At 44.8% G+C, this 72,089-nt stretch overlaps 1 protein-coding gene across 1 annotated transcript; it reads left to right on the top strand.

Moving 5' to 3' along the window:
* The first annotated feature begins 56,880 nt into the window (after nucleotides 1-56,880).
* LOC123066020 (probable F-box protein At2g36090) lies at nucleotides 56,881-58,761 on the top strand. Its single transcript, XM_044489189.1, has one exon. The coding sequence runs from the start codon at nucleotides 57,278-57,280 to the stop codon at nucleotides 58,196-58,198; it is 921 nt and encodes a 306-aa protein (XP_044345124.1). The 5' UTR covers nucleotides 56,881-57,277; the 3' UTR covers nucleotides 58,199-58,761.
* The last annotated feature ends 13,328 nt before the right edge of the window (nucleotides 58,762-72,089 follow it).

Here is a 72,089-nt window from a genome sequence, read left to right as displayed (position 1 = left end):
GGGGTATATGGCTTCAACAGATAGATCAACCTCAGGCAAGAAGACCAGATGGTTACGTGCAGAAGGCTGATAGTTGACAGGTGAATGAAGCTTGATTAGGTGCATCACCCATGGAGCATAAAACTTCAAGCCAAAAAGATCAATCCCAGATGTAGCAAGTTGTCTGATGAAGAAATCCTGGGAGTTGAATTTGATGCCATTGACAATATAGAAAACCAAAGTCTTCATGGAGCCTTCAAGTTTGGCTTCAAAAGAATGTCCCTTAATGGGCCAGAGAGTATGCCTCATGATATGATAAACTATGCGGGGAAAGTACTCGAGGTCCTGGACAAAGAATTCCTTTGGATATTTTGCATCACAAGGCAATGGCTTCATCATGTTGAGCATCTGACTCATATTGGGTTTAGGCCACTGGAAAACGCTCTACAGTGCATCAGTGTGGAGCTGACAATCAGGCTCATACAATTCACCTGGAGTGGGCAGGGAGGTAAGCTCAATGATGTCCTGAGCTTTGGCTTCATGGTGCACATCACCTGACATCCACTCGAGGATCCATGTCTTTGGATCCCTGTTGTATCCACGAATGTGAAGAGTAGCATAGAACTGCAGTAGTAGCTCTTCATTCCAGTGCTCTTTGGCTGTGACGAATTCGAGAAGGCCAGCATCACAAAAGCAATCTAGAGCTTCTTCAAGACATGGGATCCCAGCCATAGCTTCACAATCAAGGCGCATGTGAGGGAAGATTGTCTCTTGGTTATAGAGAACACAAAGTAGTAGTTGCGCTGTTGATGGCTCCAGAAGCGATCTGAAGAGATCCTTGGCTTCGAGTAGGGATTCTTGTCACTGTCAAAGAAGGTGTTGTGGGCTCTGAAGCTATTGACACTGAAGGATCATGGGGTTGTTGCAGCACCTAGAAGTCTTGGCAGTCTTGGCTTAGGCTTCTGTACTTGTGGTCATTGTTGCACATGATAATCATATTGGGGCCCTGGATCAATGGGAGGAACCAGAATGGGCCAGCGAATAGTGACCAACTCCATATCACGGTTGTAAGCCGTCTCCATAGCGTGAGGCCTTGGGGGTGGAACTGCGCCGTCATTGGGAACCGGCGTGACAGAAGCTTCAGGGTTCACATTGGCTTCAGGCACACCATTGGCTTCAGGCTCCACATTGGCTTCAGAAGTGTTTGTGGCTGCCTGATTGTTCTCAACCTCCATATGGTCAACGACTGGAGGGTCTTGCACGATCACATTCTCCTCGAGAATGACTTGATCAAGGGCAGGGAGTGTAGCAACTCTCTCTTCTATTCTTTCTTCTTCATCGGCTGATGCAGCCAGAATGTCTTCAGCAGTTTTGGCTTCAGACTCAAGAACCGTCACAGAAGGATTCTCTTCAGGGAACACTTGACGTGCCACTAAGCTGGATTGTTGTGAATCTTCTTCTGGGATGGTGGACATGGAGACCGATGGCCTGAGGCCTTTGCAAAGCCATTGGAACACGGGCGACGCCTTTGGCGATGGTGTGGTCTCCATGTAGTTGTCGTCATTCGCCATTGGGCTAGTGACTGACGCTGGTGGAGTACAGGGTGTTGCCTCTCGAACAGGGGTTTCTCCTTGCGGGCGATCAGCCCATGAATTATCCTGAGAAATTGGCATCAATGGACGACCAATGCTAATGTATTCGCTGCTCGCTGGAGCAGGCGATGATACCAACTGATGCTCTGTCTGAGGAAGGACTTCATCATCAATAACATTGTCTTCATGACCAATGTCTTCAACTGCGTTGGGGTCAACAGCTGGAACTTGCTCTTCATCTGGAGCCGCTGTGGAAGCAGGCTGGTGAAGTACAACACGACGTTCTTGGTTTGTGGCAGCAGGGGGAGCAACAGAGATGGGTTCAACAAAGAGAGGCTGAGAGGCTGCAGCATGCTCTTTCTTTAAAGACTTAGAGTCCTTAGTCTTCAACTTCTTCTTGGAAGGAGCATCGACAGATGCGTCCGTGTGCTTGCGCTTCTTTGCTTCAGCTTCAGCAGCTCTTGTCTTCTTTGGTTGAGAGGATGCTGAGGGGACCTTAGGCTTCGAGCCTGTCATACTGGCAGGGAAGTTCCCGCCTTGGTGCAGTGTGGGTCTCGGCAGTCTTCTTTTTCTTGGCAGCCATCCTGGGGTCAATGCCAGGCCGGCCAAGAGCTTTATGCTTCTCTCCTTCATTATGGGCTTGAACACATATCTCAACCAAATACTTCATGCGCTGCCTCGAGCCTTTGGATTTGGTGCGTTTCTTGTGGAACTCCACCTTGAGGCCATGCAGCATCTTCTTGAAGATTTGAACCTCAGCCACACTGAGCTTGTCCATGTGCTTCTTGAAATGAGCCTTCTCATAGTCAATTTTGTTCTTTACCTCGACAATCTTCTGAGCAAGAGCCAGTTCTTTAGCAATGGCTCCATGGAAGGTGACACTGATGTCCACTGGGAGTTGAAGATCATCAATACTGATGTCCTGGTTGTCAAACCACTCATCGATGAAGTTGTTGAGAATATCAACATCAAAGAGCGGAAGATCATTGAAGATTTCGGCTTCTTGCTTGCTCTTGATTAGCATCTCCAGAGCATCATCACCAAGATCGTCATCACTAGACACATCAATAGCTTCATCTTTGTTGCGGAGTACTACAAACGGAGTCAGGGGTTGCTCAGTGGCCTTCTTGGGCATTCGCTTCGTGGTCTTCTTTGACACACGAGATAAGTCTTCAAACTGGACACTGGATTCAGGTGGAGCAGTCTTCAGAGTCTTCCTTGTTAAAGCTTTTGGTGAAGAAGATGGCTTTGCAGCTTTTATCTTCTTCATCTTTTTCTCCTTTGGAGGTGTGAGAGCATCTTCAGAATCAGCTTCACCATCAGATTGATCCACAGCCGCTCTTTGAGCAGCAATGTGAGATAGAAGCCCATTAAAATTGCCAAAGGGGCTAATTCTATTTTCATTGGCTTCATGTGTCCCATCAGATCTTGGAGAGGAGGGACCAAGGTTGAAGTTGAGGCCGAACAGCTTGTGGTTCTTGGCAGCTGAATCTTTTGCAAATAGATAGTTTCGCTTGAAAAGATTGTATTCTCGACACCATAGCAGTGAAGATGGGTTAGCATTTTCAGGCTGTGGTCCTCTGACCATGCAAGGATAGAATTCCTGCCCAATAGCTTCAGCCTTTGTCTTCGGCACTAGGCCGCGACATAGACAGTCTCCCCACGGTCTCTTGATGGCATTCTTTTCAGCATACTCAGGCGTGACAAACCTGTACTTGAACCACTCCTCTGCCCAATATCTTCGGATCCACTGAATCCGGTTCTTGCGTTGGTTGTAGCTTTCATCAAGGTCTGACTTGTATCGTTCATACAAGGCAGGAGGCAAATCAAGACCTGTGTTGCCTCGGTGTTGCCTTCCACCCTTTCGAGCATACTTTTCTGAAGCCATAATGTTTAAGCTGATTGGCTTCAGCACAGTGAATGGCTTCCGTCTGATTGGCTTCAGACAGGAACTGGCTTCAGGAGATTCAATGTGATGCTGTAAGTATTCTGCAAATGAATGCAGACTATGAGAACCAAGGGATTCTCCCACAGACATGTACCTGTGACAGCATTAGAGATGCGGGGGAAGGGAAAGAGGTCATATGCATTCTTAGAAGATTTTGAAGATAAATCAGTGTTGAAGACATTGACCTCATAGTGCAAAGACATTCACTTATTTGGAGAGAGTTGGTTCTAGATTTGTACGAATCCATGAATAAGTACAAGTGAGGAGTCTAACCAGTTATGAAGCATAAGTGAATATACTAAGCATGGTATGAGATGCAGAAGAGAACAAATCCAGATTTGTAAGTTTAGAAACCACTTTTGGTAAAAGTGGTTGGATTTGACAGGTCTAAAATGGCAGTAAAAAGGGACATTTATTTACCATTGACGAACTTCTAGACGGATGGGAAGAGAAGCCAAGCAGATCAATCTTCCACGCCCTAACTTGGCGACGGAAGACACCTACAGCGGCGGCGGAGAGGATGAGGTCCGCGGCTGGCGTGAGGACAACGACGAAGAGGTTGCAGCAGCTAAGCGCTTCTTCTCTGGTGATGACGCGAGCTAGCGGAGGAGCTAGGGTTTGTCGGAGGTGGCGAAGTGGAAGACCAGATAATGACCGCACGAGTTAGAATTTATAAGGAAGAGGAGGGCGGCACAACGCAATTACACAGGTGCCCCTGGCGGTTAATATCTGAAGGCCACGTGGCATGCATGCAACTCATTAGAGTTGTTCCATGTTCCCACACACGTCTAGATTCTCGGGTGGCTGTTCCAGCTTCTCCGGTTTTCAGGCAATAAGGAAGTAGCATTAAAACAGATTTAAATGTTTGTCAAATTGTCCTCTGCTGACAAGGACTCAGAGCAGACAATTGACATGTTTCAATAGAATGCATATGATTTAGACAGATAGAGTTGAGGTAGAAGCATGGAATAGGTTAGGGTCCGATCACATTCACTTAGATCAAAAGATTTAAGAGTGAAGACATAGCTATAAGTGAATGCTGTATAGGACAGAACACAAAGGCATATATATATATATATATATATATATATATATATATATATATATATAGGGCTGGACTATTCTGTTACCGGTACTAGAATATTATTCTGTTACCCTCGCACCCTATAAGGAGCGATGCGTCCACGATTGACCCAACCCCAATCCAACCCGCTTCCTATCGCCAGAGGCAGCCGTCGCGGGCGAGCGAGCGACGGCGGCAGCCGGAGCGAGGGAGCCCGCGGCGCCGTGACCCGCCGACGGTGAGTTTGCACCACCGACCCCCGATCCACAGCGACCACTCCCCCCGACGCGCCGCCATCTAGCCATGCCGCCGGCCCGACCGCCCCACCATCGGTAGCCTCGTTCGGCGTCGGAGCATCCCCGCGCACCTCCCCGCCGCCGGGCGGCGGAGCCTTCCCGCGCGCTTCCCCGCCTCCGGGCGTCGGAGCCTCCCCGCACGCCTCCCTCCGTCTGGTGCAGGAGCCTCCCTGCTCGCCTACCCGCCGCCTGGTGCAGGGGCTTCCCCGCGCACCTCCCCGCCGCCGGGCGTCGGAGATTCGCCTGGGCCGTGATCCACGCCTCCTACCTCCACCCCTCGACAGACCTCGTCGACAGAGCTCCACCACAAGCATGGTCGTCTCCCCAACAACAATGGCTCCACCTTCCAAGTTCTTGCCAATACGCCGCCAATGAAACGAAGATGGAGTCACATCCAACAAGATGCAGGTGATGAATCTTTCCCACACAAATTACTAGCAACACAAGTTTTTGAGATCTGGGTTTGAATGAAGATATGTACCCTGTTTCTGTCAATTTATCAGTTCATCAATTTATCTGTGCTGCTATGCTCTGCCTACATGTTACACTATTAGGTTCATGAGTACAAAATTGTGTGCTGCATCAGTACATTGCAAATGCTAGCATTAGTTCATTGACACCCCTGACATTTGATGCACGATTAGCATGTCGAGATTATTGTTAGTATGTCTAATATGCTAGCTTCAGTTGAAGTAAAAAAAACTTAAACTTGTGCATCAGTCCAAGTAGATAGTACTAAGGTTCAGCTACCACTGAAAAGTTGTATGTTGTTATTTCTAAGAGTACAAGTCATCTAGTTCCGTCAGTTCGAACAAGTAAAAAAACGGTTACTGGAAAAAATTATAAAGTTGTTACACAGTAAGTTCAATGATACATAAACTGGCAGTACTTGTAATGTAGATGCATTGATGCACGATTAGCATGTCGAGGTTACTGTCAGTGCATCTAATATGCTATCTTCAGTTCAAGTAAAAAAAACTTAAACTTGTGCATTAGTCCAGGTAGATAGTGACAAGAGAGTGCCACAGTTACACAGTAAGTTCAATGATACATAAACTAGGAGTACTTCTAGTGTAGTTGCATAAGTTATAGAAGAACAAAAGAGAATTCATGCATGAGTTCAATGTCCAGTTTACAAAACAGTGCTAAAAAACAGTACATCAGTACATCCGTGTTTGAACATGAACATTCATCAGTTCGACTGAAAACGAAACCAGATTAATCCCAAAAACTTTTAAATGTTGTTTGCAGAAGCATGAAAGGTGGCGCACGCAACAAGCATTTCATGAGGAAAATAGATATGGGGCACCACCTGGTTGGGTAACACCAGAATTACCGCCTGGATATTTCAACAGTACAGGCAGATTTGAAGATACACCGCAATCATCAGAAGCACGGATAGGTCCTTCTATACAACAAACAGCAATGTCTAGGAATGCAAGCTTTGCTGTTGCTGGGTTGCAACAAGGCCAACAATATCACCAACAACAATTGTTTTCCTTCCCCAGCGCATGCAAAAAGCCAAGGACAGGAAGTCGTGGATGGGTTGCAAGAAGGCTTCCACCAGTCGCTCCGTCAACATCAATCATCCGTGCTGCAAAAGCAGTTGCGACGGGAAGACCAGGTCAAAAAGACAGAAATTTTGGCCACTCTAGCAGCTTCAAAAGTACAAGATATGAGCCATATAGACAGGAGCAACATCACAATGAATCTGAGGAGAGACAGCCGTACAACGAGAGACGGAGATCTTCGTCATCGTTGCTCCCTCCAAGAGATGCATTGCCGCATGTGCCAAGGGTGACACCACCGGCGCCCATAAACCAGGGAGAACAACAAACACCAGAGGCAGCGCAGAGCTATACACATGTAAGTATCCATATAGAAAAAAAATACAAAGCACAGTCCATACCATGGTGCTGTGACCACCCCATCTAACATTTTTGTTTGATCACTATTGTGTGCAGCCACCTAACATTGAAGCTTATGTTCTGCCAAGGCTAGAGATGAGGTTTGAAACGTTTGAAGAAAGTAAGAACTTCCACAATGTATATGCGAAGCACGCTGGTTTTGCTGTCAGGGAAGGCCCCAAGTTTAAGACCAGAGCCTACCTTTATTGCACGTGCCATGGAGTTTATGAATCAAAGGTGTCTAAAGAAAATAGACAGCGTAACAAGACGACAACCAGAACTAACTGCGGGGCTAAAATGAGGCTGAAGAAGGAAAAGGATGGAACATTTGTCGTAAAAGAGATAGTCTCGGAGCACAACCACAGGCTATAGCTCAGCGCAGAAATGCTTGTCTTCTTGCACTCCCACAAAAACTTTGACAAAACAATCTTGGAGTACGTCAAGTACCTGCAGTTCAAAGGCATTGCACACGCGCAAATCATGAGCATTCTGGGCGGTGATGACCCTGGTAGCTACTTCCTCGAAATGAATGCCAAAGACCTGATTAACCTGTAAGTACAATCTTGTTCTCCTCCCATAAACCGCCTACGTATTTTTTCCTCTGTCAGTACAAACATATCACGCAACGCATGACCTGACGCCAGTTCAACATGCATTTTTGAATGATCTTTTAATATGCAAGAAAGCAAAGAATTCAAGGATGGATGATGTGGACGATGTCCTAAAGACTGTCAACTTCTTTAGGGAGAAGAAAACTATAAACAAGGAATTCTTCTGTGACATGCAACTCGATGAGTCCGACAGAGTTAAGAACATATTCTAGGCGAATGCAAGCTACTGAGGGGCGTATCAGGACTTCGGGGACTGCGTAACGTTTGACACAACATATAAGACCAACAAGTACCATATGTCACTTGGGGTGTTTGTCGGAACTAATAACCACCTATAGACTACATTCTTTGGTTTTGCCCTGATAAGAGATGAGGATGCAGATTCATTCAAGTGGCTATTCGAGACATTTTTAAGGTGCATGAGAAGGAAGGCTCCTACATGCATCCTCACAGGTACACCCGCTAAAACCACCCCAAACCACCACCCCCCTTCCAAAAAAGAAAAGGAAAGTAACACAATAAAAATGTTGTGTCAGTTCTATTGGTATATATGCACAACCATCTGCTGACCACTCCGAGTCTATTTTCTCATTACCAGACTAGTGCCCCGCAATGGCTTTGGCGATCGCAGATGTTTTCAAGAACACATTACATAAGCTATGCCGCTGGCACATTATGAAGAAGTACAGGGAACACCTCGCGTACCTGTATTTCCTGCACGACGACTTTAAGGATGAATTCACATCAATTCTCAACTGGCCCCTCATGCCAACTGAGTTTGAGGATGCCTGGAAAAGACTCATGGATAAGTACAACCTCCACGATGATGCCACAATGGTGGGCATGTGGAACGAGCGTGAGAAATGGATATCAGCCTACTTCAAAGAAATTTTCTGCGCCAAAATGACATCGACACAGCAAAGTGAGAGCATGAACTATGTGCTCAAGAAGAACTACGTAAATGAGAGACATAACCTACACCGGTTTGTCAGCCAGGTAAACTCCTGCGTCAAAACCAGGAGGCAGACAGAGAACCAGGAGACAATGGGTAACCGGGTATAGCTCTATCACTTGTCGTAAGACAAAAAATTACATGCTTACTAAAGTAAAAACTTTATTAGAAGTTTTTCCTGTGAGAAAACTAACAATTTGGTCATCATTCTTGCATCTGCAGAAGGAACAAAACACGCTGACCTTCTATGGGTTTGACACCCAGATGGCAAAGCTGTACACACGAGCTATGTACAACGAGATCAGAGATAGGCTAAATCTGAGCACTCTCTTCACGGCGACAAAGACGGAAGAGCCCACAAAGTACCTAGTGCGCTACAACCACCCGCAAAAACTGTCTGTGTGGGCTCAGCACGTGTTCCAGGTGGTTGCAGACCCCGTGGGAGAAACATATGAGTGCGAGTGCAGGCTATGGGACCACACAGGTAAGGACTACAAAAAAGATGTTACATACTATACTACTTTTTTTGCAAAGTTTTTGTTCGAATGAAATGACAAAAAACATGCACCTCTTCCAAAAACAAATACAGGTCTTTTCTGTGTCCATGTCCTGTGCATGATGCAGACAATTAAGGCTGAAAGAGTTCCAGAGAAATACATACTCAGGAGATACACCAAACGCCCGAACATCCAGCCAACATTTCATAGAAATGACTTGAGGACAGTAGCGTCAAACAAGGCATCCCAATACTGCATTGAAAGCTCACTGCTGACGCTGAACATGAGGGTGCACAGAAAAAGCTTGAGAAGCCAAGAGCAAATGGCAAGGACACGGGTCGTCATGGACAAACTTGAACAAGAACTCGACGCCATGCATTCTGCTGAAAATGGAGGTGTCGTGGACAATGAAGCCATTAAGCAGGATATTGCTACAATGTTATCTGAGATGAACCATATGGGAGCTATTGACCCGTTTGATAATGAGGAAGAGGAGCAGCAGTAACCGGAGCTTTCCCATGTCCACACTCAAGAGCACCGACAAACTCACATGCGAGATCATGAGCTCAATGGTGCTGTAGGCGAACAACATGACAATAGCACATCCTACCAGCAGCAGCAGGAAAGGGTGATTAAACCCCCAATATTCTCAAACACAAAGGAGAGGAAGAGCAAGACGCAAGCAGCAAAAGCTGCGAAAGCAGCAGCGAAAAAGCCACCACGCCCCATCAAGCGCGTGGAATTTGGACCGGACGGCAAACCCCTCGGGGTAAGGGCATGCGGATTCTGCAACGTCGTGAGCAACCATAACTACCGCACATGCCCACCCCGCACAGATGACAGTGTCAACAATAACAAGCAGATTGGAGCCACCCAACTTTCTACCAATGGAGACAACACACGTAACAACTACACTTGCCGCAAGTGTGGTGGAACTGACGGACATAATGCCCGCACGTGCAAAGTGGGCAAGGAGGTCAGTGGAGCTGAACATAAACAGGGCAAGGTACAGAGTTCCAAGCAATCAAATGAAGATGATGAAGAAGAAGAGTTTGATGAGAATGACGGCCAATCAGACGAAGACAATGAAGATGACAGTGTCGGGGGCGAGGAAACTGAAACTGATGATGAAGCTGCCAACGCTCAACCTAGAAAGAGCGCCGGCAAGGCACAACATTCGGGGACAGTTAGGAGAAGCTCAAGACTGAACAATACATAGTGGTTATCCTGCTGCGTCAACTAAAAAATAACCTTGTAGTCTTAGTTGCATTAGCACACAATGAGGAAGCATTTCACAAAACACCGTCGTTACCAAAACTTATTTAGCTTTATCGTCGATTTGTCGATCAGTACTAAAGTTATTTTTTAATTTCTGATTTGTGCCCGCTGGAGTAGTGACATTATTATGTAAACCATTTTATAATCATTTTGAGTGCAGTCACAAACTATGTTTTAAAAAACTTATCTGGATATATCCGACGCAAAACGCTACTGTGAACAGGTAACTCAGGAAAAAAATATGTCAAGGAAAATTTTAAACTCTTGTATAACATCAGTACTGATAACTCTCAGTCGGCAGTACAAGGCAGAGTACACATCAGTACTGATATAATTTCTGATTTGTGCCCGTTGAAGCAGTGACATTGTTATTTAAACCATTTTATAATCATTTTGAATGCAGTCACAAATAAATTTGAAAAAACTTATCTTGATATATCTGACGCAAAATGCTACTGTCAACCAGTAACTCAGCAAAAAAAATGTCAAGGAAAAACTTAAACTCTTGTATAACATCAGTACTGATAACTCTCAGTCGGCAGTACAAGGCAGAGTACACATCAGTACTGATATAATTTCTGATATGTGCCCGCTAAAGAAGTGACATTGTTATTTAAACCATTTGATAATCCTTTTGAATGCAGTCACAAATAAATTTGAAAAAACTTATCTTGATATATCTGACGCAAAACACTACTGTCAACCAGTAACTCAGCAAAAAAATATCAAGTAAAAATTTAAACTCTTGTATTACATCAGTACTGATAACTCTCAGTCGGCAGTACAAAAGGCATAGTAATAACAAACACACTAGTGAACGACTGAAAAAAAATCGTTTTGAAAAAACAAAGCTATGCCTGCTCCTGCCAGTCCCAATTCAGAAAGACCATCAGTACATAAAAATAATTCCCTCAAGCAAAATGCGAATATAATACATCCTGTACTGGTGAAAATGTAATTTATCTGTAAAAAATACTCACATATTATCTTGATATAAACAATCCTTTAAAAAAATACAAAAATTGTTTTAGAAAAACATTAGCACCACACATAGTCTCGCTGGTATTTAGTACGTTCAATTACACTTCAATCACCAGTCCGAGTACGACAGTAGAGGAGTTCAGACCTCCACCAACACCGACGCTGACACGTGCAAGTGGGATAAGCAGCTGATAAGTACAGCTTGACTATATGAATCGGTGCCACAGTAAAATGCCATCATCACCACCACAGAGACGTGCAAGTGGGATTTGGCAGGTCATACGTACAGCTTGACAAGACTAGTCAGTTCAACAATAAAAACCATTTAACTTGGATGGTTAGTTCTTCCACGCCACCACCCGCGCCACCCACTGGGCGGTTGCCACGACGCACTACAACCGGCGACCCTAACAAACCGCCTCCCACACACCACCGTCGGCACACTGCAAAAATACCCCATTGTCTTATATCTCTCCCTCGTTCCCACAAACCACCATTGCCGCTTCCATTTCCACTACACACAAACCTCTAGCGTCTCTCTCCAAAGCCCACAGTCGCCGGAGGAAGGCCATGGCGGAGGAACCGTCCGCCAAGCGTCATCATGCCGAGACGTCGGACAAGAGGAGCAACCTCGTCCACATTAACGTCCCCGGCGAGAAGTGCGAGTACACCAGAACGCTCAAAGGGGTTGAGCTCCACGGCAAGGAGACGCTGGAGATCGTCTGCACCAGCGAACCAGACAAGGCCGACGAGGTTATCTCTAGGCTCTGGAGGAAGCTTGGCGGGAGGTTTCGTAGGATCGTCGGCGTTGGTGTGCACTACACCAACGAAGATGAACCTCCCCAGATGGCAGAAGTCCTACAGTTGTGCATTGACGAACTCTGCTTGGTGTACCACATCGCAGCGGCCACAAAATGGCGAGCAATCCTACTCATTTACCCTGCATATGGTTTATCTGTTTTATTACTACTGTATCCTGAAAATTTAATCACACTTGTTTCCCAACTAGATGTACTAGTGTGGTTTGTGAAAAGTGGATGCAGTACTGCATTTTCTCAAGTAGATATACTATAAATGTATTTTTGAACCTGATGCACTGGATTACTATTTGGAAAATCTTGCGGAAGATTAAATTCTGAAGTTGATCGACTAGTGTGGTTTCTGAAGTTGATACAATAGAGTAGTCTATGTACTCGATGTATTAAAAAAGATGTTTTTGAACTTGATGTAGTGAAGTATTTTCTGAATTTGATCTAATGTTATTTTCGTAAGAAAATAAACTAAGGACTTGGTGAAGCACTGGTTCTGTGTCCTATTTCAACAAAAGTAGACTAAACTAGTACCAATGAAGAACATACAACATTGACTGAAACTATGTATAATCCAACAAGAAGAATAACATGATGTACTTAATTTAATTTCAGAACTTTCTTTACTAGTTTTTGAAGTACATTCATCCATTGTTTATCCTACATAAACAACTACTTCATGGATTCATCGCTTGTAAAACAAAAAAAATGGATAATTCAAACATCAAAGTAATGCTAATATTCAAAATGTCTCTGCCCTTGCAGGCCCAAGCTCCTGACCGCCATGCTGCAGCATGACAAGTTGTTCACATTTGCCGGTTTCAGCATTGAAGGCGACAAAGAGAAGCTGAAGTTGTCCGGTATGGAGATCAACCCCAACAAGTTCATCGACATTCAGCGCAAGTGGAGAGTTCCATACACCGTAAAAGAGTATGACTCCTTGACTGATGTTGCAGCCAGCGTCATCCACCCATTCTACAATGGCATGAAGAACAAGATCAACACGCAGGAAGACTACACACTATGGGGGACCAACAAGCTGCCAGACAACCTCATCGAGTACGCAGGAGTAGATGCGTACGCCGCGTACAAGTCATGGTTCATGATTGACTACATCACAGATGGTTCAGAATATGCGAAACAGCAGGAGGCTGAAAACTTCTACGACCACCCCTATTGCCCCTTTTAGGGATGAAGATACATCAGAGCCTGCCTTCGTTTTACTTCCGCTTGTGCTTGCCTTTTATCTTGTTGTTTCAAATTAGTAGTTTGCTCTTGTTGGGTTGAACCAGTATGATTATGTCCTGCTTGTCATGGTTGAACAAGTTTATTATGTCATCAAGTACAATGTTTTGCTTATCTCATTATATAAGTTTGGTTTGGTAGCTTCGTATGTTGTTAATCCATCATTTCAAAATTGGAAAGTAGGTTCTGAATGGAACGTTGTCGTTGCTCTAAAGTACTAGTTATGATGCAACTAATCACACAACGTTGTTCCATGTCAGTACAACTCAGTACACTTGATCGGACATTACATACTTACTACAATAAAAAGTACAAAGAAGCATCAGTCCGTAAGCGCTACTATGAATGCACTATTAGTACAACTCAGTCTACATGCAAGTACCATAGTTCTGAAAAATGACACCAGAAGACACTTGAGAATAATCACAAAAACAAACACAAAAAAGAAAGACAAAAAACTCAAATGAAAAAGATTACACTCACACAAAACTGACAAGAACTAGAACAAAAAGTATCAGTCCAGGTTACTGGAGGAGTCAAGTACTAGATTCAAAAAACAAAAAAACAAAAAAATTGACCGCCCAAGGTCAGGCGCAGGCCCTGACAATGCTAGATACTTGAACTCGAGCCCATGGGAGAATCCCTAGTAATCCGCACAACACAGGACCCGCCGACTAGGGCCCACAGGTCAAGAGAGAGAGCGAGCGCCGTGTATAAGCGCTCAGGTAAGTGTTCAGAGGAGTTCGACTGGTGAGCCTCGACTGCGCTTATAAACAGGTCCGGAGCCCCCTCGACTAGCGAGGTGGGACTAAACCTAGAGTGCACGCGCACGACGCACTGCACAGGCGCGCGGGCGAGCTATCTGGGCCGGAAAACGGCCCAATAGCCTACATCGTCAACAAAACACCCCACCAAATAAGCCCAAGTATACAAACCAGAGGGCGGGACAAAGAAATATAAACTACAAGAAAAATGTTTGTCAATTAACCTCTACAAGAAAAAAGGAAAAAATATGATACAAAAACAATGAACCTCTAAAAAGAACAAAACTTAATAGCCTATTTGTTAAATGTACATAATTTAAAAAACAGAATTAAAAATTACGTTCAAGTTCAACTACTAAAGCTCAAAAAGTTCAAAACATATAATGTTTGTCAATTATGCTAAATTTCTTATTTATAGAAAAACTGACAAGTTCAACTACTAAAGCTCAAAAAGTTCAAAACATATAATGTTTGTCAATTATGCTAAATTTCTTATTTATACAAAATCTGACAAGTTCAACTACTAAAACTCTAAAAGTTCAAAAAATATAATGTTTGTCAATTATGCTAAATTTCTTATTTATACAAAATCTGACAAGTTCAACTACTAAAGCTCAAAAAGTTCAAAACATATAATGTTTGTCAATTATGCTAAATTTCTTATTTATAGAAAAACTAACAAGTTCAACTACTAAAGCTCAAAAAGTTCAAAACATATAATGTTTGTCAATTATGCTAAATTTCATATTTATATAAAATCTGACAAGTTTAACTACTAAAATTCAAAAAGTTCAAACATATAATGTTTGTCAATTATGCTAAATTTCCTATTTATACAAAATCTGACAAGTTCAACTACTAAAACTCTAAAAGTTCAAATAGAATTTATTTGTCAATTCTGCTAAATTTCTTATTTATATAAAATCTGTCCACACCACAACGAACTATCTGGTCGTAAAATAATCTCAAACCCCCACCCCCAACCTAAGTTATAAAAAAAATCAGTTCAAACATACATACGACATCAGTACTAAAACAGTAGGATTAGTCAGGCCACACGCACCACTCTGACATCAAATTTCAAACCCATGCGCTGTTTGAAAGTACAATTCAGTTCACATAGTACCAAAACATAAGTGCACTAAAAATGAGAATACAAAAACTATAAAGGCCTAACTTAGGTTGGTACAGATGAAAATTAAATAAGTACAAGTTTTGAGCAACAACTCCCAGGGCACTAAAAAAATGTTTTGACATACACTAGTGTATAAAGGCTTCAATAGAAAAACAATACTTAAACATCCACACGGAAAAACATCACAGATCCATACGTCACCTAAACAGTGCAAAATGCCATCATCACCACTGCAGAGACGTGCAACTGGGATTTGGCAGGTCATAAGTACAGCTTGACAAGACTAGTCAGTTCAACAGTAAAAACCATTTAACTTGGACGGTTAGTTCTTCCACGCCACCACCCGCGCCACCCGTTGGGCGGTTGCCACGACGCACTGCAAACGGCGACCCCCACGACCACTACACACATGCCCGCGACAAACCGCCTCCCACACACCACCGTCGGCGCACTACCAAAAATACCCCATTTTCTTATATCTCTCCCTCGTTCCCACAAACCACCATTGCCGCTTCCATTTCCACTGCACACAAACCTCCAACGTCTCTCTCCAAAGCCCACAGTCGCCGGAGGAAGGCCATGGCGGAGGAACCATCCACCAAGCGTCATCATGCCGAGACATCGGACAAGAGGAGCAACCTCGTCGACATTAACGTCCCCGGCGAGAAGCACGAGTACACCAGAACGCTCAAAGGGGTTGAGCTCCACGGCAAGGAGATGCTGGCGATTGTCTGCACCAGCGAACCAGACAAGGCCGACGAGATGATGAGCAGGCTCAGGATGAAGGGAGGCGGCTTGTATCCGAGCTTCATCGGAGTTGATGTGGAGTACACCGACGAGGAAAAACCTCCACAGATGGCAGCAGTCCTGTAGTTGTGCGTCGAGGAACTCTGCTTGGTGTACCACATCGCAGCGGCCACAAAATGGTGAGCAATCCTACTCATTTGCCCTGCATATGGTTTATCTGTTTTATTACTACTGTATCCTAAAAATTTAATCACACTTGTTTCCCAACTAGATGTACTAGTGTGGTTTGTAGTGAAGTATTTTCTGAATTTGATCTAATGTTATTTTCGTAAGAAAATAAACTAAGGACTTGGTGAAGCACTGGTTATGTGTTATCCTATTTCAACAAAAGTAGACTAAACTAGTACCAATGAAGAACATACAGCATTACTGAAACTATGTATAATCCAAGAACAAGAATAACATGATGTACTTAATTTAATTTCAGAACTTTCTTTACTAGTTTTTGAAGTACATTCATCCATTGTAACCCATACTACTGTTCATTCATCTGTTGTACCAGTACTAGTCACTAAAAACTTAATTAAAACTTGTTTCCCAACTAGATGAACTATTATCTTCTATCAAGTGGATGCACGATTACATGTTTATTAACTTACATGCATTTTCGAAACTGTGAAGTGGATTGTTTCACCAGATTAGCATCTGAAAAAAATTATAGCATTCTGAACTTTATGCACCAAATTAATTTCTGAACTTGATGTACTAGCATAGATGCTGATCTTGATGCACTAGTATAGTTTATAGAATTGATGTATTAAAAGATCTTTGGTGAAGTGGTATAGGTCCATATCTTGATGCACATGTTTCTCAAACTAAATTTTGAACTTGATATAGAATTAATGCACAAATATGTATCAAGCACTGGTATATGTCTTTTATTCAACAAAAAAGAAAACTAAACTTGAATCAAGCAGCGCATATATCATTGACTCTGGTAAAATGATTGTCTAATTTGGTGAAGCATTTGGTGAAGCAACGAAGATAGCAAAAAAGAAAAAATAAGACGGTGTAGTTGAATTTAATTTCAGGACTTTGTGTACTAGTTTCTGAACTACATTCATGCATGACTCATAATATATAAGCATCTACCTCATGGATTATCACTTGTAAAACAAACAAAGTAGAAGAATTAAATCATCAAAAAAGAAGACTAATCTATAAATGTGTGTCTCCCCCCTTGCAGGCCCAAGCGCCTCAAAGACTTCCTGCGGGAGGAGAAATTGTACACATTTGTTGGTTTCAGCATTGGAGGTAACAAGCGGATGCTGGAGGAGTCTGGTTTGGAAATCAACCCCAACAACTTCATCGACATGCAGCGCAAGTGGAAAGATCCAAAGACCAACAAATACTACGACTCCTTGGCTGATGTTGCAGGCGGCGTCATCCACCCATTCTACGAAGGCATGAAGAAGAAGATGAACAGGGCAGACCACAAACTGTGGGGGAACAGCCCGCTGCCAGACAACCTCATCACGTACGTAGGAATAGATGCATACGCAACGTACAAGTCATGGAAGACAATCGACAACATCGTGACAGGTTGGGATATTTCAAAAGAGCAGGAGGTTGACCCCTACTACCACTCCAACTTCGCGGATGAAGATGCATGAAAGTCTGCATTTGTTATGTTGAACCAGCTACCTTATGCTGTGTGTGTCCTTAGTATTGTTGTTTCAGATTTGTAGTTTGCTTTCGTTATGTTGAACCAGCTACCTTATGCTATGTGTGTCAGGGTTTGAACAAGTTTGCCTATGTCTATCAAGTACATCGTTTGCTTATGTCGTCCAACAAGTTTGCTAGCTTCCTATTTTGTTCATCCATGATTTGAAGTTGAAACTTGATGGCTGCCACGCAGCACTAGTCATGGAGAAAAAAAATAACACATGAATATTTTTGCAAAAAAAAGTGGCAGACTAAATAAAGGCCAAAAGCAAATAGTAGCCTTCGATGCTCAGTACAGCTTAGACATGAACGGTAGTACTATCACGCTAAAAAATCAGTTTTTAGTTTTAGAAGAACACTAAAAAGACTAAGTTTCAGCCGAGGACAACATTCAGTACTAAAAAGCATCGTGCTAAAAAGTAGTTAGAAATTCACTAAGTACTACATCAGGAAAAGCAAAGAAACACCAGAACGTATTTCCTAGTCACTAGCATCCTAGGACTGAAAGTTCTGGTATAGTTGAACACACAGTATGTTCATTCTACAAATATATAAAAAGGAACGGGAAGCTTCAGTTCGCATTCCTTAAAACAGTGACATACTAAGAATTAACAGTGGTAATACAACTGAAATCTCAGTACAACTAAGTCTATACGACAAGTGCTAGGATCAAACATTGCCTAGAGAAGAACCACAACCTAGAAAAAAAGAAGGCCAAAAACTAAATCAAAAAGATATAAGTTCGACAAAAGAGAAAAATCACAAGAAACACAACAGAAGACGTACTAGCATCAAACAACACAAACAATAAATAATTAATCAAAAGTACTAGCACAATTGGAATCTTAGTACAACTAAGTTTATTCAGTAAGTGCTATGATGATACCAATTAATGCATTGAGAAAGAAATAGTTTTGAACTTAATAGGACTATCTCTTAAATGTAGATAATTTAAACCAGTACTTTAACTTTTACTATGAAGTTCAACTACTAAAGTTCAAGAAGTTCAAATAGAAATTTGGCACCAAAATTTTGAAAGCCTTACACTGAATGAGATTACAAATCAGTACTAACAGAACTATATCATAAGTACAAGAAAACGAGAGTACAGAAACTATAAAGGTCCAACTTAGGATGGAATCACATAAAAATAAAATAAATCTCACTTTCTGAGCAACAACTCGTAAATACACTTGAAAAAAAAGTGTTTACAGTTCAACTACTATATAAGTCTTCAGTACAAAAAATAAAACTTAAGCAAAACGAATTCCCGATGAAACATTGTGCCACACTTAAAACACAACACAAAATATACTAATTATTACATAGTACTCGACAAGACATCAAACACTACAAAATAAAGCCTACAATGTTTTCAAGAGATATATCACACAACTATCCCATTCACTATGCAAATGATGACCATTTCTCCTATGCATCAGGAGCCAAAGCCTGAACCTCCTTGGGAAGCTCCGTCACCAGAAGATTGTTATTCGGGTTGAACACAACTCTATACAGATCCTCAGAGTTCCAATCAACAATGCGTGGCTACAAAACAATAAAACAAATTATCAAAAATCATGACATAAAAAAAGGATGCAGAATAAGCCAAAACAGAAAGTGAAAAGCTCAACAAGAAACCCACGTCATTATCTCGAATGTTCTCAACGATCTTTTCACCATCATAGCATCCCGCATACTTCAAAGTATAATGACCACATTCATTTTTCCCTTGAAGTGGAACCTTGACAAACGTTGGTTTCTTTGCAAATAGCTCCCAATTGGGCTGCTTGCTCGCATTGTACTGAGCATCACCATACACAACCTTCATTACTTTGACCAATCTAGAAATCTGTAAAAAAACAAAAGAACCCACACAGTTTTAGGTCTCAGAAAAAGCAGAAACAAAGATGCAGAAATATTAATCCAGTACAGATAATAAATGTCACTCACAATCTTCTCACAGTCTTTGTGATAGGTGTTCTTCGAAGGACGGTGGTTCTTCGGATAAGATAAAGAGTCAAGGATGTCAACGCTACTTCGGTACCGATTCATGACATATAAGGAATAGTGGTTCACTTTCCTATCCTTTGATAAAACCATAGGCTTGAATAGAGGCATCATGATCTAAAAACAAATGACCAAAAAAGAGATGTTAAACATTGAAATTAAAAACCAGCATCACAACAAACAAATAAAGACCAAAAACCAGCTAGTAAATCTCACAAGGTCGGCACTGAGCAAGTCTTCATTAGCTTTAACATAGCTCTTGAAATCTCTCGCTGCACTCTCCACATTAAACACTTTATTTTCATCCTCGTAAAATGAAAAGTCAAGCACAACCTGCAAAAAAGCCAAAATAGAAAATAGACAGCGGAAAAGAATCAACAAGCAAAGTATTATTAAAACTCGTAGAAACAATAGGCAGTCTTGTTCAACATAAAGAAACCGATCTGATTGATTACCGTGATGAAATATGGACTCAGCAATATCCTTTTCCCAGATGCGAAATCAGCATTTCTATAGGGATCTTGCTTCCAATCATCAATGAGGAAGTCCATTACATCACCCTCCATCATTTGCCCAGGTGCAAAAACTTCCCAGATGCATTTCCCAGTGAAGCTAGTTACGTTATCATCAGGCTGAGGTATCATTGAGAATGTATTCCTGCAGCACACACAAGAACAAAAAGAAGGAGAAGCAAGATAAGGCATTCAAAGAAGTTCTAGTTGTATAAACAGGAACAGTTCAAGTCATATTTATCTAGCAGTTACAAACAATAGAAGAAAAGGAAGAGGAAAAATAATGAGAGATACTCACTCGGCATACTTCTCATGCCATTCATCACTAAGAAACAGATTATACAACCCGCGAGCCTTGTACAGGTGAGGGAATTTATAAGGGTGAAGCTGGTGCACAGGGGAGCAAAACTTTATAGGAGCTCTGGGCGCACACTTCGTGCTTACAACATTGCCAGAATCCAAAGCAGGATCTTTCCTAGCACCACCAGCTCTACAAGCCATTATTCCAACAAAGGGAGATAAACCTTTGGCAGCAGCGCTCCTCGTGACTCTTCCAACGCCAGCAATCTTGTCAAACACATCATCATCGTTGTCTATCAATTCCACAATGGGATTCTTGGGTGTAGTAGGACTATCTGCACAAGCAGCCGTAGAACCTCTCAGAGCTCCCAACCGCCCCTTCATAACACCAGATCTTTTCTTTTCGGGAGAACGCCCCTGGTTAAGATCAATAGCTACGCGCTCGAGCTCCGAGAACTGGCTACCAAAGAACCTGTAGTCATACTCACCAAGATCCAGCCACTCACCTGAAAAAATGAAAAAAAAGAAGACCGTACAAAGCGTAATTTCAAATACATATTTCATGACAGTATTAATAGAGAAGTACAAGCTACAAAAAAACTACAAAAGTCCATGCACACGTACAGGGTTCGATGCCAAACAAACCCCGGAAGTCAACATCAAACACATCGCTAGTTGCGCAGGTATACAGCAAAGTCTTCCTAATGTCCAAAATGTCTTCATGGCTGTAATCGACCATTTCAATTACACCATCCTCCCGGCAATAATAGGTCTTGCAGTTTTGTAGCATAAAGAATCCACAATCATGCCTGTAAACAAAGGAAAAAACAAAAAATGGTACAACACAAAATCCAAAAAATACAGGAACAACATCCTCCAGCAACAAAAACAACCAGCAAAAATAATTAGAAACGGATACTCACATGTTTTCCTGCTGAGGCACCCGCACAAAATCTCAAGAGAAACCATCAATATGCGCCGGTGAGAACGGTTTGGCCCTGTCTACACTGGACTCCCTCCAAAGCTTCTTTATATTATCTGTCATATTCCTTAAGAATCTAACTGCATCACCCCAGGTTTCATCACAGAGTGAATCAAGACACTCGAAACGACGGAACTTCAAATTCAGAACAACCAAGCACCAATGCCCAGGTTCTTCACTAGGATTCATGGTAGCCACAAATGACGGCGGATCAAATGTAGGGGAAAGAAGCTGGAAAAAAAATCGCAGAGGAAAAATGAATTTACCAAATCATAATGAAACAAAAAATTCAGCCTCGAAATAATAAAATAAAAGAGGGAAATTGAAATTCATAAGTACAAACAAAAAATCACATAATCATAAAGAATTTATATCCACTGCGATATAAATCACATAATCAGTTCAATTTCCTTGCAACAATAAGTGCAGCTTTAACAAAAGAAGCACGGATCATTCATAAGTGCAGGTGTAAAAGAAGCACAGATCAAGTTCATTCCCCCCACCTCCAAAAACTGTAAAGAAAACATGACAGTTCTAGTTAATGAGTACAAAAATCCAAGTTCACCTACTTGGTCAAAACCATCAGCACCTGATCTCGTGAACCAATTTAGCACATTGGAATCAATATTTCCATCACGGATCTTGGTCTGTTGTACAAAAAGAACAACAACAGTTAGAAAATTGGCAAAACAAGTTATCATCCTATTTACAAAAAAAGCAAAATACTGACCGTCACCCATCTGGGAACTATCAACTTGTCAGTGTCTCGGTACTTCTGACGTAGAGAATATAAAACAACATCAGCACTGCCTGAGTTGAGCATTCCAGTGGGGACAAACGCTTTAGCAATAGAACCAACACTGGCATCACATTCTTTATTTTGAAACATCAGCTTGTGACTAGAAAAACACAAAAGATTACATGAATTAAAACTACTGCAACAACAACAATAATCATACGAGAGAAAGAAAAAGAGACAAAAAATAGTACGGGCAAAATCCAAAACTAACCATTTCATACGGTTCATGCGCAACCTCGTAACAGCGAAGAAAAACGTATCAACCTTAACAACATTACCACTTTCTGCTTGCAGAAAATGATGAAAATAATAAGTTCAACAACTACAAGAGAACATGTCCAAAATGCCAAAATTGAGAAGTACGCCCCATTTACAAGTCCGTACCTGGACTATCAGGGTTTGACGACGACGGTAGTTCCCGTGATGAGACCATTGTGCCTCCAGTTTCAGGGTTTGACGATGGGACATCTTGAGAGGACACCAATATTGATGCGCTTTCAGGGTCTGTAGAAAGAAAATCCTGGGACGACAATAGTGCCTCCTGTGTCAGGGGGTCAGAAGAAATTGACAGAAGTAAATCATCATCATCGGATGGCACCTCCTCCACGCTAGAAGCATCTTGCAATGCATCACCGTAATCAAGACCTCCGAGCGGGAAATTCTCCGGCGGCAAATCTTCACAACCAGAAACATTTTCATTCCCAGCAATACCAACACCAAGCAATTTGGCATCAAGTATGTTGGCAGCACCAGCATCCTCACCAGCAACTTTGGTACCAACATTGCGCCCACTACTCAATGGAACATCACGAGCATCATCTCCACCACTAAGGACAACCTCACGCTCAACATCAGTAATCTGACGAAAATAAAAATTCAGAAAAAGTGAATAATATGAACAAAACTAACAATAAAAAATAAGCTACCAATAGGTGCACAGAAAAACAAACCTTGGAAGCATTCACAGCAACATCATCGATCTTGCTGCTGCTAACATTCAAAGCAACATCACCAACGGGCAAACAAGGCTCATCTCCAACAATAGGACCCTAATTCAAATGTAATGAGGCAAAAACACAATGCTATTATGAGCAACAATAAACACAAGGAATTAAAACAACAGTAACAAAAAAGGTAGCGACCCCCTTGCAAACTATAAACGGTGTGGGATAGAAAAATGAACAAGCAAGACACATCGGTGCGCATGAAATTTTAAGAAAATATGAATAAACACAATGAAAATAAAAATAACCTTGCACTTATCAGTGGATGGATCATTAACTCCACCGTCAATAACAACCTCAACATTATGACTGTTCTCCTGCATAAAAAGAAAAATTTATAAACAGATGTAGATCAGGAAGTTCAACTACAATACTGATAGCAGAACAACATAGTAAAAACATACAAACAATGAGGACTGACTCACATCAACAACAGGGTGCTGCGAGCCAACATCGTTCCTACATTGATCAGAAACATTAGCCTCAGTACCATCATCAGCCCTGCTGTCGGTGCCAGCACCCTCATATTAATCAATCTGCATGAAAGAAAATTATTAATAAATAGATGAACATGAGGAAGTTCAACTACAACACTGACATCAGGACAACAAAGTAAAAATTGCAAACACCGAGGACTGACTCACATCAACATCAGGACGCTCAAAGCCAACATCATTCGTTTCATGATCAAAAACATTAGCCTTAGTACCATCACCAGCCCTGCTGTCGGTGGCAGCAGCCTCATCCTGCTCAAACTGTTTGATAACAACATTTGCACTTTCTTCATATGGCTTGCAGCGAGAGTTTTGCGTAGTTCTGAAACGCTTCATGTTGTTCAACAGACGAACCGAGCTCTGAACTAGATTAGCGGCACTGTCACGCATATCACCGATTAAAATTCTCTCCATCTCAATGTAGTCAACAGCTTCCTCAGCGTTAAATTGATGACCTTCAGGAAGGATACCATTGATACAGCTCAAACGCTCAACTGTTGTTGGGACCTTTTGCAGCTCAGAACACACATTACTTAAGATATGCTCAACGTGCTCCAACGCTGAAACAACAACATCAATACCAAAACCCTGCATCTGTGAAGCACTAGCATTACTAGGGCCAGGGGGGCATGACCAGCACCCTCAACACCACGGCCATCCCTCAACTCATTGGGCAGAGATGAAAACTTCGGAACCTGAGACGACGACATCTCCAAAACTGGCCGTTTATACACTCGGGAAAAAACAACCTCCTCTTGAGTTTTCCACTACAAACAAAAGGGAAAAATAGTTAATCAATCAATGCAACACATAGGGAAAAATAAATCATGATATTAACAGATTCAAAATCAACACCACTAATAAACTTTAACTGTCATTGCCAATTTGTTAGTATTTACCAACATGCCAGTTGAACAAAGTTATTCAGTTCAACCACACACTAAACAACAGTACTAAAAAACCATACCTAAACCATACAAAATATAAACAGACAACTCTACAGTACACATGTCCACTAGAGCAAAAAAATTGCTATACCTAAAATAAAAAAAAGGTCTGCAAGACACAAAACAAACAAAACTCACCGGAAGCTTCCCAAACACCCAACTCTTTGGATCTGCATTGCCTTTTTTTATCAAATCTGCAACAACCAGATCAGAAAGCTTGGCAGGATCCATGTAACATATGCGGGGGACTCGCATGTCAGGCTCCGCAGTCTTGCCACGGATAAGGCAGTCAAGGTACATTAGTACATGCCCTATGGCACAGCCTGTGATTGCCTTCCCCATGGTATCACCATTTTGGTACTTGGCAACAACCCTTCTAAGCTCATAAACCATCAGCTGGCAATAATCCATATTAGCCATGTCCTCAAAGACGAGACCCTCAAACATTGTTGCCTCTCTGGAAACACGCGGGGCAGAACCAGGCAACACAACCTTCATAAACACAATCATGAAGAACACTTTTAGAGCAAGGTCATCTTTGCTAGGATCCTTGACGAGCACCTTGAGCTTATTCCTCAAATCCTTTGTCTTGATATCTTTGTCCCTGCTAATGTCAAGCTCCGATCTTAACTTCATCAGAGCTTCGTCATATCCGTCCTCTAACGGCCTTGGCGCAGAACGACCACCATGAGGGAAACCAAATAATTGTTGTATACCATCGCTAGTGATGCGAAGCTTCTTATTAGCCTCACCCATGTCAAGAGTCATTGTATCACAATCTATCCTCAGGTACAAAACTCCCATCAGAGGGCGGGAAATGTTAGACTTCACCCTCCACTTGAAGATAGAACCAAAACCAGATGCATGAACCCTAGCCACATGCCGACTCTCGAGCAATTTAGCACAATCTTCAACCTCTCTCAACGAACATCGCACAGTTAAGTTCAATTTCCGTTGGTCACCTTCATCCAAGGCAACTTTTCCGGCATTGCCTCCCATCAGCTTGACCGGACTCATAACGCTAACAGGCTATAAATGAAAACAAAAAAGCCACACCTTAAAAAAATGAATATAGAAAACAAAACAAGCATATGAATGCAAGTAAAAAGAAAAAGAAAAGATTGCACAAGTTCAACTATTAAAACAACATCAGTACCACCCCTCAATTGATGCAAACAATGATCAGCCTAACCTGGCCGCAATACCAGCCGAAACACAATTAAATCATTGCAAGTACAACTAGTAAGTCACATGCAGTACAAAACACATACCACTGCAAACAATGAATATAGAAAACAAAACAAGCATATGAATGTAAGTAAAAAAAGATTGCACAAGTTCAACTATTAAAACAACATCAGTACCACAATCAAATAGATGCAAAACAATGACTGGCCTCACCTGGCCAGCATACCAGTCCAAACACAATTAAATCATTGCAAGTACAACTAACAAGTCACATGCAGTACAAAACACATACCATTGCAAATTCATCTTCTGAATCAACTTCAATATCATCTTTTTTAGATACAGCATCTTCAGCTTCGACACGAGCATGCTTCTTCACACCTTTGTTCACCTTTGCAAGATGAACTTTACGCTTCTTATTTTCTTTCAACAAAGACCACTCTTGAAGAGGAGACGAAGAAAGCTTCTTATTTGTCAAACCTCATGGACTCCGACGAACAGAGGAGCTACCAAGTTTGCTTGGACCAATTTTCACAGCAACACTATCCGCATCAATTTTGCTATTACCAGGTTGGGAACCAGCTTTCACACGTGGGCTACGCCTCTATGTGCCATCAGGATTTCGATCTGACATCTTCCTCTTCAAAACAGCTTTCTTCTCCTTAACTCCATCACGATCAAACACTTGCGTCAACCGAGTTTGCATCAAGTTTGTCTTCACAGGCATGTCACTTCCATGAGATTCGGCATGAACAGTTGAAAAACCCGTGTCACCACCTTCATCGCCTACACATTTAGGAGCTTGAGCAACATTAACATCACTTTCTGGCACACAGGCAGCCTTTTGACGCCGTTCCAATTCATTTCTCTTCTGGAAATCATACTTCTTCTTTCTTATCCTTTCATCCTCGAGCTGTAACTGCATAGGAACATCCTTAGCTTGGGTAACAGGCTCAGTGCCATCAACACTTTGAGACTGAGTAACAGACAACTGCAAGCTGCCATCACCATCATCAATGTTAAGTGAATACATTCCATCATTAATATCTTTAACAACATCAGCAATGTCCTCTGGAACACCACGGCTGTCATTAACTGCATAAACCAATAACATAACCACACACATAAAAAATTAAAACACAATTAACATTGCAGACACATAGATAAATAAGGCGCATAGCATCAAACACAAACAAGAAGGAACAACTGATGTAACTAAGCATATATATGAATTAAAGGCTGATAACAAAAGAGAAAATATAAGGGAAACACCAGCAACATTTGCAAGTTCTTCTAGAGGATTTGGTGTCTCAAAAATAACATTCACAAGATCTTGAAAGTGTTCTGATTTGTCAGAATCAGGAGGCACCGGCACTCCAACATCTGCAACAACATCATAATTAGCAAAAAAGTACAAGAACAATCAATCAGTTCAACTATGTGAACACTACAAGTTCACCTAATAAAACAAATATGAACCCACCACTTGCAGAACAAACTTCAGAAAACACAACTCTTTCAACACCATAATAGTTCTTCACTGACTACTACAACCTATTCAAATGCCAGGACATCAGTTCAAAATGCACATGGTGATAAGTATTACAACCTGTCTGCAGGTTGCATCAACTGCCAAAACCATACACGCCATACAATCCAGGACAAAATTAACACATATCAAAATACATACAACTTATAAAGTCGATACGGCAACAACTGTACAACCTAAAAACCAGATCCATTAAAACATCATCCAAAATACAGGGAAAATCACTTGCATTCAATTTGTTCGGACTGGATGATGTACCCATTGTACAGTCCTAAAATCTGCCGAACCAGATTTGCAAGACACATGAACAAAAATTAGGGATTTGAACTATTTCAAAAACGAAGCACGCCATACAAAAGCAAAACTCTTACCAGCAAACACAAATCCGCCACGCAATCCAGTATCACTGCCGCCAAATGCTCGTTCAACAGCAAAGGAACCCTACCGAGTGCAGCCTGGGACAGCAAAGAGAGCAAGAGATTAGAAATAGAGAGAAAATTTGAACATAAGAGGACACAAGCAAAGTCAATGGCAGAGCAAAAGAAACAAAATAGAGCACACGGACCTCCACCCCTGGGGTTGAGACCTTCGGCCGACGCTCCCGCGGCGAAACAGGAGTAGCAACTCCCCCTCCGAGAAGAGAAGAAGAGGGGAACGAAGACGGAATTGATTTGGGGACGGGAGATGAGCGGAACGGGGAAGATCGGAGGTTAAAAGGTGAGTGGGAGGGTTAAAAGATGACTGGGAGAAAACAGACGGCTAAGGCCCACAACCGTGGCGAAGCCCACTATCTCTGGCCAGTTACAAAATATAATACCAAAAATCAAATACAATAAAAAAATAAATGGAGAAAACAAACGGCTAAAGTACAAATAATAACTTACAACAGTACAAATTTTTTTATCAAAAAAGTACAAATGAAAAAATAATTCATAACGGTGCTGGTTTTTCCCCTAAAAAATAAAGATAAGATAATGTGGCAAGTCATGTTACGGACTCGCCTCCGCATGCGACGCCACGGCACGCCGCGTCGTCGCCTGCTACGGCTCGTTCCTGGCTCGGCCTCGCCGGGACGGGGGAGGGGGGGTCCCGACCCACCCTCCCCCCACCCTCGGCTCGGCCTCGCGCTAACGCGGCAGTGCGCTCGTTTGACAGGCGCAGTGCGGTTATTCTGTTTCCCCCCCACCCCATGCACCCACACCCCTAAGATAGATAATGGGGCAAAGTCCATACAAGGAAGATGTGTCAGCACAACTATGCCCCTCGGTACGGTTCGGTGCGGGGCAAGTCATGTTTCCCCCCACGCACCCACACCCCTAAGATAGATAATGGGGCAAGTCATGTTACGGACTCGCCTCCGCATGTGACGCCGCGGCACGCCGCGTCGTCGCCTGCTATGGCTCGTTCCTGGCTCGGCCTCGCCGGGATGGGGGAGGGGGGGGTCCGACCACCCCTCCACCCCCCGGCTCGGCCTCGCGCTAACGCGGCAGTGCGCTCGTTTGACAGGCGCAGTGCGGTTATTCTGTTTCCCCTCCCCACGCACCACACCCCTAAGATAGAATAATGGGGCAAAGTCCATAACAAGGAAGATGTGTCAGTACAACTATGCCCCTCGGTACGGTTCGGTGCGGGGCAAGTCATGTTTCCCCACGCACCACACCCTAAGATAGAAAATGCGGTTATTCTGTCCCCCCCGCACCCACACCTCTAAGATAGATAATGGGGCAAGTCATGTTACGGACTCGCCTCTGCATGCGACGCCGCGGCACGCCGCGTCGTCGCTGCTACGGCTCGTTCCTAGCTCGGCCTCGCCGGGATGGGGGAGGGGGGGGGTCCCGACCCCCCTCCCCCGGCTCGGCCTTGCGCTAACGCGGCAGTGCGCTCGTTTGACAGGCGCGGTGCGGTTATTCTGTCCCCCCCACGCACCCACACCCCTAAGATAGATAATGGGGCAAAGTCAATACAGGAAGATGTGTTTAGTACAACTATGCCCCTCGGTACGGTTCGGTGCGGGGCAAGTCTTGTTTCCCCCCACGCACCCACACCCCTAAGATAGATAATGGGGCAAGTCATGTTGCGGACTCGCCTCCGGATGCGACGCCGCGGCACGCCGCGTCGTCGCCTGCTACGGCTCGTTCCTGGCTCGGCCTCACCGGGATGGGGGAGGGGGGTCCTGACCCCCCTCCCCCCCGGCTCGGCCTCTCGCTAACGCGGCAGTGCGCTCGTTTGACAGGCGCAGTGCAGTTATTCTGTTTCCTCACCCCACCCCACGCACCCACACCCCTAAGATAGATAATGGGGCAAAGTCCATACAAGGAAGATGTGTTAGTACAACTATGCCCCTTGGTACGGTTCGGTGCGGGGCAAGTCATGTTTCCACCCACGCACCCACACCCCTAAGATAGAAAATGCGATTATTCTGTTTCCCCCCCCCCATCCCACGCACCCACACCCCTAAGATAGATAATGGGGCAAGTCATGTTACGGACTCGCCTCCGCATGCGACGCCGCGGAACGCCGCGTCGTCGCCTGCTACGGCTCGTTCCTGGCTCGGCCTCGCCGGGATGGGGGAGGGGGGGTCCCTCCCCCCCCTCCCCCCCCCCCAGGCTCGGCCTCGCGCTAACGCGGCAGTGCGCTCGTTTGACAGGCGCAGTGCGGTTATTCTGTTTCCTCACCCCACCCCACGCACCCACACCCCTAAGATAGATAATGGGGCAAAGTCCATACAAGGAAGATGTGGCAGTACAACTATGCCCCTCGGTATGGTTCGGTGCGGGGCAAGTCATGTTTCCCCCCACGCACCCACACCCCTAAGATAGATAATGGGGCAAGTCATGTTACGGACTCGCCTCCGCATGCGATGCCGCGGCACGCTGCGTCGTCGCCTGCTATGGCTCGTTCCTGGCTCGGGTTCATCGGGATGGGGGAGGGGGGTCCCTCCCCCCCTCCCCGCCTAGCTCGGCCTCGCGCTAACGCGGCATTGCGCTCGTTTGACAGGCGCAGTGCGGTTATTATGTTCCCCCCACCCCACGCACCCACACCCCTAAGATAGATAATGGGGCAAAGTCCATACAAGGAAGATGTGTCAGTACAACTATGCCCCTCGGTACGGTTCGGTGCGGGGCAAGTCATGCCCCTCAGTACTATATTCAAACAAACAAAAAAAGAAAAAGAAAAAACTTGACAACCCAAGGACAAAAATGTACTAGTCCAAGTTACTGGTGTAGTCAAGTACTAGATCCAAAACAACAACAACAAAATTGACCGCCCAAGGATAGGCGCAGGCCCTGGCAATGCTAGATACTTGAACTCGAGCCCGTGGGCGAATCCCTAGTAATCCGCACACCCGCAGGACCTGACGTCCAGGGCCCATAGGTCAAGAGAGAGAGAGAGAGAGAGAGAGAGCATCGTGTATAAGTGCTCTGGTAAGTGTTCAGAGGAGTTCGACTGGTGAGCCTCGGCTGCGCTTATAAACAAGTATAGAGCCCCCTCGACTAGCGAGGTGGGACTAAACACATAGCTCACGCGCACGCCGTGCTGCACAGGCGCGCGAGACGAAGCTATCCGGGCCGAATTACAACGACCCAGGCCGATGGGCCAACAAAGTACTTCGCCCCATTACAAAAATCCAGTAGATCACGCACGACAAAAAATAAAAAATGAAAATAATTTAAAAAAACCCACAAGAAAAATCAGTTAATAAACAAAAATATTGTAAAAAGTTCAAACACATCTTAATGGTAAGAAGTAAAAAAAATATAAGACTATATATAAAAATTTCAGAAACGAATTTACAAAAAAGTTCAACTACTACAATTCATAAGGTTCAAGTACAAATAAAAAAAAGTACTGTGCAGCGAAGATTATTTTTTTTATTTTTTAAAATACCCAAACTATCATTATTCATCTATAAAAAAGAAAAAACATGCTCCAAAATTAATGTAAAAAAGTAAGAAAAAAATAGTATACAACAAACAAATTTGATTGGTAATTGACAGCCTAAAATAGATGAGTACTATCATTAACAGAATGTAAGTTCAGCAAACTCAATAACAAAAAGGGATTCTAAAAAAATCATCAGTGTATAGCACTGTCTGTGAGTTATGAACAAGAAAAATATACCAGTCAAAACAAAGGATGCCCATCAGTTCAACTATGGAAATTGTTCTAGTACTAATACAAAGAATGTATAAATAAAACAGTTATAATTGAGCAGAACAATAGGAAACACATTACATAACTAGTTCCATACCATTCTGATAATACCAATCAATTCAACCATCTCACATGCAAATGTTTTAAAAGAAAAAATACTGCAACATAATCAACCACACACAAATCTCACAGCCGACGTCATTTGCCACATTTAAACCTATAGCACATAAATTCTGAACGTCAGAGAGTCGTCTTCTCTCAAGAACATAACCATAACCACATCACCATCCTCAAATCCAGACTCAGCCGCAAACTCCTTCCACCCAGTAGTTAGGTTGATGCAACCATCAAAGTCGATGTGGTAGGCAACATCCATCAACTGATACCCATTCTTGTCTGAAGTCTCCATCTTCAGAACACCGGAACTAGGAGCAACAATCCTGATCCTGGGTGACATTTTCTACAAATGGGCATGGGAGTACAAAACAAAATGAACACCTGACATAACTGAATTTTTACACACATATAGTAACGATTTGCATAACAAACTAAAATGGAAAAAATCTGAACCAAAACAATAACACAAAACTAACTAGACATGTGAACTGACTAAACTGAAAAATATACATATCAATACACCTACAGTAAAAACATCTGTTCATAAACAGATCAGGGATTATACAAAAAATGGTTAAAATACTGTTAAGTAATGAACAAATACACACAGAAATCCATACTGTTAAAATCTGACAAAACCAAATTAAAAAATATAGACAAGCTATTCATAAGACAAAACTGCAGATCCAGTCCATGGGTTTCAAATAGAAACCAACAACAAAGTAGAAAACAAAACGAATAGAAACACATACCCATGATTCCTTCAAGTCACCATCCGCTAGGCGACAAACATAGGGTGTACAAAACCCATGGTTGTCGTACAGCAAACAAGAAAGTTGCCCATGCCGCTGAGTCTGAGTGAGCTCCAAACCAAACTCGTACACACAGCCGTCAGCTATGCGCGCCATCTTTACCAGGCATCCGCATGAACAATCCTCCATCGAACACACAGGAACAGAGAAAAAGGCAACAAAGAGAAGAGAGAGGAACCTAGATCTGATTCTGGAAGAAGGAAGAAAAGGGAGGGGGAAGACTTGGCCACACACCACACATAGATGGATAGCTTTTATAGTCAGGGACACTCGCAGATTATAAAAATAATAGATAGGCAGATGGGCAGCCAGCTGGTAGGAAATAGTTATTACACAAGCCATGCAACCCATTTGACCGCAAATCAGTTCAACTTCAGAAAAAACAAGCAGTTCAAAGGTGCACATGTCGAACATATGCAGACAAAACAACACATTCAGAGACAAAAACAAAGTTGAATTCATTTAGTCATTCGAACATCTGCTCCCTCACAACAAAAATCTTAAAAACATAATATTCACTACTTCAGTCATAACGATCAAAGAAACGACGCCATTTTGCCCTGGTGGATGGATGTGGAGCCGTGATTGCTCTCGCCCTAGCCCAACTAATGATCCGAATATGGTTCCTTCCCCTGCCCTCTGGGAAAAGAAGCTCCAATTCATTGGAGTTGCAAGTATCCATCACCTCACGCGCAAGCCGTCTGTTGAACTCTGCCTCCAGTTCCTCCTCGGCAGCACGTCGCGCCATCTGCCTGCCCCTGCGCCTCCTCCTCCTCTGCTCCGCTACTGCAGCCCTCACATCTATGGCGTCCCCCTCCTCCTCTATAACCTCTCCCAACTCAGGATCCATCTCCCTTTTCTTTGGTTGCAGCTTGTAGAATGAAAGTGACAGAGGGCGCGGGCTTTATAATCAAAGTGCAGAGCCATCAGTGCGGCTCCGATGTCAACACACAGTAATAAAACTTTGACACGCAACAGTCCAACTACACATACGGCAGCAATGCAAAACAACACTAAAAACACGCAACTTAATTACACAGTTTGACCAGATTACAAGAAATCGTAGCTTACAGTAAGCCGCCATACACAACCTCCGCCAACGACAAAATAACATGGGAATCCGGGGTAGAAACAACTCAAAAAAGCAAAATTGACAACGCAAATCTTTTCATACAGTCCTTATATCTCTCCCTGCAACACCAATTCGAAAGTAAAAACAACAGAAAAAGAAGAACAGATTTCCATGGCGGGCGTGGAAAACGACCAAGAACACCAAAACTTGTAATCATAAATTATAGATGAAAATAATCTCAAAAAACTATAACATACCGATAATTCTCACATCAAAAACGACAAACACGACGTAAATTGAGACCCACGAATAACACAGTAAACACTGACGCCCAAAATCACGTCCGCCGCCAAAATGCACACGCCGTCACCTCCAGTGACTACAGATTGCAAAACACATCCAGCTGAGCGCGCGCACGTGCGGAACCCCTTACATGTCTCCTCTAGCAACGAATGGCCCGCAGCATCACGCCGGAGAACGACCGGAAGCTCGACGTTGCATCTCCTGTTTCCGTCCGTCGTGCACGCAGGAAGATCAGTTCTTGTTGAAAAACATGTCAGTCCAAACTGTGAACGACGTCAGTACAGAGAGGGTAACGGAATAATATTCTGTTACGCGTAACAGAATAGCCCAGATGTATATATATATATATATATATATATATATATATATATATTTGTATGTGTGTGTGTGTGTAATCCAAATCAACATTGTGAAGATAAATGAAGACAAATCAATGTTGAAGACAATCCAAATCATGAAGACTTTGCAATTTTAACACCAAGAGAAACACTTCATTAAGAATTTGGTGGTGGAGTTACCCACCGTATAGGAAGTATTAGACCCAGACACGGCGCACAATTATCGTGGTGCTCCGAAGACAAATTTCATATTAATGTATTCACACTCAGAGGGTAAGTCTTCATTAATTGAAGATATATGTTACTTCGTGTGTTGCACATCTAAGTCATCAACATGCATAAGCGTTAGGATGTGTGTCCATTCATAGGACATTCGAGGATTCTAAGATATTTAGCTCACACTGCAACTTGTAGAACCTCTTCTCATCCAAGGGCTTAGTGAAGATATCTGTCAATTGCTCTTCAGTGTTGACATGAATGATATCAATGTCTTCCTTGTTGACATGATCTCTGAGAAAGTGATGATGGATCTCAATGTGCTTTGTCTTCGAGTGCTGAAATGGATTCTTGGAAAGCTTGATGGTGCTTTCATTGTCACAGAATAGTGGCACATTCTTCGTGTTAATGTCATAGTCCTTGAGAGTTTGCTTCATCCATAGAAGCTGAGCACAACATGATCCAGCAACAATGTATTCAGATTCAGCAGTGGAGAGTGACACACAGTTCTGCTTCTTTGAAGATCAACAGACAAGTGATCGACCAACAAAGTGACATGTTCCTGAAGTGGACTTGCGATCAACCTTGTCACCAGCATAATCAGCATCAGAATAACCAATCAGGTCAAATTTTTAGCCCTTTGGATACCATAATCCTATCATTGGGGTGTAAGCCAAATATCGAAGAATTCGCTTCACAGCTAGGTGATGCGACTCCTTTGGTGCCGCTTGGAATCGGGCACACATGCAAATGCTAAGCATTATATCTGGCCTAGATGCACATAAGTAAAGTAAGGAACCAATCATGGAGCGGTATACCTTTTGATCGAACACTTTACCATCGACGTCAGGACCTAAATGAGTTTTGGTTGGCATTGGAGTCGTGTATCCTTTGCAGTCTTGCATCCCAAACTTCTTCAGGCAATCTTTGAGGTATTTTCCTTTTGATATGAAGATGCCATTCCTTTGCTGACATATTTGAAGACCAAGGAAGAACCTCAGCTCACCCATCATGGACATCTAATATTGCTCTTGCATCATGTGCCCAAACTCATTGATGTATCTCTTGTTGGTGCAGCCGAAGATAATGTCATCCACATAGATTTGGTACACAAACAGTTCTCCATCGTATGACTTCATGAATAGTGTTGGATCTAGAGAGCCAGTTTTGAAGCCCTTGCTCTTCAGGAAGTCTTTGAACATGTCATACCAGGCGCGAGGAGCTTGTTTGAGGCCATACAGAGCCTTGTTGAGCTTGTACACCATATCAGGATGTTTTGGATCTTCAAAGCCGGGTGGTTGTGCAACATACACTTCTTCTTCAATCTTGCCATTGAGAAAGGCACTCTTTACATCCATTTGATACAGAAGGATGTTGTGATGGTTGGCATATGCAAGTAGTATGCGAATGGCTTCAAGTCTAGCCACAGGAGCAAATGTTTCATCGAAGTCAATTCCTTCTATTTGAGTGTAACCTTGTGCAACCAGACGAGCCTTGTTTCTGACAACTTGACCATGTTCATCTTCTTTGTTGCGGTAGATCCATTTGGTGCCAATGATATTATGCTTGCGAGGATCAGGACGCTTGACAAGTTCCCAAATGTTATTCAGCTCGAACTGATGAAGCTCTTCTTGCATGACTTGAATCCATTCAGGTTCCATAAAAGCTTCAACAACTTTCTTGGGTTCAGATATAGAGACAAATGCAAAGTGCCCACAGAAATTTGCTAGTTGCATTGCTCTTGAAGGAGTGAGTGGACCAGGTGCATTGATGCTGTCAATTATCTTCTCAATCTGTACTTCATTAGCAACATGGGGGTGTACTGGGTGAAGATTTTGCCCAAGCAGATCATTTTCTTCAGCTTCTGCATTGACTTCAGGTTGACTTGGTGCAATGATGAGTTCATCTTCAGCCTGAGCTTCGATTGGTATGATTTCTTCAGTACCCATGAGCTGGATAGATTCACTAGGAGGGACTTCATCTAGCACATTTGGCAGGTGCTCTCAGTAAGCAACTCGTATGATGTCTTCTTTAGAAGCTTGAGAAGATAAACTCGGTTGATGATGTGGCATGCAGTGTCAACGGCTTCAGGCCAGAACTTCCTTGGAGTCTTGTACTCATCTAGCATCGTCTGAGCCATCTCGATGAGGGTTCTGTTCTTGCGCTCCATGATGCCATTCTTCTGAGGTGTGTACGGAGCAGAAAACTCATGAGTGATGCCCAGTGTATCAAGGTAAGTGTCGAGGCCGGTGTTCTTGAATTCTATGCCGTTGTCACTTCTGATGTGCTTGATCTTGACGCCATAGTTCGTCATGGCACGATTGGCGAAGCATCTGAAGACATCCTGCACTTCATTCTTATAGAGAATTATATGCACCCAGGTATATCTTGAGTAATCATCAACAATAACAAAACCATAGAGGCAAGCAGTGGTAGTAAGAGTAGAATAGTGAGTAGGGCTGAATAAGTCCATGTGAAGCAGCTTGAAGGGTTGAAATGTAGTCATGATAGTCTTTGAGGGATGCTTGGCCCTAGACATCTTCCCAGCTTCACAGGCACCACACAGATGGTCTTTCTTGAACTTGATGCCTTCGATGCCCACGACATGCTTTTTCTTTGCGAGAGTGTACAAGTTCCTCATGCCCGCATGTCCGAGCCTTCGATGCTAGAGCCAGCACTCTGAAGCTTTAGCTAGAAGACATACGGCAAGTTGTGGTCCTGCTGAGAAATCTACCATATACAGATCATCTTTTCGATACCCTTACTTTTACCAGTGTCAGCAAATGTGATATGACTTCTATCAGACGATCGAAGAGTTGAATCCATCAGAAGACTTCGATCACCAGTCATGTGGTTGGTGCAGCCACTATCCATAATCCATTATGAAGCTTGAGGTGTCATAGCCTACAGTATAGTTCGGGGGATAGGCTTCACCAAGAGAGTTGTTGAGCAAAAACATTTGACGAACAAGTGGAACATAGAAGTTCAGATCTTGGTTAGGATAGATAGGATGAGTGTCAAGGAATCCGGGGAAGAAATACATAGTAAGACCATTTGGACATTTTATCTTGCGTCCCACAAGATGTTTAAGGTCCCCAGCATAAGCATCAGACGCCTTTGATTTCTGACTGGAGACCTTACCATGCAAAAGAGAGTTAAGTTTTCTTAACCACCCACATCTTTAGGAGTGGCTTAGAAGCAATGAGTCTAAGTGCAGCACCTGAGAACTTCGGCTTTGAAGCCCTAGCAAATAGCCTAACAGGAGGAGAATAATACTAATAAGAATATGCAGAAAATTTCTTAGACTTATGAACATAGCGGTTTGATGAAACACGCTCATATTCAAAGGTCTGAGTATGATTTCCCTGCAAGACATTGGCGTTAGGGTGACTCAGGTGAGTCCTCTGTCTGTATGAAGCCTTTGGACCATATGAAGCCTTTGGTCTAGGGTTTGTCTTCTTCCCAGGTGGTGTCATGACGACATTCACATGAAGACTTTCTAGACATGCTTGGGTACCCAGATCTTCTTAAGAGGTGGTCCATTCCTGCAGTTAGTACCAATATACCTGGCAAACACCTCACCATTCTGATTCTTGAACAGTTTATAGTTTGCATCAAAGGATTCATGGTTAGCACTAGTGAAGCCAGATAAGGTATATGGATCCACTCAAGGTCCCTTAGCAGCAACCCATGTGGTTTTGGGGTACTACTCATGCATCCAGTAAGAACCATCAACATTCATTCTCCTCTCAAACCCAACACCCTCTTTCCTAGGGTTTCGGTTCAGAATCTGCTTTTTAAGGACATCACATAGTATCTGATGCCCTTTGAGACTTTTTTACATTCCTGTCTCAAGTAATGACGTCAACCTGGCATTCTCATCAGCAATAGTAGTGGTTTCCTCAGCTGAGGGGTTAGTTACCACATTATCTGTTGAAGATATTGCAACAGTAGCAGTAGTTGAACATTCAGCAACAGAGATAGCGTTATCACACTCAATGCATTTTAGGCATGGTGGTTCAAATCCTTCCTGAGCGGAACTGATCTGTTGAGCGCGGAGTGACTCATTTTCTTTTTGAAGATCTTCATGAGCCGATCTCAATTTCTCAAGTTCCTGCTTCCTTTGAAGATAACTGTAGGCAAGCTTTTCATGAGAGGTTGAGAGCGATTCATGACGACCTTCAAGTTCCTGGTACTTAACATGAAGATTTTTAATATCTTCAATTAAGGACTGAGATCGGGTCATTTCCGCGTCCAACAGGTCATCACTTTTGTCTAACAATTTTTGAATGTGTTCCATGGCATTCTGTTGTTCAGTTGCAATTTTAGCAAGTGTTTTGTAGCTAGGTTTAGATTCACATTCAGAGTCATCTGTAGGACCTTGAAGTATGTCTAGAGGGGGGGTGATTAGACTACTTGACCAATTAAAACTTAACCTTTTCCCAATTTTAGAGTTTGGCAGATTTTAGCAATCCTTGGACAAGTCAAGCAATCATCACTCAAATCAAGCAAGCATGCAAATAGTATATAAGCAGCGGAAATTAAAGCATGCAACTTGCAAGAAAGTAAAGCGAAGGGCTTGAAGGATTCAAACGCAGTTGGAGATACGGATGTTTTTGGCGTGGTTCCGATAGGTGGTGCTATCGTACATCCACGTTGATGGAGACTTCAACCCACTAAGGGTAACGGTTGCGCGAGTCCACGGAGGGCTCCACCCGAGAAGGGTCCACGAAGAAGCAACCTTGTCTATCCCACCATGGCCGTCGCCCGCGAAGGACTTGCCTCACTAGCGGTAGATCTTCACGAAGTAGGCGATCTCCTTGCCCTTACAAACTCCTTGGTTCAACTCCACAATCTTGTCGGAGGCTCCCAAGTGACACCTAGCCAATCTAGGAGACACCACTCTCCAAGAAGTAACAAATGGTGCGTTGATGATGAACTCCTTGCTCTTGTCCTTCAAATGATAGTCTCCCCAACGCTCAACTCTCTCTCATAGGATTTGGATCTGGTGGAAAGAAGATTTGAGTGGAAAGCAACTTGGGGAAGGCTAGAGATGAATATTCATATGGTAGGAATGGAATATCTTGGCCTCAACACATGAGTAGGTGGTTCTCTCTTAGAACTGGTAAGTTGGAAGTGTAGGTTTGTTCTAATGGCTCTCTCCATGAATGAAGAGGAGGTGGAGGGGTATATATAGCCTCCACACAAAATCTAACCGTTACACATAATTTACCAATCTCGGTGGGACCGAATCAACAAACTCGGTCAGACCGATTTAGTAAACCTAGTGACCGTTAGGATTTTCGGTGGGACCGACATGCAACTCAATAGGACCGATATGGTTAGGGTTAGGGCATAACGTAATCTCGATGAGACTGATTACCCAAACTCGGTGAGACCGATTTAGGTAATTAGCTAACCAGAAAGTTGGTCAGGTAAACTCGGTGGGACCGATTTGCTCTTTTCGGTGAGACCAAAATGTTACAAAAGGGAAACAGAGAGTTTACATTGCAATCTCGATGGGACCGATCGCTCACTTCGGTTAGACCGAAACGTTATGAAGGGAAACAGAGAGATTACAATCCCATCTCGGTGAGACCGAGATCCCTATCAGTGAGGCCGATTTGCCTAGGGTTTGTGGCAATGGCTATGACATTTGAACTCGGTGGTGCCGGATATAAAGAATCGGTGTGACCGATTTTGGCTTTAGGTTTAGGTCATATGAGGATGTGAGTAAGTAGTTGAGGGTATTTGGAGCATATCACTAAGCACATGAAGCAAGAGGCTCATTAAGCAACACCTCATCCCTCCTTGATAGTATTGGCTTTTCCTATAGACTCAATGTGATCTTGCATCACTGAAATATAAAATGTAGAGTCTTGAGCTTTTGAGCTTGAGTCAATCCTTTGTCCTTGATATTTTGAGGGATCCACTTTCATCATCCATGCCATGCCATTCATTGAGATGAAATAATAGTCTTGGAATAGCATTAGCTCAATGAGCTATATGTTGTTATGAATTACCAAAACCACCTAGGGATAGTTGCACTTTCAATCTCCCCCTTTTTGGTAATTGATGACAACATATAGATCAAAGCTTCGACAAATGATAATAAGATTGAAAAACATCGTCGCTTTGAGAAGTATGTGATAAGCAAGAGCTCCCCCTAAGTTTGTGCATATTTGAAGATTTGCTTTGGACTGCAAATGCACAAGAAAATAGGCTCATGGGTTACTCTTCCATGTCACATACATCTTGGTGGAGCAATCAAAATAATAAAGATTGAATACATGCACTCATCACCAAGCAAAGTGAGTGATCATATAAGGATAGGTAAGATAATATCATCAAACATGCATAAGTGTAGCTTATGATCAAACACATGATCATCAATGTCTCACAGGTAATTGCATAGTACCTCAAGCAATCAAAAGCAAACAAGTTTAACCAAGAAGACAAGAGAGAACAAAAAACAGCAAATCTCTCTCTCGAAGCCTATGATCTATACATTTTTCTCCCCCTTTGGCAACAAGTTACCAAAAAGTTCATAGAAAATGCATAGTGCTAGATCGTCTCTCGGGCTTGGTCTTCAGGTGGTGGTGGTGTCCGGATAACTCCAGGAATGAAGGCTTCAGTCGATGTAGATGGAGCTGGAGGAGTTGGTGCTGGAGCTGGTTGCACTGGAGCTGTAGGAGTTGTAGCTGGTGCAGATGATGTGGCTCTTGTGTCTGTAACAGGCACTATAGCTGACCTCTGAGCTCTAGGCACTCTGGCAAATGCATTAGTGGTTGTCTTGCCTTTCCTCTCCTGCATGTCATCCTGAAGCTGTTCCACAACTGACTGAATCTCAGTTACTTTGACATCAAGATCATAGAATTTTTGTTCCATGATCCTTTCCAGGCTCTCCTGGTTTTGAGTTAGGGTGGCCAACCCCTTCTCAATCCTCAGTGTTGATGCTATCAAGTAACCAAGCTGCTCCTGCTTGTTCTTCAAGAAATACTCAGATGCCTCCTCTTGAGTTGGCATCTTGGCAGCCTTCTCTTTCCTTGCTTTCTCCTTCTTCGCTTGAGCTTGCACTGATGATGGTTCATCCTCATTCATGACAACTTGATTGTCCTAAAAGTCTGGATAGAGAGCAAAATGTTCTTTATCCAACTGATATTTTCCTGTGCCCATCTTTGAGTTAATCAACTCCTAAATCTGTGGGGCATATCCACAACTTCTCTTCTGGTCTGCTGCAGTCCTCTTGATAGTTTCAACCATAAGGCTCATGACCTTGAATTTTTGGGGCACATCAAATACATGTAGCAAGTTTATTGCATGCCCTCTAATCATGTTGTGATCACCTAATTTGGGCAAAAGAGTGTGCCTTAAGATCTGGTTGATCGTAGGCAGTCGTGACAGAAGAAAATGAACTAATCCAAACTTGAAAATCTCAAGTGCTTCATCAGGGATCTCCTTGTACATATGTGACATTGAGTTATGATCCATTTTCTTCTTGGCATAAATATCCAAGTCATCTTCACTCTCCTTTGGGGCATTGATTAGGCTTGCCCATTCCTCAATGGTTGACTGGTATCTCGTTCTTCAGACATCCAAACTATCCTGCCATCTGGATAGAAGTGTGATGTGGAGTAGAATTGCATAATGAGTTCATCATTCCAGTTGGTGAGCTTCTGCCCAACAAAATTTGCAACTCCACAAGCAATGAAACTGTCTTGCACTCCAGGATAGTGTTCCTCATTTTCCTTCATGTAGGTCCATTCGACCCACCTCATATCACACACTATGGGCTTCTTGTCCAACAAGATTGTCTCATAGAAGTCCTGCTGCTCCTTGGTGTGGAACCTGTAATCTATAGCAGTCATTCTCCTGGTGGCATATGGATCTGACTCTCTCCATAGCCTCAACCCTGAGCTCTCCTGATTTTCATGTTCTCAGCCACAAGATGAGCATCATTGTGGTCTGGAATCTTGGGTTGGAGCTTCCTTAAGATCTGCCCTTCTTAATCTTCCTCAACAGCAACCTCAGGCAATGGGGCCTTGTTCTTCTCAGCTGCTGGTATACTCCTGGTATTTCTCTTTGGTGCAATCTTGGGCTTGGAGGCAGCTTTGGGTGCTTCTTTGGGCTTTGATGTTGCAGCCCCTGACTTTATAGCATCACCCATCAGCTTTTGTGCCTTGGGTGCTGGTTCAGCAACCTCTTCTCCCTCTTCCATCATGGAAGGTTGACCAACAACTCTGGCCATGGTCTTCTTGACCCTTTCCTTCCTTTTCTTTCCTTCTGCAGCTGGCTCTTTGGGATCAGGCTTTTCAGGTACTTGAGTTGATCCTCTGGCTTTGGACATTGGTTGTCTTCCTACTGGCATTTTGATCTTCATGCCTGGCTTTACTGCAGTTGAACTGAGCACCTTCTTGAGCACTACCTTCTTGGAAGTAGCCTCATCTTCAACAGCAACATAATCCTCATCCTCAGAGTCTGAGGTTCTCTTCCTTATAGATCTTGTGGCTGCTTTGGGCAAATTGCTGGGAGTGCTTCTGCTCCCCTCATTTGAGCTGCTAGAGGGACTAGTGCCCTCACTCATGTGAATCTGCTCTGCTGACTTGTTCTGACTATCACTTTGGTCTGACATGCTGCAAATCACTGACTCCTGACCCTGTGAATAGTTATAGATGAGATAGAGTGGATGAGCATCACAAAATGTAGAGATTTTTGCAAAAGAATGATTTAAAAAACTTAGTTTTAGTTTCCACAGAAAGCATTTCGGATCTACCGATTTTCAAACTCGGTGATACGGAAGCAGTTTTGGAACCTAAACTAGTGAACTCGGTCAGACCGAGTCACAGTTCGGTGGCACCGAGACTGCTAGGGTTTCACAAAGTTCTAAAATCGGTCACACCGATTTGTAATTCTCGGTCAGACCGAGACTTACTAGTGCAATGGCGTTAGCCAAATTGGTGGGACTAAGTTTTTCAACTCGGTGGGTCCGAGATGGTTTCGGCGGAAACCTAACCCTAAATTTTCGAATCACATCTATTCTAAGGATCGCATTGACTGGATAGGAGTGTTTCAATCGTGGCAAGATGCATTACAAACACAATGTGCTGAGAATTAGATGAGGATAGCACTGTGATCGAGTTCATACCCTAGTTCGGCGGTGAACTCGCTATGGCAGCAACGGCGGAGAAGAAATCCATTGACGGCAGTGGAGACCAGCGACAGGAGGCGGCTGGCGACGAAGTCGACGATCCGTAGACCTAGTAGGCAGAGCGAGCTATGTGCGGGCGAGGAGTTTTGGAGAAAGTTTTCCAAAATTTTCCCGTGAGTATATATAGCCCGACACTGTCGGTGTGACCGAGTGGAACAACTCGGTGGCACCTAGATGCATAACTGTTAAGAGTTACAGCAACTCGGTGTGACCAAAAAGTTCAAATCGGTTGCACCGAGATTGAAAACCTAGATCGACTTAGTGATCTTGGTAGGACCAAAATGGAGGAATCGATCCGACCGAAAATCACAAAGAAGTTTTGGAAGTTTAAGTCTATGACGGATCGGGGACTCCAAGTGCTCCTCACACAGAGTGGTTCGAATCTGACTTGATCAAATTTTGTGGTGTAGCATGAATAGAGTTTGATACGAGAAAAGCATAGATAGCTAGAGAAGGTTCTTAGGCATTCTTGTCCATCCACTTGGCCAAAGAAAAAGAAGCCAATCAATCAAAACAACAAGTGGATGTCCTTGAATGAGTAAAATATGCAACCAACATGCTCACCCAATAAAATGATAAATGAAATATGTGTCAAAGCATGCACAACCAATTCTAGCATCTATCAAACAATTGGCGATGACTAGGTCATCTATATATGATTATATTGACTTAGGAGTCAAATGAGTACATTTGATCATAGGTCATACTCATCGTTTAAGCTCAAGTGGGGTTACCACTTTTACATAATGCATTGATGTGTTCACATCATTAGAGTTGCTTTGACTCAATTCTTTAGAGTTAAGCTCCCCCTAGATGTGAGATCCCCCCTTAGAGGGATGAACTAACCTTGGGTTTTGTCGATGATGACTTCATGTAGGTGTTGAAGATGTGGATGCTCAATGTTGATGTAGATCTTTTGGAGCAATCCTTTGGAGTGAGTTGCACTTTCAATACCTACACGGGTTAGTCCCACAAGGAACAAACAAGAGTATCCATAGACATAGAGTGATTCACACACAATATGATGTCCATGAAAACATTAGGTTACCTTGTCCCTTGCCTTACCAACATGAGGGTTTGTGACTCCTTGAACTAGTGCAAGATGTGGAAGTTGATTGCACTTGTCCTTGCCATAATGATATGAGTGAAGAATGTTGGCGGAGTCACCCTCGAGAACTCTCCAGTTCTTCTTCTTCGGGATCCACATCATCTTGATGGGAATCCTTGGTGTAGTAGTTGTGCTTGATGAAGTAGAACTTGACGTAGTCTTGGGAACCCACTTGACCAAGGCCTTAGGTGCTTCTTCAAATGCATCAATCTCCTCTTGAAGCTTGTCCTTGCCTTTGTTCTTGTGGTCTTGTGGTGGAAGATCATCTTGTGCTTGTGTCCCCTTGAAGGAAGTAGGATCATACTTATCTTGTTGAGGAACAAACTTCTTCTTGGGGTATTGATCTTCTTCCCACTCAAATCCATTGGCATTGAACTTTCGTTCAAAACCAACACCTTGATTCTTCCGGTGCCTTCCTTGCTTGCGTACAATTTCCTCGAATTGCTTACTCCCGGCAAGGCTCTTGTATACACCTTTCTCTATAATTCCCTTCAATAAGCTATTTTCTTGCTCAAGTGTAACTTGGCTAAGAGAATCATTAGTGGAATCAAGAGAACTACTAGAAGCAACAATATTGGATTTAGCATTGTTATTGTTACTACTAGAGGAAGAATCTTTCTTGTTCTTGTTACTAGACTTGACTTGAGGCATGTAAGTAGATAAGAGTACACGCTTGACAATATAAGGAGAACTTTTCTTGCGAAGATCATCATTGATTGCCTTTAAGAACTCATGCTCTTGCTCAAGATTGAGCTTTTCAAAGCGTAACTTCTCATGAGCCCTTAAAAGTTCTCGATGATTTTCGAAGATAGTTTCATGAGCTAACTTAAGAGTGTTTAGTCCTTTAGTTAGAAGCTCAATCTTCTCCTTATCATTGTCATTCGTTTTATCTTGTTTAGCATGATTAATTGACGTTTCATCATAGTATTCATCACTAGAGTTGTCAATAAGTAAATCATCATCACCTAGCAAGTCATCTTCATCACTATTGAAATCAACATACTCGGGATGAGTTACCTTAGGGCCTTTAGCCATGAAGCATCTTCCAATTCCTTCATTCGGTGAGTCAAATATGTCATAGGAGTTGGTTGACACAAGTGCTAGACCGGAAACACCTTCATCTTGAGTATGTTTAGAGTCGGAGTGATAGCTTCTCTCGGAGTGATGTTCAGAGTCGGAACCGGATACCCATTCACCAACATGAGCTTGATGTCTTTGTTTTGTGTAGCTCTTTGATGACTTGCCCTTCCTTTCCGAATCTTTGCTTCTCCGTGAGGGTCTTTGTTCATAACGATCATCTCTACTCCTTCTCTCTCTTGGCGGTGATTCTTCTCTTCTACTTCTTCTTTTTGGAGAATCTTCTCTTCTTTTGTAGGGTGACGTACACTCATTGGAATAGTGTCCGGGTCTCCCACAATTGTAGTAATTGCGCTCTCTACTGGAAGATCTCTTGTCATCGTAGGACCTTGACTTAGAGCTTCTTTCTTTGCTTTTACTCTTGTACAATTTGTTGAAATTCTTCACCATTAAGCTCAATTCTTCATTGAAGGTTTGTTTCTCACTTGATGATGTGGGGGCTTCACATGAGGCTTTGTAAGCACCACTTGACTTGTTGTGAAGTTCCTCCTTATCCTTGAGTAACATCTCATGAGCAACAATTCTACTAATGACCTCCGTTGGCTTGAGATTCTTGTAATTGGGCATCATTTGAATCAATGTGCACACGGTATCATATTTTCCATCCAATGCTCTTAGGATCTTCTTGATGATGAATCTGTCGGTCATCTCTTCACTCCCTAAGCCGGCAATCTCATTTGTGATAAGAGTAAGCCTAGAGTACATTTCAGCGACACCTTCACCATCCTTCATTTTGAACTTGTCAAGCTGACTTTGGAGCACATCCAACTTGGATCAAAGTGTCCCAAATTTCCTCTGCATTCTCAAGACGGCTGATTTTGTTGAATTCTTCAGGGCATAAACCATTGAAGAGGATATCATAAGCTTGAGCGTTGTATTGCAGCATCTTCAATTCTTTCGCATTAGCTTCACGGTTCGGCTCTCTCCCATCAAAGAATTCACCTTGCAAGCCAATACAAATAATAGCCCAAACGGCGGGGTTATGTCCAAGAATATGCATTTTCATCTTAGGCTTCCAACTAGCAAAATTAGTTCCATCAAAGTAAGGACCTCTACGGTGATAATTTCCCTCGCTAGACGCCATACTCTCCTAGGTTGTGAAACCAAGGATATGACCACCAAAAGCTATGGAAATCAAAGCAAATGGAGACCAAAGCTCTGATACCGCTTGTAGGACCTTGAAGTATGTCTAGAGGGGGGTGATTAGACTACTTGACCAATTAAAAACTTAACCTTTTCCCAATTTTAGAGTTTGGCAGATTTTAGCAATCTTTGGACAAGTCAAGCAATCATCACTCAAATCAAGCAAGCATGCAAAGAGTATATAGGCAGCGGAAATTAAAGCATGCAACTTGCAAGAAAGTAAAGGGAAGGGTTTGGAGGATTCAAACACAGTTGGAGACACGGATGTTTTTGGCGTGGTTCTGATAGGTGGTACTATCGTACATCCACGTTGATGGAGACTTCAACCCACGAAGGGTAACGGCTGCGCGAGTCCACGGAGGGCTCCACCCGAGAAGGGTCCATGAAGAAGCAACCTTGTCTATCCCACCATGGCCGTCGCCCACGAAGGACTTGCCCCACTAGCGGTAGATCTTCACGAAGTAGGCGATCTCCTTGCCCTTACAAACTCCTTGGTTCAACTCCACAATCTTGTCGGAGGCTCCCAAGTGACACCTAGCCAATCTAGGAGACACCACTCTCCAAGAAGTAACAAATGGTGCGTTGATGATGAACTCCTTGCTCTTGTGCTTCAAATGATAGTATCCCCAACACTCACCTCTCTCTCATAGGATTTGGATCTGGTGGAAAGAAGATTTGAGTGGAAAGCAACTTGGGGAAGGCATCAAGATTCATATGGTAGGAATGGAATATCTTGGCCTCAACACATGAGTAGGTGGTTCTCTCTTAGAACTGGTAAGTTGGAAGTGTAGGTTTGTTCTGATGGCTCTCTCCACGAATGAAGAGGAGGTGGAGGGGTATATATAGCCTCCACACAAAATCTAACCATTACACACAATTTACCAATCTCGGTGGGACCGAATCAACAAACTCGGTCAGACCGATTTAGTAAACCTAGTGACCGTTAGGATTTTCGGTGGGACCGACATGCAACTCAGTAGGACCGATATGGTTAGGGTTAGGGCATAACGTAATCTCGGTGAGACTAATTACACAAACTCGGTGAGACCGATTTTGGTAATTAGCTAACCAGAGAGTTGGTCAGGTAAACTCGGTGGGACCGATTTGCTCTTTTCGGTGAGACCAAAATGTTACAAAAGGGAAACAGAGAGTTTACATTGCAATCTCGATGGGACTGATCACTCACTTCGGTTAGACCGAAATGTTATGAAGGGAAACAGAGAGATTACAATCCCATCTCGGTGAGACCGAGATCCCTATCGGTGAGACCGATTTGCCTAGGGTTTGTGGCAGTGGCTATGACATTTGAACTCGGTGGCGCCGGATATAAAGAATCGGTGTGACCGATTTTGGCTTTAGGTTTAGGTCATATGAGGATGTGAGAAAGTAGTTGAGGGTATTTGGAGCATATCACTAAGCACATGAAGCAAGAGGCTCATTAAGCAACACCTCATCCCTCCTTGATAGTATTGGCTTTTCCTATAGACTCAATGTGATCTTGGATCACTGAAATATAAAATGTAGAGTCTTGAGCTTTTGAGCTTGAGCCAATCCTTTGTCCTTGATATTTTGAGGGATCCACTTTCATCATCCATGCCATGCCATTCATTGAGCTTTCCTGAAATAATAGTCTCGGAATAGCATTAGCTCAATGAGCTATATGTTGTTATGAATTACCAAAACCACCTAGGGATAGTTGCACTTTCATCATCTTCACTTGAAGTTTGAAAGTAATCATCACGTGAGTTTACCTTGGCACCTTGTGCCATGAAGCAGAAGGTGGGAGTAGAGTCATCCTCATCCTTGGCATCATCGTTGGTGACGAGGCCATTGTCTTCAGTGTTGAAGATAGACTTGGCAACGTATGCGGAAGCTAGAGCCAGGCTTGCTACTCCAGAATCAGATTCCTCTTCAGACTCCACCTCTGCCTCCTCAGATGCAGATTCCTCCTCTGAATCCATCTCCTTGCCAACAAAAGCATGAGCCTTGCCAGATGAGCTCTTCTTGTGTGATGAAGACTTTGACGAAGACTTGGAAGAAGACTTTGAGGATTTCTTCTTGTTCTTGTCATCAAAATCATATTCCTTTCTCTTCTTATTCTTCTTAGTCTCATTTGAAAGTGCTAGTTATCGACTAGAGGGGGGTGAATAGGCAATTTTTATGAAAGTCTTCAAAACATGGGAGTTTCGAAGATTAAGAGGAGAAACAACACTATTCGTATGCAGCGGAAGGTAGACTACACTATACAAGCCATAGTCAAGTATTCAATGAGGTGAAAGCACAAAGACTATTAGCAGCTAGGTAGTAAGGATAGGGGTGGAAGATAGTATGAACCCAATCAGAACAAGTAGTCACACAGTGAAGTCAAACAGGCAGAGCAATCAGGCAATGACTTCACAAGAACAAACTGTAAGTAAGAAGAGTAAGAGATAGAACCAGTGTGTTGTGAAGACAAGGATTTGTTCGACCAGTTCCAATTGCTGTGACAACTGTACGTCTGGTTAGGAGGCTGAGATTCAACTCAGAAGACCGCGTCTTCACCTTATTCCCCTTGAGCTAAGGACACACAGTCCTCGCCCAATCACTCTGGTAAGTCTTCAAGGTAGACTTCCAAACCTTCACAGACTTCGTTCACCGGCAATCCACAATGACTCTTGGATGCTCAGAACGTGACGCCTAACCGGCTGGAGGATTCATAGTCCTCAAGTGTAACAAGTCTTCAGATCACGCGAACAGAAAGACTTCAGTGATGCCAAACACTCTCTGGGCTCTGGGTGGTTTGGGCTTTGTCCTCGCAAGGATTCTCTCTCTCAAAGGCTTCGGAGGTGGGTTGCTCTCAAACGACAAAAGTTGTATCTAACTCTGAGCAGCCACCAATTTATGGTGTAGGGGGTGGGCTATTTATAGCCACTGGGCAACCCGACCTGATTTGTCCGAAATGACCCTGGGTCACTAAGGAACTGACACGTGTCATAACGGTCAGATTTCAAACACACGCGACAGCTTGACTTGGGTACAAGTAAAGCTGACTTATCCGACTCTGGATAAGATTTTCTCTCATTGTCTTCGCTCGAAGACATAGGATTTTGGTTGAGCATCACTTCAGTCACTCTGACTTTGTTCACTTGGACCCCACTTAACAGTGCGGTGGTTCCTATGACTCAACAAACAAGAAAAGAAACAACGAAACTACTAAGTCTTCGCGCTCCATAGTCTTCACTCAATGTCTTCTCCTGTCATAGTCTTCAGTGTGAATGTCTTCATGTACCACCATTATCTTCAATGTCTTCATACATTTCTAAGGGTCATCTCCGATAGGTAAACCGAATCAAGGAGGGACTACTACCTGTGTTATTCTGCAATTCTCACAAACACATTAGTCCCTCAACCACGTTTGTCGTCAATACTCCAAAACCAAACTAGGGGTGGCACTAGATGCACTTACATCATTGTCCCACTGTGGAGACTCGGAGATGCAGTGACCAGGTTTCTTGCACTTGTGACAGGTTCTCTTCTTGTGATCATGAGAGGAAGCTTCATCATTTCTTGAGCTGGATCTTGAAGACTTTCTGAAGTCTTTATTCTTGGTGAACTTCTGGAACTTCTTTACAAGCATAGCGAGGTCCTTTCCAATGTCTTCAGGATCACCAGAACTGCAGTCAGATTCTTCTTCAAACGAGGGGACGACCTTTGCCTTCAAAGCACGAGTACGGCCATAGTTGGGACCATAGATATCTCTTTTCTCAGATAGCTGGAAATCATGTGTGTTGAGCCTCTCAAGTATGTCAGATGGATCGAGAGTCTTGAAGTCAGGGCGCTCTTGAATCATCAGGGCCAGGGTGTCAAATGAGCTGTCAAGTGATCTCAGCAGTGTCTTGACGATTTCATGTTTCGTGATCTCAGTGGCGCTGAGAGCATGAAGCTCATTCATGATATCAGTGAGACGATCAAATGTGAGCTAGACATTCTCATTGTCATTTCTCTTGAAGCGGTTGAAGAGATTGCGAAGAACATTGATCCTTGAATCTCTTTATGTTGAGACGCCTTCGTTGACCTTGGAGAGCCTATCCCAGACCAGCTTCATCGTATCCAAAGCACTCACACGACCATACTGCCCTTTGGTCAGATGACCACAGATGATATCCTTGGCAGTTGAATCCAGTTCATAGAACTTCTTGACATCAGCAGGAGTGGCACCTTCACCAGTCTTGGGAACGCCATTATTGACGACATACGAGAGATTGACATCAATGGCTTCAAGATGCATACGCATCTTATTCTTCGAGTAGGGGTAATCAGTCCCATCGAAGATAGGGCACGCAGCAAAGACTTTGATTATCCCTGCAGTCAACATAGCTAAAACTCCAGGTGGTTAAACCGAATCAAACAGAACAACGGAGCACCTTGCTCTGATACTAATTGAAAGTGCTAGTATTCGACTAGAGGGGGGAGGTGAATAGGAGATTTTTATGGAAGTCTTCAAACAGGGGTGTTTCAAAGACAAACAATGGAAATGTATCCTATAGATATGCAGCGGAAGGTAGACTACACTAGACAAGCCATAGTCAAGTAGTAATGTAGTGAAAGCACGAAGACTATGAGCAGCTAGCTAGAAAGGATCAGGATGGAAGATAGTATGAAGCCAAACAGACAATAGTCTTCACATAGTGAAATCAAACAGATCAGGCAAGCAGGCAAAGACTTCACGAAGACAAACTGTAGTAAGATGAGAGAGGTAGGATAGAACCAGTTGCTCGGAGAGGACAAGGGATTTGTTGGACCAGTTCCAGTTGCTGTGACAACTGTTCGTCTGGTTACAGAGGCTGAGATTTAACTCATAAGACCGTGTCTTCACCTTATTCCCCTTGAGCTAAGAACACTTAGTCCTCGTCCAATCACTCTGGTAAGTCTTCAAGGGAGACTTCCAAACCTTCACAGACTTCGTTCACCGACAATCCACAATGACTATTGGATGCTCAGAATGCGACGCCTAACCGGCTGGAGGATTCATAGTCCTCAAGTGTAATAAGTCTTCAGATCACGCGGACAGAAAGACTTCAATGATGCCTAACACTCTTTGGCTCTCGGTGTTTTGGGCTTTCTCCTCGTACGGATTCTCTCTCAAAGGCTTCGGAGGTTGGTTGCTCTCAAACGACAAAATCCATGCACTAACTCTGAGCAGCCACCAATTTATGGTGTAGGGGGTGGACTATTTATAGCCAGGAGGCAACTCGACCTGATTTGTCCAAAATGACCCTGGGTCACTAAGAAACTGACACATGTCCAATGGTCAGATTTCAAACACATGCGGCAGCTTAACTTAGGCTACAAGCCAAGCTGACTCATCCAGCTCTGGATAAGATTTTCTCTCATTGTCTTTGCTCGAAGACATAGGATTTGGTTAAGCATCACATCAGTCACTCTAACTTTGTTCATTGGGACCCCACTTAACAGTATGGTGGTTCCTATGACTCAACAAAGAAGAAAAGGAAATTATGAAACAACTATGTCTTCGCACTCCATAGTCTTCACACAATGTCTTCTCTTATCATAGTCTTCAATGTGAATGTCTTCACAGACCACCATTGTTTTCAATGTCTTCATACATTTTTAGGGGTCATCTCTGGTAGGTAAACCGAATCAATATGGGACTACTACCTGTGTTATCCTGCAATTCTCACAAACACATTAGTCCCTCAACCAGGTTTGTCGTCAATACTCCAAAACCAACTAGGGGTGGCACTAGATGCACTTGCATGCCTTAGTGGAAAGGAGAGAAGGGCCGCAAGGGTGGCGCCCCCCCTCCCCCCATGGCAAGTCCAAATTGGACTAGGGAGGGGGTGGCGCCCTCCTCTTTACTTCTCCCTCTCCTCCTCCTTACCTCTCTCCCCCTCTTGGAAAAAGAAGGGGAGTCCAACTAGGATTGGGAATCCTAGTTGGACTCCCCCTATGGCGCGCCCCTCCTGGCCGCCGGCCTCCTCCTCTCCCTCCTTTATATACGTGGTAAGGGGGCACCCCAAAGGACAACAGACAATCTCTTAGCCGTGTGCGGTGCCCCCTCCATAGTTTAACACCTCGATCACATCGTCGTAGTGCTTAGGCAAAGCCCTGCACCGGTAACTTCATCATCGCCGTCGCCACGCCGTCGTGCTGACGGAACCCTCCCTCGTCCTCAACTGAATCAAGAGCACGAGGGACGTCATCGTGCTGAACGTGTGCTGAAAACGGCGGTGCCGTACGTTCGGTACTTGGATTGGTTGGATCGTGAATACGTTTGACTACATCAACCGTGTTACTAAATGCTTCCGTTTTCGGTCTACGAGGGTACGTGGACACACTCTCTTGTCCCATTGCTATGCATCTCGTAGATAGATCTCGCGTGATCGTAGGATTTTTTTTGAATTACTACGTTCCCCAACAAAGTCTCCCCCTTGTGGCCGACCAAGGGGAGGGGAATCCCCCTCCAATTCGGCCTCCCTCTCCCCTTTCCACGGGGAGAAGGGGGCACCACCCCTATTGGCCCTTTGTGGCCCAAGTGGTCTTCCACCACCTGGCCTTATTAGGCTTGTTGATATTTAAATTAAATACAAAATATTCTAAACATTTTTCGAGCATTATATATATATATATATATAATTTAACATCCTCAAAAACATTTTCCACCTATATATAATTAATCGATAATACCCGATATTACCCAATATTCACTGAAACCCTTCCGGTGACCCCGAAACGCTTCCGGAACCTCTTGGAACTATTCCAGATATTAGTGAAACAATTCCACAAATATATTCTCATCACTCCCGTCCCACTAACACTCAGCAGATCGTGATTACCTTAAGCTTGTGACCCCGTAGGTTCAGTAAACCATAGATATGAACGAAACCCCTTCGTTCAATGACCGACAGCGGAACCGTGGACATCCATATCGGTCCCTATGATTACACGAATGATATTCGAGTGAACATTTGGTTATCATGTGATGTTCCCTTTGCTTCACGATAGTTTACGAAACCCGGTGTGCATCGGTATCCTCCTAAGTCATCACCACGCTCACTATACCGTTGCTCCTGTTACCGGTTTCGTTCTTCTTTCTCATTGATGTGTTCCGGCATCCCCGTGACGTAGTCACCTGTGTCTGTCCAGACGATGATGGATGCCATCACACCGAGAGGGTCCTAAGAATATCTCTCCATCGTCGGAGGAGCAAATCCCACTCTCGAGCTATCCGGTCACTTGTCAAACTTTCCAATGAACCTGAAAGTTGTCTTTATGATCACCTTGTTACATATGACATTTGAGCAACCTCAAAGCCCACCGTCTGGTAGGAACTGGCCGAGATACTCTCATGGTCTGAGGAACTAAAACACATGCTAACACTCATGTGTTATAACAGATGATTTTAGACGATATAATCACAAAGTATAATAAAAAAGTATTGGGTCGATTCAATATGGTCGTTCTTCTAACGTCATACCCTCAATGTTGTTTTAGGATTATCGTTACATTTAACTATATCCTAAGATCTTGAAAACATGATCACCAACAACACTTGAGCCAGTCTTAGAGGCGAGATTGGGAACCTATTGTTACAGTTTATCATCCCACACGTGCATATGAGTTTTCCACTGAATCGCATACTCCTAGATCATAGCAGTTATAGTATGAAATATAAACTCTTAACTATGAATATGGAAATATAATAATACAATATTATTGCCAGGGCATATTTCCAACACAGGGGTGGCGCGCGGACTGCTCCGTCGGATCCCTCTCCCGTGCCCGATGCCTATCACGACGCTCGGGACGCACCTCCGATTTCAGAGTGCGCGGGCGGGACGGCGGCACCGACACTAGCACCCATCGCTGCCCGCGTGGAGAAGGGGCCGACGGGGGAAGGAGACAGCGTGGGGTCGGTGCGGACTGCATGGTCCTGGCGGAGGTGCGTGCGGGCCGGGATGGTCCAGCTCCGGTGTCCGCGCTGCGCCGACGCGGTAGCTGCTGCGACGCTCCAGATCCAGAGCTGCCTGCCGCCGGTGTCCACCTTGGACCACTCCAACCCAATGCGGAGGACCATCTCCTCCTCGTAGTCGAGGTCGGAGCCGGAGTCGCTGCCGGAGCTGGACATCGGAGTGGATGGGATCGGAATCGGAGATGGGGAAGAGTGGACGGAGCTAGAAAGAGTGAGCTAGGGTTCGGAGCGAGGCATCCAAATTGGGGTTTTTGTGGGAGAACTGTGGGGTCTGTGATGGGTTGGGCCTATCAGGCGGGGGCCGAAATCACTATTCTGACCTTTTCAACAATCTTTGCCACAAAGTGAACTCAACATGAAATTATTTCACGATTTGACCCTTTTAGCAACGCCATAGCCCGTGATGTTTTCTCTCCATATAGAAACGCCGGAGTAGCTCGCGTTTCAAATTCACATTCAAACGTCGAGCTAGCTAGCATTGCCGATTCACATAGAAACGCCAAGCTAGTGGGCGTTGCTGCCCTGGCTAGCAACGCCATGAGCATTGGCGTTTCCATGGACTAGCTAGCTAGCTAGGCGTAGCTACTCCACGGTACGTACATACTGCGGCCTTCCTTTTGCAGTTTCAGCCTCTGGCGTCGATCAGCTCATGCATGCCACGGTGAGGTTATGGAGGACAGTGGCAGCTCTTTTTGTGTGTTTTCTTGGAGCATGCGGCCGCAAAAGGCACTTGTCGCAGAGATATGTTGGTTCCTCCTAGCTAGCTCAGGCTCAGCTGCGACATCTAGGCGTACGGTGTGCCACGGATTTATGTCATAGAGAGGACACGTACAGTACTGTGCTGCTAGTATACACAAAGGGTCCTCTTGTCAATTCATTGCATGCTCTCCTGCCACGTTAAAGTTTATTTACTGTAGGATGCCACGAGCAAAAGTGAGAAGTGTACTAGTATATTGTAGATATTGGATATACGTACATGTAGGTCAGAAGCAGATATGTGATAATTAGATGCTGGATGTCCTCGCTTATAACAAACAGGCAAGACGTTGGCTAGAGTACAAGCATGCGACGCAACATGGAAACGCCAATGCTCCTGGTGTTGCTGTCCGGGGCAGAAACGCCAAAGCACTCTGGCGTTTCTCACCTGGTCCGCAACGCGAGCTACCTCGGCGCTTCTTTTTTGAACAGGAACGCTAGCTAGCTCGGCGTTTTTATTTTGAGCAGAAACGCCGCGGGCTATGGCGTTGCTAAAAGGGTCAGATCGTGAAATACTTTCATGTCGAATTTACTTTGTGACAAAGTTTGCTGAAAGGGTTAAAATAGTGATTTTGGCCTCAGGCGGGCATGCCCGGGCCGCCCTAGATTTGGGCTGCCGGTCAGTCCGGGCGTTTGTACGCGGTTTGAGAGGTTTGATTGGGTCTTTTTTTTGACTGGTGGATCGGACGGCCTGTCCGGACATCTGAGACGGGTACGAGAGGGCAGGGTGTAGATGCTCGAAAGCTTAGCTGAATGGTGCGGGCGACAACAGCTAAGAGCATAACCGAGAATGACCGACGAAGAAATATGGAACATACGACAAAACCGACGTGTTTTCGGGCTTAAAAAGGAAGAATTGTCACGGAGAAACGAGGTACGTATGCTAACGTAAGAAGAGCATAGCACATGATGCAAGAACTAGCCGGCCAATGCTTCACAGACACGGATGGAACTTGCAGGTGTCTCGTGCCCACGTCAATCTGGCAGACGTTCCTACAGCATGCAATATTTTAGTCGGAATTACAGCAGGAACACAACTGCTTCAACGGGCTCTTCCCATTTGGATCTGGAAGGCCAGAATCCACAGCAATGCCCAGCGCATGATCGTGGAACCGGTGTTTCGGACGGCACGCGTATGCATGCAAACACACCGATCGCGTGCGTGCGTGCGTGCGTGTGCGTACGTCCGTCGCCGGCGCCTGCCGCTACGGGCTAACCTGCAGAGGCTGGCACCGACAAAACTCTCTGTCTGTTCAGAACCCCCACTTCCCGGCACGCCGCACGCACGTCCGCGGCCCCGCGACACCGGCCGTCCGCGCGATCCCGCCGGCGCGCAAGGCACGTCTCTCCCGTTGGCCGAACGCGCCCGGCCCGGCCCGTCGGGCTGTCACGGCGTCACTTTCGCCATGGCCAAACAGGGAAGACACGACAAGGCATCAGCGCGTTGTGCACGCGGCACGCCTATAAACAAACAACTCTTGGTCGCATTGCTAGCCATCGCATTCCCACTCGGCGTCTGGAGTTCGGGGAGGAGATTGTTGGACCTCCGGCCGCGCTTGTGGTGACGCTAGCTACTCCGGCTTGTGGTACGTGGGAGCAGAGTCGGCCGACGGGGAGGCCGGGAAAATGCCGACGACCACCGTGGAGGACCTGCCCGCCGACGTGCTGGCCTGCGCGCTGCGCCGCCTCGACGGCCGGTCCCTGGCCGCCGCGAGCTGCGCCACGGCAGGCCTCCGCGCCCTCGCCGCGGAGCCCGAGACGTGGCGCGCGCTCTGCGTCGCACGGTGGCCATCGCTGCTGCAGACCCAGCAGAGCAACATCCTCGACTCCGCGGCCGTCTCTCCGCAGCGCCTCTTCGCCGACGCCTTCCCCTTCCCGTCCAGTTCCACGGATGTTGCTCCCGTCACCGCGGCTGATCAATGTCTGCCCGGCGAGCTCATCTCCGCCGTGGACATGTACCACAAGGGAGCGCCCCTCTTTTCTCGGGTCGTCGAGACGTCCACGTCGTCCTCGTGGTTCCTGACCTCGCCGTTTCGCGTGGACGCCGTCGAGTGCAAGGACCCGGTGCCGGCGGCCTCGCTCTCTCCGTCGGATTTGGAGCTCAGCTGGATCGTCGTTGACCCCCGAAGCGGCCGGGCGGTGAACGTGTCGAGCCGGCGGGCGGTGGCCGTGGATAGACACTGGTACACCGGCGAGACGTTGGTGCGGTTCGCGGCGGTGCTCGGCGGGAGCAAGTTCGAGACCACAGTCACCTGCTCGGAGGAGGCCGGATACCTTAGGGAGGTCAGCCTCACCGTCGAGGACGCCGAAAACGCGGCGGTCAGCGGCGAAGGCTGCCTGCGGTTTCTTGCAGCCGCAATGGAAGGGCCGAGGAAAGGAGGCGAGAAGGAAAGAGAGGAGGCCAAGAGGAGGTACGAGGAGTTCGTGAGGAGCAAGAGGGGGCGAAAGGAGTCCAAGGCAAGGCGGGAGGTGCTCGTCGACTTGTGCTGCTCCGCCGTCGGCGCCGTCGCCGTGCTCAGCTTCCTCGCCTCCGCCGTGCTACGGTAGAATCTACCGTACGGGCGATCTCATCCCTCAGTGCAGAGAAAGAAAACATCAATACACATTCTTTTTTTTTTGACCACAAACATCAATACACATTCTTTATTCTTTTTTGCCGATGATTTTTTTTAGGGCATATGGGCGAACGTTTTTTTTTTTTTTGCATGGATGGACAACCGTTTTTGCTCTTCGTACATACCCGTGGGCCGGAGAGCGGTTTTTTCAGTATATACCACTGTATCGATAGAGATACACAAGTTGATAGATTGTTTATTCTTACCATGCATTTTTTTTGCTTCTTCTTCTATTTAATCAGCGACTGGATATTTGTACCTCGTGAAACATGTACAACCGTTTTTCCACTGCTTATCGGCTGTAATAACCTCTCATATTCATATTATGGGACGAAGGAAGTATGAGAAAAAAATACGAAGAATTGTCTACTAGCACATTCACTTTTCAGAGTCAATATATAGTTGAATGACTAGAAGGGTGGTTGTAAACGGCAAAAAACGGTGGTTGTATCTGATGCGGAGCATCCCACGATCATCCTCATGGACGTATCTACATCTTTCACGACATCATTTGGACCAATGACAAGAGCTCGAGCAAAGGCTATCGAAAATAAGGTGAACTCGCTCCTCTCCGAACTACCACTTTCTACACATGAGACATGGCTACTACCTCAAGCGGAAACACTATGTGTGATCAGGTACTTAGAGGAAGGCCACGAAACAGCTACATCCAATGGACAAGACGGCGAGGACACCGAGTATGAAGGACAAGAAGAAGAGCTACCGAAGAAGCTCCAGCGAGCGGACGTCCGCCCAGGATTGGACATCCGGCGCCTGACGCTCCAGCGAGCGGACGTCCGCCCAGGACCGGACGTCCGGCGCCTGAAGGCCCAGCCGACCCAAGTCCCTGCCGATGAGAGCTACAGCGAGCGGACGTCCGGCCCCCTCCGGACGACCGGTAATTCCACACCAGAGCCAACTCTGCGAGACCGAAGCCACCGGACGACCGACGAACGGACGACCGGCCACCTCCGGACTGTTGGGGAACGTAGCAGAAATTCAAAATTTTCCTACGTGTCACCAAGATCTATCTATGGAGAGACTAGCAACGAGGGGAAGGAGAGTGCATCTACATACCCTTGTAGATCGCTAAGCGGAAGCGTTCAAGTGAACGGGGTTGATGGAGTCGTACTCGTCGTGATTCAGATCACCGATGATCCTAGTGCCGAACGGACGGCACCTCCGCGTTCAACACACGTACAGCTCGACGATGTCTCCCACGCCTTGATCCAGCAAGGAGAGAGGGAGAGGTTGAGGAAGACTCCATCCAGCAGCAGCACAACGGCGTGGTGGTGATGGAGGAGCGTGGCAATCCTGCAGGGCTTCGCCAAGCACCTACGGGAGAGGAGGAGGTGTCACGGGAGGGAGGGAGGCGCCAAGGGCTCAGGTATGGATGCCCTCCCTCCCCTCCACTATATATAGGGGCAGGGGAGAGGGGGGAGGCGCAGCCTTGCCCCTTCCTCCAAGGAAGGGGTGCGGCTAAGAGGGGGGGAGGAGTCCATCCTCCCCAAGGCACCTCGGAGGTGCCTTCCCCCTTTAGGACTCTCCCCTTTTTCCTATATCTTGGCGCATGGGCCTCTAGGGGCTGGTGCCCTTGGCCCATGTAGGCCAAGGCGCACCCCCTACAGCCCATGTGGCCCCCCGGGGCAGGTGGCCCCACCCGGTGGGCCCCCGGGACCCTTCCGGTGGTCCCGGTACAATACCGATGACCCCGAAACTTGTCCCGATGGCCGAAACAGGACTTCCTATATATAAATCTTTACCTCCGGACCATTCCGGAACTCCTCGTGACGTCCGGGATCTCATCCGGGACTCCGAACAACATTCGGTAACCACATACAAGCTTCCTTTATAACCCTAGCGTCATCGAACCTTAAGTGTGTAGACCCTACGGGTTCGGGAGACATGCAGACATGACCGAGATGTTCTCCGGTCAATAACCAACAGCGGGATCTGGATACCCATGTTGGCTCCCACATGTTCCACGATGATCTCATCGGATGAACCACGATGTCAAGGACTCAATCGATCCCGTATACAATTCCCTTTGTCTAGCGGTATGGTACTTGCCCGAGATTCGATCGTCGGTATACCGATACCTTGTTCAATCTCGTTACCGGCAAGTCTCTTTACTCGTTCCGTAACACATCATCCCGTGATCAACCCCTTGGTCACATTGTGCACATTATGATGATGTCCTACCGAGTGGGCCCAGAGATACCTCTCCGTTTACACGGAGTGACAAAATCCCAATCTCGATTCGTGCCAACCCAACAGACACTTTCAGAGATACCCGTAGTGTACCTTTATAGCCACCCAGTTACGTTGTGACGTTTGGCACACCCAAAGCACTCCTACGGTATCCGGGAGTTGCACAATCTCATGGTCTAAGGAAATGATACTTGACATTAGAAAAGCTTTAGCATACGAACTACATGATCTTGTGCTAGGCTTAGGATTGGGTCTTGTCCATCACATCATTCTCCTAATGATGTGATCCCGTTATCAACGACATCCAATGTCCATGGTCAGGAAACCGTAACCATCTATTGATTAACGAGCTAGTCAACTAGAGGCTTACTAGGGACATGGTGTTGTCTATGTATCCACACATGTATCTGAGTTTCCTATCAATACAATTCTAGCATGGATAATAAACGATTATCATGAACAAGGAAATATAATAATAATCAATTTATTATTGCCTCTAGGGCATATTTCCAACAGTCTCCCACTTGCACTAGAGTCAATAATCTAGTTCACATCGATATGTGATTAACACTCAAGGTCACATCCCCATGTGACTAACACCCAAAGAGTTTACTAGAGTCAATAATCTAGTTCACATTTACCATGTGATTAACACTCGATGAGTTCTGGGTTTGATCATGTTATGCTTGTGAGAGAGGTTATAGTCAACGGGTCTGAACCTTTCAGATCCGTGTGTGCTTTACAAATCTCTATGTCATCTCCTAGATGCAGCTACCACGTTCTATTTGGAGCTATTCCAAATAACTGTTCTACTTGGAGCTATTCTAAATTGTTGCTCCATTATACGTATCCGGTATCTCTACTCAGAGCTATCCGGATAGGTGTTAAGCTTGCATCGACGTAACCCTTTACGACGAACTCTTTTACCACCTCCATAATTGAGAAAATTCCTTAGTCCACTAGTTACTAAGGATAACTTTGACCGCTGTCCTGTGATCCATTCTTGGATCACTCTTGTACCCCTTGACTGACTCATGGTAAAGCACACTTCAGGTGCGGTACACAGCATAGCATACTGTAGAGCCTATGTCTTAAGCATAGGGGACGACCTTCGTTCCTTTCTCTCTATTCTGCCATGGTCGAGCTTTAAGTCTTAACTTCATACCTTACAACTCAGGCAAGAACTCCTTCTTTGACTGATCCATCTTGAACACCTTCAAGATCACGTCAAGGCATGTGCTCATTTGAAAGTACTATTAAGCGTTTTGATCTATCCTTATAGATCTTGATGCTCAATGTTCAAGTAGCTTAATCCAGGTTTTCCATTGAAAACACTTTCCAAATAACCCTATATGCTTTCCAGAAATTCTACGTCATTTCTGATCATTAATATGTCAACAACATATACTCATCAGAAATTCTATAGTGCTCCCACTCACTTCTTTGGAAATACAAGTTTCTCATAAACTTTGTATACACCCAAAATCTTTGATCATCATCAAAGCATACATTCCAACTCCGAGATGCTCACTCCAGTCCTCAGAAGGATTGCTGGAGCTTTGCATACTTATTAGCATATTTCAGGATAGACAAAACCTTCCGGTTGTATCACATACAACCTTTCCTCAAGAATCGTCGAGGAAACAATGTTTTGACATCCTATCTGCAAGATTTCATAAATAATGCAGTAATTGCTAATATAATTCCAACAGACTCTTAGCATCGCTACGAGTGAGAAAGTCTCATCGTAGTCAACTCCTTGAACTTGTCGAAAAACATCTTAACGACAAGTCGAGCTTTCTCAATGGTGACACTTACCATCATTGTCTGTCTTCCTTTCAAAATCCATATGTACCTAACAGCCTTACGACCATCAAGTAGTTCTTCCAAAGTCTACACTTTGTTTTCATACATGGATCCTCTCTCGGGTTTTATGGCCTTGAGCCATTTATCGGAATCCGGGCCCACCATCGCTTCTCCATAGCTCGTAGGTTCATTGTTGTCTAGCAACATGACTTCCAAGACAGGATTACGTACCACTCTGAAGTAGTACGCATCCTTGTCATCCCACGAGGTTTGGTAGTGACTCGATCCGAAGTTTCATGATCACTATCATAAGCTTCCACTTCAGTTGGTGTACGTGCCACAGGAACAACTTCCTGTGCCCTGCTACACACTTGTTGAAGTGACGGTTCAATAACCTCATCAAGTCTCCACCATCCTCCCACTCAACTTTTCGAGAGAAACCTTTCCTCGAAAAAGGACCCGATTCAAGAAACAATCCCTATTGCTTTCGGATCTGAATTAGGAGGTATACCCAACTGTTTTTGGGTGTCCTATGAAGATGCATTTTATCTGCTTTGGGTTCGAGCTTATCAACCTGAAACCTTTTCACATAAGCGTCGCAGCCCCAAACTTTCAAGAAACGGCAACTTAGGTTTCTCCAAACCATAGTTCATACGGTGTCGTCTCAACGAAATTATGTGGTGCCCTATTTAAAGTGAATGTGGTTGTCTCTAATGCCTAACCCATGAACGATAGTGGTAACTCGATAAGAGACATCATGGTATGCACCATATCCAATAGGGTGCAACTATGACGTTTGGACACACCATCACACTATGGTGTTCCAGGCTGTATCAGTTGTGAAACAATTTCCACAATGTCTTAATTCTGTGCCAAACTCGTGATTCAGATATTCATCTCTATGATCATATCATAGATCTTTTATCCTCTTGTCACGACGATCTTTCAACTTCACACTGAAATTACTTGAACCTTTCAATAATTCAGACTCGTGATTCATCAAGTAAATATACTCAACATCTACTCGAATCATCTGTGAAGTAAGAACATAACGATATTCACTGCATGCCTCAGCACTCATTGGACTGCACACATCAAAATGTGTTACTTCCAACAAGTTGCTATCTTGTTCCATCTTACTGAAAACGAGGCTTTTCAGTCATCTTGCCCATGTGGTATGATTTGCATGTCCCAAGTGATTCAAAATCAAGTGAGTCAAAACGGTCCATTTGCATGGAGTTTCTTCATGCATATACACCAATAGACATGGTTCGCATGTCTCAAACTTTTCAAAAACGAGTGAGCCCAAAGATCCATCAATATGGAGCTTCTTCATGCGTTTTATACCGATATGACTTACGTGGCAGTGCCACAAGTAGGTGGTACTATCATTACTATCTTTTGGCATGAACATGTGTATCACTACGATCGAGATTTAATAAACCATTCATTTTAGGTGTAAGACCATTGAAGGTATTATTCAAATAAACAGAGTAACCATTATTCTCCTTAAATGAATAACCGTATTGCGATAGACGTAATCCAATCATGTCTATGCTCAACGCAAACACCAAATAACAATTATTTAGGTTTAACACCAATCTCTTTGGTAGAGGGAGCGTGCGATGCTTGATCATATCAAGCTTGGAAAAACTTCCAACACATATCGTCAGCTCACCTTTAGCTAGTCTCCGTTTATTCCGTAGCCTTTTGTTTCGAGTTACTAACACTTAGCAACCGAACCGGTATCTAATACCCTGGTGCTACTAGGAGTACTAGCAAAGTACACATTAACACAATGTATATCCAATATACTTCTATCGACCTTGCCAGCCTTCTTATCTACCAAGTATCTAGGGTAATTCTGCTCTAGTGGTTGTTCCCCTTATTACAGAAGCACTTAGTCTCGGGTTTGGGTTTTACCTTGGGTTTCTTCACTAGAGCAGCAGCTGATTTGCCGTTTCATGAAGTATCCCTTCTTGCCCTTGCCCTTCTTGAAACTAGTGGTTTCACCAACCATCAACAATTGATGCTCCTTCTTGATTTCTACTTTCGCGGTGTCAAACATCGCGAATACCTCAAGGATCATCATATCTATCCCTGATATGTTATAGTTCATCACGAAGCTCTAACAGCTTGGTGGCAATGACTTTGGAGAACCATCACTGTCTTATCTGGAAGATCAACTCCCACTCGATTCAAATGATTGTTGTACTCAGACAATCTGAGCACAAGCTCAACAATTGAGCTTTTCTCCTTAGTTTGCAGGTTAAGAAAGTCATCGGAGGTCTTATACCTCTTGACATGGGCACGAGCCTGAAATCCCAATTTCAGCCCTCAAAACATCTCATATGTTTCGCGATGTTTCAAAAACGTCTTTGGTGCCTCAACTCTAAACCGTTTAACTGAACTATCACGTAGTTATCAAAACGTGTATGTCAGATGTTCGCAACAACCACAGACAACGTTCGAGGTTCAGCACACTGAGCGGTGCATTAAGGACATAAGCCTTCTATGAAGCAATGAGGACAATCCTCAGTTTACGGACCTAGTCCGCATAATTGCTACTATCAACTTTCAACTAATTTTTCTCTAGGAACATATCTAAACAGTAGAACTATAGCGTGAGCTACGACATAATTTGCAAAAACCTTTTGACTATGTTCAGGATAATTAAGTTCATCTTATGAACTCCCACTCAGATAGACATCCCTCTAGTCATCTAAGTGATTACATGATCCGAGTCAAACTAGGCCGTGTCCGATCATCACGTGAGACGGACTAGTCATCATCGGTGAACATCTTCATGTTGATCGTATCTTCTATACGACTCATGTTCGACCTTTCGGTCTCCGTGTTCCGAGGCCATGTCTGTACATGCTAGGCTCGTCAAGTTAACCCTAAGTGTTTCGCGTGTGTAAATCTGTCTTACACCCGTTGTATGTGAACGTTAGAATCTAACACCCGATCATCACGTGGTGCTTCGAAACACGAACTGTCGCAACGGTGCACAGTTAGGGGAGAACACTTCTTGAAATTGTTGTAAGGGATCATCTTATTTACTACCGTCGTTCTAAGCAAATAAGATGTATAAACATGATAAACATCACATGCAATCAAATAGTGACATGATATGGCCATCATCACTTTGCTCCTTTTGATCTCCATCTTCGGGGCTCCATGATCATCATCGTCACCGGCATGACACCATGATCTCCATCATCATGATCTCCATCATCGTGTCTTCATGAAGTTGCCTCGCCAACTATTACTTCTACTACTATGGCTAACGGTTAGCAATAAAGTAAAGTAATTACATGACGTTTAAGTTGACACGCAGGTCACAAATAAATAAAGACAACTCCTATGGCTCCTGCCGGTTGTCATACTCATCGACATGCAAGTCGTGATTCCTATTACAAGAACATGATCAATCTCATACATCACATATATCATTCATCACATCCTTTTTGGCCATATCACATCACATAGCATACCCTGCAAAAACAAGTTAGACGTCCTCTAATTGTTGTTTGCATGTTTTACGTGGCTGCTATGGGTTTCTAGCAAGAACGTTTCTTACCTACGCATGAACCACAACGTGATATGCCAATTGCTATTTACCCTTCATAAGGACCCTTTTCATCGAATCCGATCCGACTAAAGTGGGAGAGACAGACACCCGCCAGCCACCTTATGCAACTAGTGCATGTTTGTCGGTGGAACCGGTCTCACGTAAGCGTACGTGTAAGGTTGGTCCGGGCCGCTTCATCCCACGATGCCGCCGAATCAAGATAAGACTAGTAACGGCAAGCATATTGAACAATATCGACGCCCACAACTACTTTGTGTTCTACTCGTGCAAAGAATCTACGCAATAGACCTAGCTCATGATGCCACTGTTGGGGAACGTAGCAGAAATTCAAAATTTTCCTACGTGTCACCAAGATCTATCTATGGAGAGACTAGCAACGAGGGGAAGGAGAGTGCATCTACATACCCTTGTAGATCGCTAAGCGGAAGCGTTCAAGTGAACGGGGTTGATGGAGTCGTACTCGTCGTGATTCAGATCACCGATGATCCTAGTGCCGAACGGACGGCACCTCCGCGTTCAACACACGTACAGCTCGACGATGTCTCCCACGCCTTGATCCAGCAAGGAGAGAGGGAGAGGTTGAGGAAGACTCCATCCAGCAGCAGCACAACGGCGTGGTGGTGATGGAGGAGCGTGGCAATCCTGCAGGGCTTCGCCAAGCACCTACGGGAGAGGAGGAGGTGTCACGGGAGGGAGGGAGGCGCCAAGGGCTCAGGTATGGATGCCCTCCCTCCCCTCCACTATATATAGGGGCAGGGGAGAGGGGGGAGGCGCAGCCTTGCCCCTTCCTCCAAGGAAGGGGTGCGGCTAAGAGGGGGGGAGGAGTCCATCCTCCCCAAGGCACCTCGGAGGTGCCTTCCCCCTTTAGGACTCTCCCCTTTTTCCTATATCTTGGCGCATGGGCCTCTAGGGGCTGGTGCCCTTGGCCCATGTAGGCCAAGGCGCACCCCCTACAGCCCATGTGGCCCCCCGGGGCAGGTGGCCCCACCCGGTGGGCCCCCGGGACCCTTCCGGTGGTCCCGGTACAATACCGATGACCCCGAAACTTGTCCCGATGGCCGAAACAGGACTTCCTATATATAAATCTTTACCTCCGGACCATTCCGGAACTCCTCGTGACGTCCGGGATCTCATCCGGGACTCCGAACAACATTCGGTAACCACATACAAACTTCCTTTATAACCCTAGCGTCATCGAACCTTAAGTGTGTAGACCCTACGGGTTCGGGAGACATGTAGTCATGACCGAGATGTTCTCCGGTCAATAACCAACAGCGGGATCTGGATACCCATGTTGGCTCCCACATGTTCCACGATGATCTCATCGGATGAACCACGATGTCAAGGACTCAATCAATCCCGTATACAATTCCCTTTGTCTAGCGGTATGGTACTTGCCCGAGATTCGATCGTCGGTATACCGATACCTTGTTCAATCTCGTTACCGGCAAGTCTCTTTACTCGTTCCGTAACACATCATCCCGTGATCAACCCCTTGGTCACATTGTGCACATTATGATGATGTCCTACCGAGTGGGCCCAGAGATACCTCTCCGTTTACACGGAGTGACAAAATCCCAATCTCGATTCGTGCCAACCCAACAGACACTTTCAGAGATACCCGTAGTGTACCTTTATAGCCACCCAGTTACGTTGTGACGTTTGGCACACCCAAAGCACTCCTACGGTATCCGGGAGTTGCACAATCTCATGGTCTAAGGAAATGATACTTGACATTAGAAAAGCTTTAGCATACGAACTACATGATCTTGTGCTAGGCTTAGGATTGGGTCTTGTCCATCACATCATTCTCCTAATGATGTGATCCCGTTATCAACGACATCCAATGTCCATGGTCAGGAAACCGTAACCATCTATTGATTAACGAGCTAGTCAACTAGAGGCTTACTAGGGACATGGTGTTGTCTATGTATCCACACATGTATCTGAGTTTCCTATCAATACATTTCTAGCATGGATAATAAACGATTATCATGAACAAGGAAATATAAAATAATCAATTTATTATTGCCTCTAGGGCATATTTCCAACACGGACGTCCGGCAACTCGTTCACAGAACATAATTAGCGGAAATCCGAGCCCTACGGACGTCCGGACCTTCGCGAGTGACCGGACGACCGGTAGAGACAGGACGTCCGCTGCCTGTGTGCGCGCAGCTTCGGGCCCGAGGCCCGTGTACCCTTTCATTCCGCCCCCTTTTGCGTTTAGACTATAAATAGACCTCCTCCTCCTAGTTAGGGTTAGCATTATGATATCTCATATTTGAGATTGAGCTTTGCTCATCCACTTGGTTACTTCTCCTCGGAGCTCACGACTTTTTCGGAGTAGATCCCCCAAGCGGATTCAAGACCCCATCACGGAAGACCCTTCAAGATCTCCTCATGGAGAAGACCCTTTTTATCATCCCTTTTTGACTTTGAAACATGTATCACTCTTTGTGTTTCGAGGATCTAGCATATGTGTGACCGGATCTTGTTGGTTGAGTGATTTCTCTCGTGTTTCCCCTCGTGTTCCCCTCATTCTCCCCCTCATGTTCTTCGTGTTCTTCGTAGGATTCCCTCCAATCGTGAAAGATCAGGCATCTAGGGTTCTACCCTAGATCATCTTGGTATCATGAGCCACGTTGATCACGTATTTGGAGCCCCTACCCCTCTTTTTCTAGCTTGATTTTGTTGTGTTCTTCCCCAATTTCAAAAATCCCCACCAAAAATAGCCCCAATTTTTTAATATAATTTATTGGTGTGATGAAGTTTTGTTGGATTTGATCCAATTTGCTTTGCCACGAGTGTATCTAGCTTTCCCCCATGATCTCCATCATTTCCGTCCACAAAATTGCTCGAATTTGACCAAATTCACCACCTCCACCACGAACCTGAGCTGTTCATCCCGTGGCCGAAATCGCCAGGCGCCGGACGACCGCTAGCCATCGGACGCCCGACGACCGCTCCCCGACCGGACATCCGCTGATCCCTGACGAAACTAAAAAATTCTAGTTCAGCCACCACCACCTATCCACCTTCCACCACCATTTACGAACTCTGATACCACCACCGCTTTCCGCAAGCACCACCATCGCTTAACCACTACCACCTCCAACAATTTTGACACGTTTTGGTCTTTGAGAATTTGAGTAGTGGTTCCCGTGTCCTATTGTGTTTCGGCTATATAGGTACGGTTCGACATCAACATCACCACCGTTCATCTTCGCCAAGGAATCATCATCGCCATCAACCGTTCGTACTTACAAACGGCTACCTCGATGGTAACCTCGACGACAACATTGTCTAGTCCTTGCCAATGCATTGATAACCACATAGCCTTACTTTTGCGTTGCTTACCCATCGAGACTAGCCTTTGAGTATTGCCGGCAACGTGACTTGTGCACATTAGTGATCATACTTCCCATAGCATACATACCATATCATCGTGGTGCATATTTTGGTATCATCTCTTGTGTCACAAAGTTGTCATCGCATACACAGTTGATATCTTGGTTCGTGAAGTTTTGCATGAGAAAAGAGCTCAAAAGAGAAAGAGCCAAACAAGCTTTTAAGCAAGAGGGAAAGATAAGCAAAGAGCTTATAAGCAAGAACCATAGCATCATACTACATTAAGATTGTCATAATCGATCATCTTGGATCATACCATCGAAATACCATACATATAGCATACTTGGGATAGAAGTCGTTGCATTTTTGCCTAGTAGGTTGTGCACAAGTTTCGTATCGGCCTATTGTGCAATCGTGCTAGCATCTCTCTAGTGTTGTGCAACAAGAGCATTTTCGTGGTTTCCACATTTTGGCTCACTCCTTAGTTGCACGACCCCACATATCTATTTGCGTATGTGTTTCCGTGTACCATGTCTTGCTATTGGTCTACTTGTTGCATTTGCAAATTTGTGATTTTTTTCCAACATTATTGAGGCTCACTAACAATTGCATCAAATTTTGTGCCACCATCCTAACCGACCTCCACCATAAGCTTTTACTTGTGTAGGTGTGAGAACCGACAAGAATTGGAGTGGTACCAATTGCGCTATTTCCTTGTTCCACATTTGAGTGATCATTGATCCATCTTCAACATCGGTCAAGGTACATTTGCTATAAGTTATTCTCTTTCTCCCACTCACATATTTGCTTGGAATGATGGATAGGCCAAGTTCTTCTACCAACCCACTCTTCATCGAGCAAGACGACTGTCGGTGTCAAAACCAGCGGATCTCGGGTAGGGGGTCCCGATCTGTGCGTCTCAGGCTGATGGTAACAGGAAGCAAGGGACACAATGTTTACCCAGGTTCGGGCCCTCTCGATGGAGGTAAAACCCTACTTCCTGCTTGATTAATATTGAAGATATGAGTAGTACAAGAGTAGATCTACCACGAGATTGTAGAGGCTAAACCCTAAGAGCTAGCCTATGATGGTATGATTGTAATTGTGATCGGGCTTCTAAGGACCATCCTCTCCAGTTTATAGACACCGGAGAGAGCTAGGGTTTACATGGAGTCGGTTACAAGGAAGGAAATATAATATCCGGATCTCCAAACTTGTCTTCCACGCAAAGGAGAGTCCCCACCGGACACGGGCCGAAGTCTTGAGTCTTGTATCTTTACGCTTTAATTGTCCGGACGATATATACAGTCCGGCTGTCCGGATACCCCCTAATCCAGGACTCCCTCAGTAGCCCCTGAACCAGGCTTCAATGACGACGAGTCCGGCACGCAGTCTTGTCTTCGGCATTACAAGGCGGGTTCCGTATCCAAATACTCCAAGGTAATTATCGAACACGTAGACCGTGTCCGGATTTGCAAGATGATCTTCACATACCGCCGTAGAGAGAATGATATTTCACAAATGTACTCTGCTGACAATTTTCTAGACAGTGCGACATGTCATCAAGGTCGGGTCATTATCCGAGCCGTTTTCCCACATCCAGCCTCAGCATATGTTGCGAGGCGGTTTCCTTGGCGCATCTTGTCGAAGCAAAGATCATGTCCCCTTATCACGGGATTCTCATCAATACGGGTATGGGTAATCCAACCGCACCGCTAATCGCGGCGAGTGGGAGGTGAGCGGGTTCCACCAGGCAAGTGGGGAGGCGCAAAAAGCTTTTACCACCTCTTATAAAGAGATAAGGTCTCTTCCTCTTTACCCACGCCTTCTCCTTCCGCTAACTCATTCTCCTCCACTCGATCCCTAACGCCCAAGCACTTTCCCTTTCCATTGAAGAGAGGTTTTCCAAAGATGTCCGGATCCGGAGCAGGAGGCAGATGGATGGCCTCTACCGTCCGGTAGAAGGATATCAAGAAGCTCCGGGAACCCGGGTATCTGGCCAAGAAGATTGGCCACCGTCTCCCACCGGCGGGACATGTTTGTAACGCCCCGGTTCCGATGCGCCAGGTGTCTACCAGTTATTCATCGTCTTTGCCTTGTCATTTGATTGCGTGTTGCATATTGTCATGTCATCATGTGCATCTCATCTTGCATACGAGTTCGTCTCATGCATCCGAGCCTTTTTCCCGTTGTCCGTTTTGCAATCCGGCGCTCCTATGTCATCCGGCGTCCCCTTCTTGCCTCTCTTCGTGTGCAGGTGTTAAACTTTCTCGGAATGGCCCGAGGCTTGCCAAGTGCCCTCGCTATAGCACCGGTAGACCACCTGTCAAGTTTCGTGTCATTTGGAGGTCGTTTGGTACTCCAACGGTTAACTGGGTAACCGTAAAGCCTCCTTCTCTTTGCAGCCCAACACCCCTTCCAAAGTTGCCCAAAACCCATCTAACTCCCCTCCATGCCCTCGGTCGTTCGATCACGATCGCGTGGCCGAAAACCATGCCTCATTTGGACTCTCCTAGCTCCCTCCACCAATATATATGTGGCCTCCCCCGAAAATCCCGGTCTAACCCTAGATCAAACCTCCCTCTCGCCCGCCGGACACGTCCACCGCCGCCAGCCACCTCACCCCAGCGAATCACGCGCCGCCACCTCAGCTCCGCCACCGCCTTCAACCAATCCCCCGCCGCCACGTCATCCCCGCGGCTCCCTCTCTCTCTCCTCCCACCCGCGCGGCCGGCAGACCCGGATCGGGCCCGCCCAGCCCGCACCGCCGCCGCCGTCCGCCCGCCTGGGCCCGAGCGCCCCCCGTCCCGCGCCCGCTCGCCCTGCGTCGGCGCCCCCGCCTCCGGCCGGCGCGCCCCCG

This window comes from Triticum aestivum, chromosome 3B, assembly GCF_018294505.1.
Source record: "Triticum aestivum cultivar Chinese Spring chromosome 3B, IWGSC CS RefSeq v2.1, whole genome shotgun sequence".
Lineage (NCBI taxonomy): Eukaryota > Viridiplantae > Streptophyta > Magnoliopsida > Poales > Poaceae > Triticum > Triticum aestivum.
The sequence above is the reverse complement of the archived record's forward strand: the minus strand, read 5'-3'. Positions and strand labels throughout refer to the sequence as shown.

Coding starts and splice junctions, on each gene's coding strand:
- LOC123066020 (XM_044489189.1), top strand. CDS start 57,278: ATGCCGACGACCACCGTGGAGGACCTGCCCGCCGACGTGCTGGCCTGC.